This window comes from Coffea arabica, chromosome 6e, assembly GCF_036785885.1.
Source record: "Coffea arabica cultivar ET-39 chromosome 6e, Coffea Arabica ET-39 HiFi, whole genome shotgun sequence".
Lineage (NCBI taxonomy): Eukaryota > Viridiplantae > Streptophyta > Magnoliopsida > Gentianales > Rubiaceae > Coffea > Coffea arabica.
The window spans coordinates 12,717,720-12,775,553 of NC_092321.1; the positions used below are offsets into that span (position 1 = coordinate 12,717,720).

General features: G+C 34.3%; 4 protein-coding genes across 25 annotated transcripts; 3 read left to right on the forward strand and 1 right to left on the reverse strand.

Annotated features, from left to right (window-relative positions):
* Nucleotides 1-19,498: 19,498 nt before the first annotated feature.
* LOC113695856 (shikimate O-hydroxycinnamoyltransferase-like) lies at nucleotides 19,499-23,864 on the forward strand. Its single transcript, XM_027215029.2, has 3 exons — nucleotides 19,499-19,602; nucleotides 19,862-20,308; nucleotides 22,702-23,864. The coding sequence occupies exons 2-3, from the start codon at nucleotides 19,901-19,903 to the stop codon at nucleotides 23,584-23,586; spliced, it is 1,293 nt and encodes a 430-aa protein (XP_027070830.1). The 5' UTR covers nucleotides 19,499-19,602; nucleotides 19,862-19,900; the 3' UTR covers nucleotides 23,587-23,864.
* A 5,947-nt stretch (nucleotides 23,865-29,811) lies between these two features.
* Nucleotides 29,812-35,633, reverse strand: LOC113695469 (uncharacterized). Of its 8 annotated transcripts, none has more exons than XM_027214585.2 (8): nucleotides 35,348-35,633; nucleotides 35,183-35,236; nucleotides 33,280-33,618; nucleotides 32,801-33,166; nucleotides 32,614-32,717; nucleotides 31,328-31,359; nucleotides 31,112-31,176; nucleotides 29,812-30,184 (listed from the first exon to the last, which is right to left on the reverse strand). In XM_027214585.2, the coding sequence occupies exons 2-8, from the start codon at nucleotides 35,195-35,197 to the stop codon at nucleotides 29,939-29,941; spliced, it is 1,167 nt and encodes a 388-aa protein (XP_027070386.1). In that variant the 5' UTR covers nucleotides 35,198-35,236; nucleotides 35,348-35,633; the 3' UTR covers nucleotides 29,812-29,938. The 8 variants fall into 8 exon arrangements, with proteins under 8 accessions (XP_027070386.1, XP_071911398.1, XP_027070387.1 ...); XM_072055297.1 differs by having other exon boundaries at nucleotides 35,333-35,633; XM_027214586.2 differs by having other exon boundaries at nucleotides 35,398-35,632.
* A 4,239-nt stretch (nucleotides 35,634-39,872) lies between these two features.
* LOC113696047 (uncharacterized) lies at nucleotides 39,873-44,911 on the forward strand. 11 transcript variants are annotated; one of them, XM_027215369.2, is made up of 9 exons: nucleotides 39,873-39,910; nucleotides 40,393-40,486; nucleotides 41,198-41,640; nucleotides 41,786-41,921; nucleotides 42,483-42,872; nucleotides 43,055-43,146; nucleotides 43,690-43,727; nucleotides 43,829-43,914; nucleotides 44,281-44,911. In XM_027215369.2, exons 2-9 carry the CDS (start codon nucleotides 40,478-40,480, stop codon nucleotides 44,587-44,589), a joined length of 1,503 nt encoding a protein of 500 aa, XP_027071170.1. In that variant the 5' UTR covers nucleotides 39,873-39,910; nucleotides 40,393-40,477; the 3' UTR covers nucleotides 44,590-44,911. The 11 variants fall into 11 exon arrangements, with proteins under 11 accessions (XP_027071170.1, XP_071911401.1, XP_071911400.1 ...); XM_072055300.1 differs by having other exon boundaries at nucleotides 39,878-39,910; nucleotides 40,740-41,640; XM_072055299.1 differs by lacking the exon at nucleotides 39,873-39,910 and adding an exon at nucleotides 39,919-40,251 and having other exon boundaries at nucleotides 40,740-41,640.
* A 5,001-nt stretch (nucleotides 44,912-49,912) lies between these two features.
* On the forward strand, nucleotides 49,913-56,603 carry LOC113696048 (uncharacterized). 5 transcript variants are annotated; one of them, XM_027215372.2, is made up of 9 exons: nucleotides 49,913-50,519; nucleotides 50,661-50,754; nucleotides 52,849-53,291; nucleotides 53,437-53,572; nucleotides 54,231-54,587; nucleotides 54,803-54,894; nucleotides 55,438-55,475; nucleotides 55,577-55,662; nucleotides 56,029-56,603. In XM_027215372.2, the coding sequence occupies exons 2-9, from the start codon at nucleotides 50,746-50,748 to the stop codon at nucleotides 56,335-56,337; spliced, it is 1,470 nt and encodes a 489-aa protein (XP_027071173.1). In that variant the 5' UTR covers nucleotides 49,913-50,519; nucleotides 50,661-50,745; the 3' UTR covers nucleotides 56,338-56,603. The 5 variants fall into 5 exon arrangements, with proteins under 5 accessions (XP_027071173.1, XP_027071174.1, XP_071911409.1 ...); XM_027215373.2 differs by having other exon boundaries at nucleotides 49,913-50,177; XM_072055307.1 differs by lacking the exons at nucleotides 49,913-50,519; nucleotides 50,661-50,754 and adding an exon at nucleotides 52,202-52,438.
* The last annotated feature ends 1,231 nt before the right edge of the window (nucleotides 56,604-57,834 follow it).

Genomic DNA, 57,834 nt, shown 5'->3' on the forward strand with positions numbered 1-57,834 from the left:
GCGAAGATCAATCTTTGCGTATTTCATTTGTAGGCATGAATGTAGGAATGAATAGTAGGCGTTGCATGTTTGGTCAATTATGTCGGCTAAAAGGATCAGAAGTTGGCCGGTTTTGGACTTCAACGCACAAATGGCAGGAAAGTATTCAAGTGGTTAATACTCGTGGAGGATCTGGACAAGGTCCGTAGTTTTGCTTTCACAAGATTCTAATTCGCTCTCAATCTGGTCAGTAGTGTTAACGCTGTAAAGATCAAATGCACCAATTGCGCGATAGAATAGAGTTGTAATTTACTACTAGTTATTCCAGAAGCTCTCGTGTTTGAACTTGAATTAGGAAAAATCCCGTTTGTCTCTAAACAGACTTAGTGACAAACACGCGACTTTGACAGCAACTAGAAGATTTAAGGTGGAGTGCGGTTCTGAAGGGTACACCAGAGTCTTTTGTATTGTTCCTTCAATTTTACCTTCTACTCTACATGGGAAATAATTGGAGAAGAAAAAAAAGTACTTAGTACCGAAACATCTGTCCATAGTATTCACCTTTTCAGTTTTCACAGGCTGCTAACAGGTGGACTCTAAGTGATATGATTGACAACCAGTCCAAGTTTGTGTCCAATTCTTAGGCAGGCAGGTGATCAGGTCGACGGTGCATTGACTCATTGTTAACTTGTAGTGAGTCATGATTTCATCATTTCAACTTGTTTATTGTAGATATGACATGACTTTGCCCAATAGGGCTACTTGCAGATTCTGAATATCGATGTCTCCATTTGCCTTTCCCATTTCTTCTACTACTATTATACTTCTTTTATATTTTTATGTTAAACTCCACCCTTTTTTTTATTGAATCAATAAAAGAAATTATGAAGAAATCCATTAATAAAGAAACTCAAGAAAGAATATACTATAGACAGAGAATTTTAGGTTCTCAACTATATTTTACTTGTCTGACGTGCGCATGTTAAATTTTTAACTTATCCATGTCCCCAGCAACTGATCCCACAACTGCCATGGTCCCTAATGCATATTCTTTCGTCGTACATCTTTTTTTGCAAAGACCGGCTGAGCCGATCAGCCAGCACAAAAGAAGCTGCAACTTTGGCCAGGATAATTTATGTTAGAGGGTCTTCATCAATTGACAACTCTCACCTGTGTGTGTTAAACAGAGAATCCATCCAATAGCAAAATTTCCTGACTCAGCACGAATTGGTACGACCATCTTTGTAAATATTCAATGCCTTGTCTGTTTTCCAATCTCCGCCCTTAAAGAATCAATGCTCTTTCATTTGATAACCGACCATGTAGCTTTTTGGCGACCGAACCGAAAGTTAAAAGCAACTCTTAAGTAGTATCTTATTCGTGCCATTGGTCAAAATGTTGGTTAATTCCTTAAAATATTGTTGAGAAAAAAATAGCATAATTGTGACTTTGACAGGACTATTTTCTGATTATATGCCTACTAAGCTGACTTAGCACGACAGGCAAAACCCTTTTTTAAATATAAGTCTAAACTGTTGTTGTGCTGACTCAGCACAATAATTTTTTTTTTTTTTTTTAAAGAAGTAAACTTGTACTCTCAGAGCTACAACAATTGTGCAATTTTTTTCAACAATATTTTAAGGAATTAGCCCAAATAATTGAGAAGCGGTCATCTTTTATCAAATTGCGTCCTGGCTTTGGTCCATCTGATCGATTTCTTGATTGTTGTTCTTGCCCTAGTACTCTTGCCCCGTTTGCACAATTATACAGGCTCTGCATTTGCTAAAAAGCTTGAAAATTTTCTCCAATTTTGTACTAAGAACAGCAGCCAAAAAAAAAAAAGCCATCTTGTCACTGAATTACTCAAAATTTCTCCAATTTTGTATTAAGAACCGCAGCAAAAGATAAAAGCCATTTGTCACTGGATTACTCAAATTTTACATTTTTATATGTTGGGTATCATTAGATTCTCTCACATTTATCTAACACTCTTTGTCTCTTCCACAATATCCAACAGCTGAAATGGGATAACCTAAACAATGTCCCTCACTCATAGATAAATCCAACAATGCCCCTCAATACATTGGTCCCTAGGTTTGATTAGATCAACATTGGATCCAAAAGTTCTTGATGGGATACAAACGGTCTACATATGATTGGACTCTCTCACCCAAAAATTAGTTGAAGGGGTAAACTTTTCCTTATATTTACAACCTAACACCTTGTCCTTTTCACAATTGATATGAGAAACAGGTACAAAACCAACAGAAGAATCAAGGACACTAAAAGGGTTGCTTTTGCCATCAAATTTATAATTGATCAAATTCATATTAAGGAAGCACATGACTCCTTCCAAATTGTTTCGTGGAATAGACGAAATTACCATTTCATTTTGCAATTTCAATCGTTTACATTTCTATACAGAAAGCTAATTGACCGGACACCAACAAGGCAAAAGGGGAGCCGCTGTCTCACGCCATCCCTATCTATATTAAGCCGACAGTAACATTAGTCCACCCCACCTCTTCGTGTATTTCATTGAAAAGAATATCTGCAGCAAAAGTTCTTCTGGGCTCACCAAAAATGACTCAAATCATGAAATGCCTTGCATCTTTTTCACTCTTCCTGTCAGCACTCATATTATCCCTTTGCTCTCCAATCTCATCCGTTAGCCTTGATGGAGCTGTGTCAAGTACATCTTCTCTGGAAGTCCAACAAGGGAATCATCTTGCAGCATATGAAACTAGCAAAGTCTCATTCTTTGCAAACCGGAAGTTAATACAAGTTCAAAGCAAAAGAAGAGGGCGTTCTGTAAGACCACCGGTCGGTGCTGGTTCCAGAACAAGATCATCATCTGCGAATAGGAAACGAGCATCTTCGTCCCAGTTGAATGCTCTGCTGGTTTTCTCCATTTCATGCATCTTCTTCTTCTTGGTTTAGTTAGTACTAGCTACTACCATTGCAATTGTTATTTATAGAACTAAGGATATTCGTGCAGCTATACTTAAAAGGTGAAACGTTTCCTCTTTACAATCCATGGAAGGTTCATCATCCTAGAAAACTCTCTGCCTGTGTGCTCGTGGGAACTTGTTTGTAAATTACAGAATTCCTTTGCACATATCATTTCAGTGGATTGAATTGCTAGGGAGTGATTTGTGCTTTATTTGCCATTTCCATATATGTCAATTAATTCATTGAAGTGGAATTGTTGCACAAGTTTTTTTCCCCTTTTTTTTAATTAAAGAAAATGACATACTGAGCTGTTTTTCAGAAAGTATATAGCTTAGATAGGGGGGCAAAAAAAAGAAAAGGTCTTTGCTGGGACCATATTAAATTTTTGTGGAATCTTACTGAAAACATTTATTTCAGGCGGAAGCAGATCATGCCTAATCTAAAAGTATTGCAAGGATTTTTTTTGCCCTTTTTGGCGCAAATGACTTCATACTTGCGGTATAATCATCAGTCAAGGAAGCTGAGAAAGGCATTAAATATATCTAAACGCTATGATTATATCCCAGACAATGACCGCCATAAAGTGTTCGGGTTTCTCTTGTAATTCGTTCGTTTTCAACAGAGAAATAGCCCGAGTCTTACTGGTATATTATGCCCAAGTTGGAGCTGAATGGACAAAATAATAATAATAATGAAGCCCCAGCTGGTTTACAACCAAATTTATTTCATAAATTAAATTTAAAAGTTGAATAGATGGAAATAGATTTTTCAAATGACGTGCATGAACATAACATCACCAAGTTCCACAAGATGTGGTACAACTTTCTAATTTTTCTAAAAAAATTTTTTGATGAATTCGGTAGGCGTAGAAAAGTTGTTAGGACATTTTTGTCGTGCAAAACTGTGACGGTTTGCTTGAGTTTGGGTTATCAAAAAAATTAGAGGCGAAATGGCAGCTACATAAAGAAGAGACATAGGAAACAAACACTAATTTGGAAACAGTAAATTTAAAGCAGATATTTGAGTATTCATGTACATATGACCAATGCCTTTAGAGGCCCAAAACAGGGCAACGGCCTTCTACGCTTAGTTTTGAAACCCACAAAAGGCAAAGCCGCCCGTTCTTTACTTACTGGACATGGCTATAAGCCCGTCCGTCATCTCTTCAGATCCAACCCGTTTCTTATGCCTGATTCCTTCAGTAGCTATTGCTTACTTTATGTTTGTTGTGATTATTATGAGATCATCCATATGCTTGATTAAATGTTTCACACAACTTCTAGTTTTCCATTATAAGATTGTGGGAAGAAGAAACAATTATTTTGCATCATAATATGTCTCTGTCACATATCAAGCTCGAGCTCGACTGAAAAACGCCTTTTTATTGTTAATTTTTCAACCCCCATCCAGGCATGGAATTCAAATGCTTCACAGAAAACACCAAGGATATGCATTTCATGTGTTTAAGACTTGAGGGATTAAAAGGAAAAAAAAAAACGCAAAGAGACAAACTATTTATGACTCCATATTCTATGTTAAAACTTATCAACAAAGCGTAGTTCAATATTTTTTACCTGCAATAGATTGTAAAGTGTAGAATTTCCCAGAAGTCGTGTTTTGCATACACGAGCTTTTCGAGAATTCTATCATATTGCCGTCCGTCAGGACGAATAAACACCTATAGCGTGATTACTTCAATATTAGAGACATATGATCTAATTAAGTTACTGATGTAAAGAATTTAGCTTGATTTTTGTCGGTCTATGCAGCTTCTTCCCTGTCAAGTTCACCTGGGCATTTAAGAAATATGAAAGCAGATTTTTTTTATACAAAAAAAAGGGCAAACCTTATGAGGATTAGAAGATTTGCATGGAAACATGCACCGAAAAAGAAGTTTTGCATAAGAAACGTGAACAGGCTGCAAACAAATTGAATCGCTCGAAAGCCGATTCGATCAAACCTTGATTTGAATTTGGTCAACATCGAATTCGAATCGAGTTTGAACCAACTAATTCGAGCTATCAAACTCGAGTTGAGTACAAAAAAATTCAACTCGTTAATTCGCAAGTCGATTCGAATATATATATATATATACGTGTATGTATGCGTGTGTATTATTTTTTATTTTAATAATAAAATTACTTATAGATTCTTAATATTTTTATTATTTATTAAGAAAAATGACTATTTTATTTATTTTTTAAAATAAAATAATTATTTTTTATTTTTTAAACTCGAGTGGGTTCAAGTTCGAGGTTGATTAGGCTCAAATTTGAGATCGAACTCGAACTCGAACTTGATTTTTACATTGAAAGTTCGTCGAGATCGAATTTGGTGAAATTTAATCGAGACCCAATTCAATTAGAACAAAATTTGACTCATTTGCAGCCCTAAACACGAGGAACCACGTTTATGGAAACAAGTTGTTTCAAACAACACCAAAAAGAAAGTGGGGGAAATTATGTCACCAAACAAGTCCAGTCATCAATCTAAGCAGAAAATGATCAAGAGCATGTGCAGCAGCATATCCTGTTCCCTATTTATGCTACACACGTGTACAGTTCTGCGATGCTACTTGTTGATGTTGAATGCAATAGCAATTGAACTTAGTGGTTCCAAGTCAAACACCTCAATGCCTATACATCAGAAGCCTACTGTTAAGCCGCGATTATTGCCAAAATTTCAGCATGCTCTAAATCAATAGTAACATTTTGCTAAACCCCTTTGATAAGACAGCCAATACTCCCCTATATCTGTATATCATCCCGCCCTAGTGCTTCAACTTTCGCCTTCCCTCTTTTCCCCAAGACTCAGCAGCATTAAATTTCAACCTTTTCTCAAGTGGCTTTACACCTGTCCTAATCAATTTATTCGGTGTCTGAGCTCTAGCAGCCATCCCTCAGGTAGTCGTTTTGATTTTTTTTTCCGGTGAGTATTATTTGGAATAATTACTGTAGCATTTTCTGTGATGTGATGTATGTAAGATAAAATGTATAAAAAGATGAATTGAAAAATATGTTTATGGTGCAAGCAAAATATTATTTGAAATAATTGGGTAATCCAAACAAACTCTTCTATTCTGCAAAAGTACTTAATTCAAGGACTACGTGATAATTTTAAAATTTTAATAGTAGATTCTTGATATGCTTATCGTGTGCCACTAAATGTAAACAACCTTTGCACAATGATGCTATTTACCCTCCTAAATGTACCTTTATTTTTAAAAAAAAAAAATCTCTGAATCTATGATAATATGTTTACAGCTCTTCTTGAAGATGTCATGCTAATTATCAAGTCTAAAACCAAACTGATTAACATAGTCGAGAAACCAAACCAACCAGTGATTTCAATTTTCTAGTTGACCTAGGCAGGAAGATCCCCTGATTTGTGGGTCGCTGTCCTCTTATAATTATTTCTGGTTTACTAGTGACTGTCTCAACATGCAACCATCATTTGCGAGTATGGGGCGGGGCCAAATCTTATAGGACATCTGGCTAAGATTGGGATCAAAAGTTTTTAGTCCAATGAAACCGCCGCAAAAGTCGAAGCACGTTTATGCTACCCATTCCAAAAATTTGTTCTGGGAAGTAAGAATTGGATGTCCTTTCAATTGCTGATCAGCCATTTGTGCCGAGCATCTCAGTCAATGATAAAATACGTAAAATATCCTTTAGTAACTGGATGGTGTCTTACTCTCAAACTACAAGGTTGAAAAAGTTGACAAAGAATTATACCGATTCATCTTAAACAATTTAGACCCTTGTTAAATGTATTCTTGATGGGTTGAATTCATCATTTCTGAACTTGATGGATACGTGTATACAGTTGGAGTAAAAGTTTGCACCAATATCGGCCTTGTTTGGTAGATAAGTTTTTTGTCAAGTTTGTCTGCTACAAGTTTTTAAAAAATTATACCTACAGTAATTTTAAAATTTTTAAATTATACACTTCAAACGGGCATATTATCAAACGGGCATATCATTATATGCTTTTCCTGGAATGCAATCATAAGGTGCCTATTCGGTCATGAACGGGAAGTCGGAAACAAGCACGTGATCGTGGGGAATTGAATCAATGAAGATATTAAAAAATAGGGGACCATGGCATGATTGTTCATAGAGTATATATTCTGTGATCCATGCAAGGTATACGTATGTACATATTTAGTCACGGGTACAGCCATACCCTACTTGCAAAGCGATCGCTCTAGAGGCATGGCTACGGTTGTCTGGACCATCACAAATTGAGCAGCTTTTCTGGTAATAGAAATTTGTTTTCTGTTTGGATTTGGATTTTCTTAATTTCGATGTACTTTGATGCCTAGTTGAGTAGGTTTCCTTTCTATTTTGGTAAGAAAATTTTTGGATGGATACACAACTCAGATCACCGCCACGAAGCAGGATATGCATTCAGAATCATAGGTCGCTTGTAGAGATTCTTACATATCGTTTACCAACATAGTTCTCATACCGACAGCGAAATTTACACAGGTCAATTATGGCTGCATAGCAGGTCAATTAGTCCTCAATTGTACTAGTTTCTTAACGTTTTCTCCCTCTTTTAAAACAAGGACAGGCAAGAACACATGCCATGCTGAGCAAATGTTCAAAGCTTAATAGCCAACTCAAATTTATCAATATGCACATCAAAACAATTATATTGGCAGCTCTTTTTAAGTTTGCAGAGAATATTACCACTCTATTATTTATGTACCTCCCCAAATAACAAGGCAAAACTCTCAATTCTTTCAACCAAATATTCTACTACGTGCCAATCTATTTATTAATATGTAATGGAGTTTGTCCTTTTTTGCCTTTCTCAGAAAACGTCACCAAAAAGATAAAAGCACCAGCCAAATTGAAAGCAAAAAATCTAGAAAAAAATATATATATTTTTTGTTTGAAGCATAGTGAGTCTAGAAGTACAACAATTATTGTCTTCCCGTCTGTGGTTCGTACACATTGCCATCGGCTTGAAATATGAACATCTGTGCTTTTTTGGACTTTTCTTTGACATTGACATTAATGTCACATCCTTCAACTATTCTATAAGAAGTGTAGAGGGGACAAAGACAAAAGCCAGCCAATTCTGAGAGATTGAAATTTTGTGGTGAAAAGGGTAGAAAGGCATGTGAATTGTGCGGCTGGAAATTTTATATGATTGTACTAGTATCATTTTTTATATGAAAATCTTATATGATGTTTTTGGTGTTGAATGCTTCATGATTGTACTAGCATCAAATTTTTTTTTTTTTTTATCTATTACCTAATATGCAAATCAACTTGATTGCGAGATGTACATGTTAACCTAACCAACATTCGCTTGTGCAATTGTATATATACATGTATATTTACTGTTTTTAGTTGCTTTCAAATTATCTATATCATTGATCGTTTATATCATCAGAGCAAATTCCAATGGGTTTTAAGAGGTACGTTCTTTAATCAATTTCAATTCCTTTTCAATAGTTTATATTCTACAATCCAATCCACAGTTCATAAATATGGACTACAAGACTTGGGCCATGCTTGGATTGCTTGTTTCCGTCGAAAAATATTGTCGTTTTTCGTGATCACATTTCCCTATCACCTTTTTCCCTCACATATATCAAATCGCTACAGTAATTTTTCCATGAAAAATGACGGAAAATGCAATCCAAACACAACCTTGGTCTTCTTTTAGGAAACAACTTTTTACAGATCTTGACAAGTTAATTTGGTGTCATTATTGAGTTTCAAGTGAATTATCTTTCTCTGGCGGTTAAAATTGAGAATTCAGTTCTGAGTTTGTTTGGACAAAGAGAATTTGGAAAAAAAAAAATTTTGCCTCACAAATCCTAATCACCTTTTTATCTCACATACATCACATCACAAAAAAGTGCTACAGTAAATATCTCAAATAAATCATCCAAATAAACTCTTATCCAAACAAACTCTTAAAGGTTCTGAATTCAAATATCATTTCTTCCCTCCCCTTTCCGTTTTTTGAATCTCAACCTTTGCTTGTTAGAAAATACAAAGTTCGCCAACTTATACACAACATTGAACTTTAGCAACAAAAGAAGGATACATTTCATTCCTTGTATGACTGTCCAAATTGAAACCACAGATCAAGCAGGAAAACAAAGCAGAAAATCACATTAACATGGTCTACAAGGCTACAACCTCAGAATTTGTCTAGAATTAGACTTGGAAGGTACTGCTCAAATTTAGCCCCATTAAAGACCCCAAAAAAAAAAAAATTTGTCTGGCGAAATGTATAGCCAGCCTTGTTTGGACAATAATTTTTCAATCACTTTTTTATCTCACATATATCAAATCGCTACAGTAGTTTTTCTACAAAAAAATCTAGAAAAATATAATCCAAACACAACCTAACCCCGAACTGGAAAATAATTTCTAGCCTTTCGTCCAATCATCTTCTCACTAGATGTGCTCGGTGGCGCAAGGTCTTTCGCAAGTTCAGTAGTATCATTTTCTATATATTATATAAAAGTCGCTAGGGTGACACATGCAAAGTTGAATCTAGCTTTTAAAATTAAAACACCTAGTGGCTGCTAACTATTCCACGATCCTCGTTTTGATTGTTTTTTTTTTTTTTTTTTCCAAACTCGTTTTGATTGTTTCCCCCACTAAAATATTGTGCACGCACGAAATGCTTCAGGAGCAGCCATCGTTAGAGTCAGCTGCCCGTGAACATCCAAGATGCACAATGACAAGGGTTAGGTGCCGATTCCGTTCTCACGGAATGGGTATTAGGTGCCAAATGATGGGATTTGCATTTATTGCTCTGTCACATCCGGGAACCGAAAACTTCTTCCGCGTGAAAATTTTTACATTTTTTATAAATATATTTTTATCTTATATATATTAAATCGGTGTAATATATATATATTTTATAAAAACTTCTAAAAATAATAATTCAGATGAATTTTAAGGGTACCAAATGATGGAACTTTTGTTCCCCCGTCAAAAATTTAGATTTATAAAGAAACATTTTTAAAATTTTTTTAAACGGAGCAAATCATAACCTAGGCTCCTAAGGTTGTGTTTGGATTGCATTTTCCGTGATTTTTCATGGAAAAATTACTGTAGCAATTTGATGTATGTGAGGAAAAAAGGTAATAGGGAAATGTGATCACGGAAAACGACGTAATTTTTCGATGGAAACCGGCAATCCAAACAAAGACTTTGGATTGTTAAGGTAAAAGTGACATCACTTTGCTTGATAATAGTCAAGTTAAAATGTAAAATTTATTATTGAGAATATGCTCAAACTATTGCTTTTTTGCATATAATTCTCACTGCCCACAAACCTTGAAAGACAAGAAGTTGGAAAAACAGTCGCGTGACCTTTGCTCAAACTGACATTTCAAAGTGGTGTTGTAATTACACATACCTATTTTATTACGTAGGAATTTTGAGCACAAAAACTTCTTTTCAACTCTCAATTTTTTTTTTTGTTCCTTTCCTTAAGGGCACTGGCACAAGTTGAGTTGAATTGATGTAGTTTAGTAGCTTGCCGGATGATATTTGTGTTCAGCAGTAGACAATTAATATGAGAACCTTGTTCGTCGTTAATATATAAATATTTTATAAGCAAAATATGGCACCAAGAATATGTTCTGATTCATGACGATTTGAGTGAAAATCAAACTTACTTTTAAATATCGAAAAAAAAAAAAGTAGACAATTGATTGGGATCGTACCCTTTCTATACCCAAAAAAAAGAACAAAAAAATCTCAATTCTTGATCTATAATTTGGAGCAAACTCTCCTCAATTAAGATAGATGTGCCGTTTCCATACCCAAAAGTCTCGAATTTTTCTTTGCAGCTGAACCTCGTTTGAGTGTGGACAAGGGGCACAAACGGTTGCAGGTGCAACCGTTTCTGTCGGTTGTGTATATTTTTCATTGTGCGTAACTTTGATTGCACAAGATATAATTTTCTTTATACACGAAATAATTTTAAAACAAATTTTTGTGGATTCTACATACGACGTGAAAATCGAGTTAAAAGATGTGATCAGAGTCGCACAAAAATTTTTGACCAAATCAAGGCAGTCAACTGCTAGGAACCCTTCCTGCCCCATGTCCTTTCAATGTTGGGTGATATCTAGTTAATGATTAGACTGATTCCTTCTAGAACAAATATCTCACAAGTTCAAACCACAACAGCAAAAGACCATACGGTATATTTGCTGAAATAAGCAAAAACATTATTCAATAGGTTCCAGTTAATGCTTGTTTTAGTCTCGACCAGTTAACAATAGGTTCCAGAACCCTTTGGCTGTTTTGTTCTTACACGTTTCCTCGCAATTTGCAGATATTTGTCTGTTCAAACTTTTTGGCAGAGGAATTTCCGCTCACGTTTTGACCTATAGACTGCAATGTTGACAGTCGAACTAGCAATAATTATCGTGGAAAATATAAACATCGCATCTCTATAGTGTGGAACAATTTCATATTGTGTGCCACAATTACAACCTTCACAAATCAATCATGAAATAAAATCCAAAAAAAAGGGGATAATTTCATAAACCTCCCCTGAGGTTTTATGAAATATCACCTAGCTCCCTTTAGGTTTTCAAAATCTCACTTAGCACCCCTCGAATTGACATTTTGGTAACATTGAAAGCCCTTCTAACCAAAAGTAATATTAAAAAATTCATGTTTGAGGAGAGAGATTATTTTAGTGCCTTTAATACCCTTAGGCTATAAAAAATGAACATTTTACAAACCAAGGAAAAAAATACTAGATTGGAACCATCTTAAAAGTGAGGAAATGAAAATTGGTAAGATTTTATGTTACAACCAATAGTCACTTCTACAGTAGGAAGAGATAGTAAAAGCAAATACTATTTTTTAAACCATTTCTACAAATAGAACCCTTCATAATGTTGAAGGTAATTAGCATGTAAAATCATACATTTGAGCAAAAAAAACTTAGTAATAGATGAAATTCAACTTCAATATCATACAAAAAATTTATTCAAAATAGACCGACTTTTTTTATGAGTGTGAAATATGAAAATTTTATTATAGAAAAAGTAAGAATTTGAAAAACTATTTGGAGTTTCAATTACTTTATTTCTCTTGTGCTCTATATGAATAGGAATAAATAAATAAAGTTGTGAAACACCAAAACAGGAAAAAAAATAAAAAAGAACCTGCAGCTATTCTTCTCCAAATGCATTGAATGTTTCATTGATTAAATCCTATATTTCATTGACATTTGCAATTCAATTATGTATATATGTATGTATCTATGTTTGTATAGACATTGTTAAAGAAAAATAGAAAATTTAGAGAAAGAAAAACAAGTTTAGAAATTTAAATATGAGGGTATTATTGACAATTCATCACCTTTAATATTAGTATATGGCCCTACTTTCACTTCAAGGGTGCTAAGTGAGATTTTGAAAAGTTTAGGAAAGCTAGGTGATATTTCATGAAACCTCAAGGGAGGTTTCTGAAATTATCCCAAAAAAAAACCCAAGGAATTATACAAGCATATCCCTTCACCCACCTAATTAGTAATTGCAGGCTTATTATTCTGTCCTTGGAATATTCATCACCTTTAACATGACTGATGATGCAATATCGTGTCCAAAGAAGTCTTTTACTATTTGGGGGCCTGAACCTTCAATCAAAGAAATGGTTTTTTTCCAAAGTTGACTGTCAATCAAATAACGTTTTTTCTTTTTTCCAAAAGTTGTGCCTTCTGGCGTGACTAGCAAGCATATTGAACGTCAAAAATCAGGAAAAGCAGACTTGACCCAACAGTTGGAAAAATATACAAACCCTCCCCCAGTGGAGAAACGTAATGGAGAAAAAGACACCTTCTTATGGAGTAATTTATTGACGTAAAACAAAGGTTCAAGGTTGGCCGTGCACGTTTCCCCTCTCTTTTTCTCTGCAAATGTCTAACTTCTAATTAATTATCAACAATACAATTTTTCCTCTATTTTTCTCGACGTTTTACCAAAACAATTATTGTTGCTCTGGTTTTGCATGTTTTAGTCCCTCATGTTTCATTTTAACATGTATTTGTCTCCTTAAGTTGCAATATTTACCGAAAAGCTTAATTTCGTAAAATTTACACTTCTGGTCGGTTATCTTGAATTCTCAAATAGCAATAAATGTGTCAAATCTTTTGGGTTAATTTCTGAATAGGTGGCCAAAGACGTATAAGAAATGCAACTGTCCAAAACACACGGAGTAACGATGAAGGCGACATAGTTTTAGCTTACTGATCGTCGGCAACGCTCCGTTTGGATTAGTTATTTTTTGGGGTGTTTTTGAAAAACTTTGCTGTAACAGAGTTTTTAGAGTATATTTTGAAATATTTTTAAAAAATATTTTGAAATATTTTTTATTGGCACTTTATTATGAGATATTTGGTAAAATTTTAAAAAAATTTAAATTAATTTTTAGATTATCTTTTAGAGTACTTTGTTGTAACTTTTATTGTATTTGAAAAATTAATTTTTAAAAAACACTCCAAAAACAGGAGATCCAAACAAAGCCTAGTTTTTAGTTGAAATGGTCAGGTCAACTAGCAGATTTCTAATTATTTCTTCAGCAGAATAAAACTTCCCTTTCACTAACATCAACTATACTTAATTTAAATGTGCCTTCGTCGTCGCCTAAACTTTTTTTAGTCCAGGAGTGATAAACTGCAATTGGAGTGTCGGCACAACTCCCTATCAGTCATTTTCAAACATTTATTTTTTGTTTCTTTGTAACTGTCAAATCACTAAAATGTAATTGTGGCCGCATCCTTGCTATTAATTAAAACTTCCCGTTTGCTGTCTTAGTATGTTAGTAATTAGCAAGAAAGAATGCAATCAATGTAAACAGTAGGAACAGGTGATAGATTAAAAATAAGGGCAAATTACTCTTTAGCCCTCTGTGATTTAGTAATTTTTTACATAATTCCCTGTGGTTTCAAAAACTATACATAAGCTCTCGTGATTTGGATTAAATTGCTAAAGTGACGGAATTTACAATCTATAACGGAATCAACTAAAATGTCAAAAATACCCCTGTATAAAGTTGAAAATTATTTATTAATTACGGGGAGTTATGTATATATTTTAAAAATCATAAGGTGGCCATATGGTAAATCACTAAACCACAAGGGGGTTATATGATAAAAAATATAAAATCATATTGGGTTATATGCATGTTATGCTTATATATTTTAGTTACTTCAACTATTTTAGTTTTTAAACAATAGTAATTTTTATATTTTTATATGTTCTATTACGAATGATCATTTTCGTCATTTTGACACTTAAATCCAAACTATGATGGATTATATATAGTTTTTAAAACTATAAGGGAGTTATGTAAAAAATAGCTATATCATAGAGTGGTAAAGTTTATTTTGCCCAATAAGCTAGCCATTCACAGATTCACCATCTAACACCTATTTTTGCACTAATCTTCTGTACTTAAGCTTATTTTAGTCAAGAAAGAAGTTATCTTTTGGGTATGGAGTGCTACATAGATAACTCCTAGTCCTTGTCATCCATTTTCATCATTTTTTTGGTAACAGTTTGGCGATTAAAACATAATTACTTGTTATGAATTATTAATTAAGTTCAAGTGCTGTTTTATACAGCAGTGTTATTTGTATATTACATAGGCCACATATTCCTCCATCATTCGATGAAACATTTTGATGACTGCACTAAATTAATTTCACAATCAAGCATTATTTACAACTTCAAACTAATCCACCCTTAATCCTTGAATAGTTAATGCTAGTTGTAGGACAATACAATTATTCATCCTTAGTGCATGGTTTCTACACAACCATCAATCGGACCAAACTATGAAGGAAGAAAAATAATTTGATTTAGTATGATGTGTACGCTGGAGTGTAATGATTGGGTACGACCTCGCGTAACTGTCAATTACCATAATGCTATTGCTAAATAACAACGCGAGAGTATATTGTGAGATATCTTTATGGAAAAAAAATGATGACAAATTATGACTTCAAAAGAGTGAAGAAAAAGGGGGAAAAAATGAGTGGGATCCTTTTCATAAAGTGACCTAGGGTGCATTTAATAAATTTAAAATTTAAATCCATTAATTTATTGAATTGTAAGTACTAAATTTGATATATTTGAGTGTATATCACGTTAAAATTTGATACATTTGAATGCATGTCGCATTAAGTGATTAGTGGATAGTTCATCATTTATTTATTAAAGCAAGTTTTGTATAAAAAATTCTGCCTCACTTAATTAATATATTTTAGTTTTAATTATCAAACGCATCTGAATAGATCTGAATCTAACAATAATTTTAGAAACCTCCCCTGAGGTTTCTGACTATTTCACTTAGTTCTTTTGAAATTTTTAAAATTACACTTACCTCCCTTGATTTGACACTTTGATAATCAAACCTTCAAATAAGGTCAAAAATTTAATGAATACCGTAAAATACCCTTATCTTATAAAGTTCAATTCATTCTTCTAAACAATTGTAAATAATTTGACGCAATTATAAAAATAAAAAAGGAGATTCAAGTTTTTCATACCAATATTTATTATTTAATAACCAACTATAACAATAAATCTTTTGTTATGATAAGCTATTTTTTATAGTGCTTTATTGGGAATATAGATTCTTTTGAGATAGAGAAAAAAGTGTTACCTTGTGTTTTTTAAGTTCATGGACTATTTTTTTAATAAAAGTTTATGGACTAGTTTAGTGATGGAACTACCATAGTTTGGTAGTGATTTTGGGCCATTTGTTTTTAATCATTGCTGATTTTGATACAAAAAAGGAGCTACAAAAAAATTGGATGATATGAAAAGTCATAAAAAAAATTACTAGTTTAACGTTTGATCTAGATAGATATTAGCGACAATATTGATAATTCTTCTATACTTCTAATGAAATATTAGAGAAATGAATAAGAAGGCAAAACGAAAAAAATTATAAAATTCATCCTCAGTATAAACATGGCAACAAGAGAGTTTCATTAAAATATTAAAGTTAATATTGTTATTTTAAATGGGTAAGGAAGGTATGTATAATTTTTGAAACTTTAAGAGAGCCAAGTGAAATTATAAAAATTTCAGAGGAGGTTTCTGAAATTATCCCTTAAATTTAAGTGCCGAATGAGTTTATCAAGTAATGCTACTTTGTTGCGTTTATCAATTTTCATAAGGATAAAGAAATTTCGTGGAAAAGAAAAAACCTTCTAGTGCTTCTCATGCCTCCTTGTTTGATCCATTTTAGTGACCTAATTCATGTTACAGCAGTATGCTACTTTGTGGTTCCTTTTCCTTTTTTGTTAGGCAACACTTCATGGTGTCTGAATCATTGGCTGGTATGATTGGTATCTACAGTTGTAGCGCAATGACACAGAATGCTTGATCACACAGTGCTCGATATTTGAATTTACAACGAATGGCTTTATCCCAACAGCGAAAATTCATGCCTGCTTTTTCTTCTCCTTTTGGCCAAATGAATTATGAGAAGATATATGATATGTTCCGATCATAAAAGTTTCAAAAAGCAACAATAATAATATCTATTCCATCTGAATTTACGAGTATATCCTGTGGCCCCGTGGTTGGCAATGCAACACCATAACAAAAGCTATGTGGTTGGCTGCTTTGAAGCTTGAACAGGTTTAAGGTTTAAACCTCCTGATTTCGCATTCTTGTGAATATGAATTTCTACAAATGCAGCTTCCAACGTTTAAACAGCTAGTAAAGGACCCAGCAGCCCACGGGTTAGCAAGATAAATCCCCTTTCCATATTTATTTATGCTAGTAACCATCTTAAAATTCTTTATTGATATCAAATGAACGTATTGCTAGAGAATATGATACGAAGTCATTATCCAAATTAAAACTCCGTGGGTGTGTTTGAATTCTTCATTATTTGGAAAAAAAATATTATTGTAGCATTCCCCCAACACATTATCCAAACTAAAACATGTGGGCGTGTTTAACTTCTTCATTATTTGGAAAAAGAATTTTTAATATTTTCTAAACACAATTTCTAATTATTTTTTATTTTTTCTGTAAATTTTTTTATTTCATACATATCACGTTACAGAAAAGATTATAGTAAATAACAAAATGAATTTTTGGAATAATTTTCAAATCGAGACGCACTTGGAACCCATAAATGTTCCAAAGTCAATTCAATTCAACATTTTAAATAACCAATACATATCCTTTTTTTTCACCTTTATTTGAGGATGTGGCATTTTCCATCTTTTAAATGTCTCCACGAATGATTTTGTTAATGAATTGGGCCAGAATAGAAGAGAAGATTGATTGTGCATAATCACAAGGCACCATGCACGGGTAAATCTAGTTAACATAATGAAACCCTATGGGCAAAGTAGCATCAATTGAAACCTCATGGGTTGGACTGCAAATAGCAGTTTCCTTAAACTAATTTATTGAATGTGAAAGGTGACCCATTAAATTGAAATAAATACTTTGTGTTTCAAGCCAATAAAGAAAGAATGAAATAACTACTTTGTGTTTCAAGTCAACAAAGAATATATATAAAAATTTAGGGTATGAAATCATAAAAATGGCTTTTTGCTTTTGCCGGGACAGGTACCATGTGACATCCACGGATATTCTTTCCTGTAATTGTTTGTTTGGATCGTTAATTATTAGAGATATTTTTACTGTAGCACTTTTTGTGGTGTGATGTATATGAGATAAAAAGGTAGTTGGAAAGATAAAAAGGTGTATTGGAAATTGTAATAATGATGTATGCAAATACATTTTGGGAAATAAACCGCAATCCAAACAAAACTTAGCCATTGGAAAACTTTATTCAGTTAGAATGAAGAGAAGTAACTTAATTAAGGATAAATTGTTTCTTTTGTCAGAAGGAAAAAATGCAACGAAAGGGGAAAATATCGACCTTGTTTGGTACTTAAGTTTTTGGCTAAGTTTATTTGCTACAAGTTTTTTAACAACTTTATTTATAGTAATATCAAAAAATTTCTCAAAATTTTTAAACTATATACTTTAAAATATTCAAAAATTTACACGCTTCAAAAAACTTTTTCACAATTTCTATAATAAATTACAGTAAAATTTTAAACAAACATTCAAAAAAACTCGCTTGTCAAGCGGGCCATCTTCTTGTCAATGTGTTTTCCTTGTCATTTCGCTAGCAAAAAGCCAGGAAAAAGTGGACCTGGCTACTACATTGTTTAGGTGTGAAATGTTAGATAAGCCCTGTGCGGCAGTCGGATATTTTAAGAGAGGTTCAAATTCGAATTGGTAGGAAGTATTTATCATTTCGGCCAGCCAACAATAAATGTGTTTCCTTGTCATTTCGCTGGCAAGAAGAAATGGAAAACAGTTCACATAGCTGGATGAGAAATTATCACTGTGAAAGTGCCCATGTTTTTCACACCACAACAATGTAGTACAGTGGTAGCCAGGTTCATTTCTGCAACACATGTTCAATTGTACATGTTTTTTAAATCTTTCTCTACGTTAATGCAATCCTCTGCATTACTCAAGCGTGCCAAGACACGACAAGTAAGTGCCAACACATTTTCGTGCCAAGACTAGAAGTGGCCAAGTGAAAGTGAACTAGAACTCTTGAATAGCAAAGACAGGATTGAAGAACACTTGTGAAATTTGAAGAGCAAAGACACGACAAAGCAAGTGCCAAGACTGAAGCCCCCACGTGAATGGTCCAGCGGTAGCGCCTCTCACCGGTGACCCTTGAGGTCTCAAGTTCGAGTCTCCGCTCTGCTGGATTCCTCTGCGCACTTATCGTGTTCGGGTCGGATTGGGGTGCCGGGCTCGGGCCGCAGGGGATTAGTCGGACTCCGTAAGGATTGACCCGAACACCCCTGTGTCGACAAAAAAAAAAAAAAAAGTGCCAAGACTGAAAGAAAATGTAGGACATTTGGTATTCTATCATGTTTGAATTGTTATTTTTAGAAGTTTTTGTAGAAAATATACTATAGCGATTCGATGTATATAAGGTAAAAGAGTGATTCATAAATGTGTTCATAAAAAATATAAAAATTTTTATGCAAAAAACCGCAATCCAAACAAGTGATAGAGAAAAAAGGAAGAGTACCTGACATTTTCAATCAAACAAGGAGCATCATATAATTATTGAATGTGTGTTTAGAAGAAAAATACTTGTACTAGTTGATAGTATCATGTGAATATAACCTCTACATTAATAATATGTATGTTTTTCATGTCAACTAAAGTACTTGCGTGTTACAATTCAACTTTTCCTTAATTAATTATGCACACATTCAAGCCCAATAAAAGTAAGTGTAAACAAGATATCATATAATTATTGACGAGTTCAATTGCATTTGAATGAGACCCACTCTTAAATATTAATGGCTCAAATTAGACAATGCAATTTCATTCGAAATCTGATTATTAGGCTAACCATTTTATTTAATGGCTCGAATTTGACCCTTTTATTCATCTAATAAACAAAAAAAAAATAAAAAGGAAGAGAGAGAAAATTCAACGTAGCTGTACTATAAATATGTACAACCAGCGGCAATTACACTCGTTGCCTGGAGGAAAGCAGAGAAGCATCCCTCCACCCAATTTTCACAAGACACTTTTGTGGTCATCTTTCAATAGCCACTCTTCCTCATCATATTCCACAAAGGACAAAGGTACGGAAACTTACAGCTAAGCAAAATTGCACATAGCCATTTTCCAATTTGCTTCTGAAACGTCAGGACGAAAAAATCCGTAACTCCTAACACATAAATCTTCAGTTGACCTCTAATTCATCTATCTCATCTGCCCTTGTACTTCTATTTATTTAGACCATTTGTTTGTCTGCACACCTTTCTTCTCCATCCCAGCTCGTTTCTGACAAATCCCTTTCGTCAATCAACAAAACTGTTAATATTTTCTGCTGAATCTCAGGTTATTTCATCTTGTTTGACCAGCGTGGGAAGCGAGAAAATGAAGATAACCGTGAAGGAAACAGCAATGGTTCGTCCAGCCCAACCAACGCCTACAAAGAGGCTATGGAACTCGAATTTGGATCTTTTGGTAGCAAGAATTCATATCTTGACCGTCTACTTTTACAAGCCTAATGGTTCTGCTAATTTCTTTGATACCCGTGTGCTCAAAGAAGCATTGAGCAATGTTCTTGTCTCTTTCTACCCCATGGCTGGGAGATTAGCAAGAGATGAAGAAGGAAGGATTGAGATCGACTGTAACGGCGAAGGTGTACTGTTTGTCGAGGCTGAATCAGACTCAAGTGTCGATGATTTTGGTGATTTTGCACCAAGTTTGGAGCTCAGGAGGCTCATTCCGACCGTCGATTGTTCTGGTGACATTTCTTCTTACCCCCTCGTTATTTTCCAGGTAACCTTTTAGTCCTCTTTTGAACAACAAATTTTACTACTACTACTACTATTTTTGCTACTTTAGTCCTTTCCATCTGAGGCGGTGCTTGTTGAAGGTTTTTCTAATTATTATTATGTTTGACTGTCAAAGGCTTGAATATATTTTTCCACAATGAAATGAATAATGAACAATAACCGAATCGATACGTTGTCTGAAAATACTTGTCTCTAATCCAATCAGTCTGGACCTCATAAAACTTACTGGAAAGTCTAGAGAAACTAAGGGGCTGCTTTTGGTTGTGGAGAGGCGTAGCGAAATTTGATTGGGGCATGTTTTCTCCCTTGACTTTTCTCCCCTTATCTAGCCATTGATTTCATTTTTTACTTCATCAAATTCTTAAACTTACAAATTTTGCATTTGATTGTACTCTTTAGTTAGATTTTGTATTCTTCATGTGATACTTTGTTCAATGTGTTAAATTAACAATATATGAAACCTGTAAGGTGCGTTTCGTTCACGGACCGGAAAAGAGTGGATTTTTTTTTTTATTCTTAGGACTGTTCATTTTGGATTGAGTCATCCACAGATGAGTAATAATGTTTATGTTAGATGGGATGTCTTAGAAAATAATAATAATATCTCATCCTGTGTTTAGTTGGAAATTCGTGACGAAACAAAGGTCAATTGTGATCCGTATTATATGGGGCAAAGATTATATTCAAATGTGCAGTACTTTACTTTTTCCTGGTGGTTTGAATTGCAAAGTGTACTGTAGCGATTTGATTTGATATACACGGGATAAAAAGGCGATTGAAAAATATATTCACGGAAAATATAAAAATTTTTTAATGAAAACTGGCTTTCCAAACGCCCTCAAGTCCTCCTTTATACTTTGTTATCCCAAAAAAATACGTACTTATCTTTTCTCGTTTGTCTCTAACAATGTTCATTTTTTCCTGAAAAGAATTTGGATTTTGCAGAATAATCTCTTCTTAGAAAACCTTTTGTTACACAGAAGATCTTGTAATAGCACATGTTCTCTACCATTGGGAAAACGTAAAATTAATTAACTATGCTACATCCTATATTTTATTTTAATTTTCTGCAAGTTTTAGTGTTTGTGTGTTCAATTTGTGATACAAAGAGCAGTTAGGGCACCCCCACAAAAAGAAAAAAAAATCATAATTGATGTAAATAAGTGTATATAGCCCACATTAAGTACTTCCGGTTTGAAATTTAAATCCAAGTCTGAAAAATTCAGTACGGTAGACGGGTAGTTACTAGTTTACAGTTAGACAGACCAACATTTACTACCCTTTTACCGGTGGCTATGAATGAATTGTTTAAAGTCACGCGAGGCACTGACATGAATGAGGTACAATATAACAGTCTAGACGATTTGCTCACGTTTCGTCCACAAAAAAAAGAATTCTGGAGGGGTCCTAGTACGGAGTTCGGTACGGGTAGAGAATAATCGTGGAATAAATAGTTCCAAAGGCCATAAATCTAGAAAAAAGGGCCACACAAGTTCACTCGATTCACAAGGACGTGTCACTTTCTCGTAAAATGTCACGTGTTCGAAATTTGTTAGCAATGTGTGAATTACGATAATGGGTAATTCGTAAAAAAGTTTGTAAGCGACCTATGATCCCGAGAGCATACTTGGTCCGTGATAGTAATCGAAATCAAATTCATCTAAATTTCATTATAGTTAAAAAAAAAAACACGGTCAGAATTCAATAACTTAGAAGGAAATTATTTTATATAACAAGGTAGTGAGAAGTAACATGTTTCACAAGACAGGAAAATTAATTGATATGTCGGACACTTTTAGTTTGGTACAAATGGTTTGTTTTCCTAGTACTTTTGTGGATGGTGTTTTAGTTTGGCTACCATGTAAAGGATGAATAGGGATTGAGAAATGTAAGCCTATGCATCATCTACTTGAACATCAGGAGCAAGTAAAGGATCCAATACTTTATGACAGGCAAAAGATCAGAATAGCGACAGATTGGTATTCTAGTGTTGTTAGCTTTTGGCGGCATAACTTTGTGCTGAACCAGTTTCAACCATATGGTTCAAGAGGGAAATATGGTTGGTGTTCACCACTATCGTTTAATCGTTTTTGCAACTGGAGAACTGAAATAGTCCCCACTCAGAAAAAGTTGATAGGAGAGTTAGGAGCTAAATTTTATACCTGTTCAAATTAGACTCGAAGTTAGTAGTGTTTAGACATTTATTAGATTTTTCAGTTTCATCGCTAAAACGATGCAATGCAATGAGTTTCTCTTTCTCTAGTCCCTTAGAATCCATGTGCTTCAACGGGAATCATAGATTTGAAATGTTTTTTTTTTTTTTTTGTTTTGGTAACATAGCGTTTGTTCGTAACATATTAGGCTTTGATTTGATAGGTAACTCGTTTCAAGTGTGGAGGAGCAGCTCTTGGAGCTGGGGTGCAGCACAATTTATCAGATGGCGTTTCATCTCTGCACTTCATCAATACATGGTCAGACATAGCTCGTGGCCTCACCATTGCTGTCCCTCCGTTCATTGACCGGACACTTATCCGTGCTAGGGACCCTCCCGTGCCTGTATTCGAACATGTCGAATATTATCCGCCCCCTCAACTAAAGTCAGATTCAAGAATTCAAGAACTCAAAACAGGCCCCAGGGCAAGTACCACAGCTGTACTAAAAATCACACCTGAACAACTTAGCCAGCTTAAAGCTAAGGCCAACAATGAGGGCAGCACTTATGAGATCTTAGCAGCACATATATGGCGTACCGCATGCAAAGCACGTGGCCTCACCAATGATCAATCCACCAAGCTGTACGTTGCCACCGATGGCCGGTCTAGGCTGATTCCTCCCCTGCCTCCTGGCTATCTAGGTAATGTGGTCTTCACTGCAACTCCAATTGCTGAATCCAGTGATCTTCAATCAGAGCCCTTGACCAATTCTGCAAAAAGAATCCACAATGCCTTGGCAAGAATGGATAATGATTACTTAAGATCAGCCCTGGATTATCTTGAAATTCAACCTGATTTGTCTGCTTTGGTTAGAGGGCCTCGGCATTTTGCTAGTCCTAACTTGAATATCAATAGTTGGACAAGGCTTCCGTTTCATGATGCAGACTTTGGCTGGGGCAGACCTATTCATATAGGGCCGGCAATCATTCTTTATGAGGGTACGGTATATGTATTGCCAAGTCCAGGCAAAGACAGGACTTTATCGTTAGCTGTGTGCTTAGATGCCGATCACATGCCACTCTTCCAAAAGTTCCTGTACGATTTCTGAGAAATTTTGAAATATCAACAACAATCAATAATCAAGCTTCTGGAAGAGAATGGATAGAATTACCATTTTTAGATGGTACAAATCAAGGCAGCCTCGTGACACTTGTGATTGGATTGGGACTCTCGTTTTTGTATTGGTGTTTTGCTTAGTGATTTTCCCATTTTCTTTATCATGGCCAGAGCATTAATTAGCTGGATAGAAATGCTTGATTGCTTGTTCCGCTTGCAAAATAGGGCATGCCGCAGATGATGCGTATTATCGAGGACTTGTTGCTATAAGCCTTTGACTGGTTGCCTTTTGCCTCCTATTTGATTGTTGATGTGTCGTGTCTCGTGTGTGTCATTATCCCTTCGCGAATCTTTGCATCATGAACGGTTGAGAGTTCAGAATTAGTTAAATCTAAGGGTGCATTCGAGTCGAGTGGACCGTGTGTAGTGTGACTTGAGGTAAAATAATTGAATTTGAACTCAATATCGAACTCGTCGAGCTTTTTTAAAAGTTGAGTTCAAACTCGAGTATGATTTCAGTTTATCTTATTCGAGTTTGAATTTGAGTTCGAATTTAATTAAATTTAATTGAGTCTAATCAAGATCAATCGAATCTATTCAAGTTTAATCAAGTTCATCTAACAAAATTAGGGAAAATTGTCAATTTAGTTCTCAAACTATTTTACTAAAGCCGATTTGGTTTCTCAATATTTTATCGCATGAATTAAGTCTCTTAACTAAAATTCTTGTGCCAATTGAGGACCTATAGGTGTTATCACTCAAAACACATGTTTCGGTACAGAAACCAACGGCGACCCAAGGGCTTTTTTGGAAGTACATAGTAGGATTTCTGCGGAAAGCAAGACAGAAACCGTTTTGCATCCAAATTGGGGGAAACCTTTAAGTAGCGAGAAAATAGAGGGTTCAGGTGAAGAGAAATTTGACTAAATTTAATTGAGTCTAATCAAGATCAGTCCAATCTATTCGAGTTCAAAATAATAAATATAAAAAGTAAAAAAACTCGATTAAATTCGTCGAGCTTTCGAGTATAAGAATTTAGGGATTAATCTCGACTCGTGAGGTCGAACGAGTAACTTGAACTCGATCAAAGTGAACTCAAGTGGAACTATTGATTGAATAGCTTTCAAACTCAAGTCAAATTATTTGGTTCAGTATCGCCCTTAGTTACATGTACAAGTTGATAACGTTCAATTCCTGAATTGGGCCCCCCCCACCCCACCAACACTGGCTTTGATAGGACACGTGCACGGCAAAGAGTTCAACTCATAAATCCCTTTAAAAAAGATAAGGGAAAAATCACTGAGGGACAGATTTCTTACTGGACGCCTTTCACTATCATCTCCAATTAGTATTTTTCTTGTTTGACAGTAAGAAAATTTAAAACATATTATTTGGAATATTATTTAAAAGAATGATTGCAACACTTTTTATGATATAATATATGTGAGATAAAAATTATGTGATTGGAAAAATAAAAAAAAATTATTAAAAAATGTGTTTGTGAAATAGACAAATAAATTTGTAAAATAATACCATTCCAAATACACTCATTGAATAAATCCAGCGGGCTCCAACAAAAGGAGGCGTGTAATGGTATCCTACTAGATATAAAGAAAGGAAGGACAGTTACGCGAGACACAGAATTTCGAGAAGTGACTGCAAGGTTGAATTTCTATGTTGATGGGATTAACATCCAAGTGATAATAATAATGTTTAGCAGAAAATAATAATGGTTTGTCTAGCTAGAGCTTTAACTCATGGTTTAAGCGTTAGTTTTATGAAAAAAAATTGAAGTTTACCAGGTTCTTATTTACCTAAACGTTAGTTTATAAACCAAAATAGATCGAATGTGTTGTCTAAATGTGCAATAGATGTAATTATGACTGTGTTTAGTGTTGATGAAATCATAAAATAATAATCAACAGATTGATAAGAACTTAGTCTTTATGTTGGGATACTGAAATTACAGTCTAACTACCGACTAAAGTGTTTTAATTAGTAGGCTATTTCTCAGAACCATTGTAAAACCATCTAACGTATTAGTGGTATGTTCTGACCTTAAAATGAGGTGAGCTTTACCCCTAAACTTTTTTTACTGACTGAAAAAAGGGGGAAATAATGAAATGATAAGTGTATCAACCAGTGTAACACTCATTGGAAAAGGGTTTTTTTTTTTTAAATATCAGATGCATATAGTTAGTCCCCCTATTAAACACTTCTCCATTAAACAAAAGCTTAATTATTCATATTGATTCTCTCAAATTGATTTTAAATACTTGATTTAACTGTAATTTACCAAAAATATTAACACACTTTACACCTTTATCAAGTACTAATTGAACACCAGTTAGACTGTTAGACAAACTCGTAAAATCTACATAAAAAATTTCACACATAAATCTTGGGAGACTGACAAGGGAAAATGACATGTTTCATCCCTTACATTTCACAACAATATTCTTTTCATCCCTTACTTTTAAAACGAAGCAATTTGGTCCCTAACATTTAAAAATTAAACCTATTACATCCCTGAACCTAATTGTCAATCTGAATCAAATCATCCAATAACCCAGTAATAAATTTCGGAGATAGAATTGATAGATCATTCTGTCAACTCCATCATATTCACATGACATTTATTGAACCAAAAAAATAAAAAGTATAACATAAAAGGTCATTCTTTGTCCGGGAATAATAGGGTTTCTTTTTTGGGTAAATCTTTTCATTCACCGTTAGTATATACGCTTGCGAGTCTAGATGTATATCATAAATACAAAATTTGGTGTTTAAATTTAAATTGAAATGATGTGGCAGCTACATAAACCCATCAGTGTATACAATGACAATGTAGGAAAGATTCATTCTTCTTTTTTATGTTATAATTTTTTATTTTTTATTTTTGTGTTCATTAAATTTCACGTGAATATCAAGTTGAGTTAGTCAAGTGATCTACCAATTATACCCCCAAAATTTGTAATTAGGTTGATAGATGGTTTGATTCATATTGAAAATTGGGTTCAGGGACGTAATAATTTCAGTTTTTAAATGTCAAGGATGAAATTGTTTCGTTTTAAAAGTGAGGGATGAAAAGAATAATTTTGTGAAATGTGAGGGATGAAACCGATCATTTTCTCGACTGATAATTATATGCTTTTATGGCTGCAAGTTTTATTTTTTTCCGGAATACTAATATATATCATGTGCCTTCATTAATGTTGTTTGGCTGTAGTGATTATCATCATACCCTCTCGATATTATGCCAAAAAAGGTAGCGTGATCTAAGAGCTATGCGTGCATCACAAATCACAATCTCCAATTAGGATTAAAGTTCCGTTTTCCACAGAAAACTCTTTGTCATTCAAAATTTTTTGGGTAAAGGAGAAAGAAAAAAAAGAAAATTTCATTTATAGGATGAGAAATGTAATTAATATCAGCTAATTAAATTTGTTTGTCAAGAAGAAAAATACAAATAGTCTTAGCGTGGATAGATCATTACATATGAGTGGAAAATTAGGGGTTCAATTATTGTGATGTTAACACCATTAATATTATGCAGTTTATAGCTGCAGAAATCGACTTCATTCCAGTCCACAGATAGTTTTTGTCGAAACGATAAGTTTCAGCCCACTAATAGTGCTATAGAACTTTAGGAATACTGCCAATATGCATTTACTATTGCATTATTTTAGAGTCGCTGTGGAACTGTGGAAGAGATTTGGATTAAAGACATATGTGTCGATTGTCAATTAATCAATAATCACACTAAGTAATAATCACCTTTTGTTTTGTTTCTTTGCACGTAAATGCAAAAGGTTTGGCGACCACCAAAGTGTTGGCAGGAAAGATGATTGTGAAAGATAAAGGTTAGGATTAGATGATTAGTGAAAGATACATTATTTTGAAAATGAGTCGTGGTGGCTTTTCCGCTAACAGCCATCTCCCAACCCTATGTACGAAACCACCACTAAATTTGCGGAATTTACCTAGCACGAAACAAAGTTTTATTTTATTTTATTTTCTCTTCTCTTCTCTTCTTTAGGGTGAGATTTAAAGAGCGAAACGGGGAGAAGGAATCACAAAACAATAAGATGCTATTTCTTTTTTGTACCTTTCTTTTATTTTAATTAGAACTGTCAATGGGTTTTTATGGATTGAATTTTAACAAGTCCAAACTCGATTTACAAAATAAATAGAACTTTAGAACTCGGGCACAGATTAAATGGTACACTTTATGCAAACATATTAGCCTGGCCGTACAAAAACCTTGTCGTATAAGAGCCTAAAATTAGTTCAACTCACAATGTTACGAGTAGGGCTGCAAACGAGTCGAGCTGAGTCGAACTTTGAGCTAATCGAGCCGAGCCTCGACTAAATTTTATCAAGCTCGAGCTCGAGCTCGACGAGCCGGCAAATTTCGAGCTCGAGCTTGACTCGAATCAAGTCGAGCCGAGCTCGAGCTCGAGCTCGAAAAAAAATAAAAAATAATTATTTTATTTTTTAAAAAATAAATAAAATAATATTTTTTTCTTAATAAATAATAAAATATTAAGGATATATACGTAATTTTACTATGAAAATAAAAAATAAAAAAAATATATATAATATACGTAATTTTATTATTAAATAAAAATAAAAAATATATATATATATACCCAAGCTCGCGAGCCGGCTCGTGAGCTAACGAGCTTAATATTCTAAGCTCGAACTCGAGCTCGAGTTTGACTCGAGCCAGCTCGAGCTCGATTAATATCGAGCTCGACTCGAGCTTGACTCGAGCCGCTCGCGAGCGACTCGATTCGTTTGCAGCCCTAGTTACGAGTATAAGCAAGAAAAAGAATTCTCCGCAGCCTACATTTCAAGAGACAAGTAGGGAAGCTTGTTTAACTACTGACATCAACTATGGCCTTCTTTCTTCAAGCCACGAGTGAATAGCAATAATGAAATAACAATAATGCAAAGACAAGTTTTCAGTATTTAATTCTTAGACCCTTGCTTTTCTCGAGGATAGGTCTTGCCATAGCAAAATACTTGTGGTTAGAACAAGACATCAATGTATGTAACCAAGGTATTGTCTACAGACCATAACTGTCTAATCTTAGACTTCACATTGCTCCGGAGGAAAATCATTTAAACTCACATAATGTGGTGTCCGCATCATAGTCGTTAGTACATTTTCACGATTCCACGGTTTCACCACTCAAAATTAGGCCTAAGCCTAGGTTCATATTATAGATCTTCTCTGCCCTTCTTCCATGCAATCTTTTCTTCTTTTTTTTTTTTTTTTTTTCGAGAAGGTTTTAAGCATGCATGTATATTAGACTATCATGCGTTGTTGTCTAGTTGATAACCTTATTATGATGCATGGGATCTGAATTCTTTAATAAAGAAGGGCGAGAGAAGGTTTCATGATTATAAAAATTGATTTGTTTACACGCGTTTGGAGAATGGAATCACATTATAGTACTCCCTCAGTTCCAAAATTTTTGTCATACTTTTTATTTTTGAGATATTCTAAAATACGGCGAATTTCTCGAAATAATGTTAAAATAAGCCTTGAATCAAATACAGAAAAGCTACCAATCAGAACACGGTAAAACCTAATCAGAATAATATCGTGTCTATTTCATTTTTTTCTGTCATACAAATATCTTTTGCTCAAACCCAAAATTGTAGCAGTATATCCTTCATCACCACCTTCAAGCATTATTCTACAAAGAACAAAATCCGTTTGAGTCAGTTTAAGGAAAACATAATTAGATTTTATGATATATATGGCAAAAGTTCAGCAAGATGAGTGGTTCAAATAGAAAATACTAGTAACAATTAAAGCACTGAAAAGACAACACCCCTACGCTAAATCGTCCCAGTTCGATCTGTGCAAAAGTAGTACTAGCAGTAGTTGTCTGTTGGAAATTCAATTCCAGTCCAACTCAAAGATGGTTTATTAATTCAAAAAGTCTGAGTTTCTCAGCTTATAAAAAAAGATGGTTCACAACCCAAGAAACATTTTTAATGATCGGCAAATTATGATTGTAAATTATTTAAAATATTTTTACTGTAACACTTTTTATGATGTGATGTATGTAAGATAAAAAGGTAATTTTTTTTTTTTTTGTCAATTACGACAGTTTGACTTTTGTAAATCCTAAACTTAAACCCACAGATAAAAAGGTAATTGAAAAAATCAAAAGGTGTATTGAAAATTATAATGGTGATGTAAGCAAATAAATTTGGATAAATAATCTCCTGTCCAAACACACTAGATGTTAATCGACACTTCAACAGTGGGTAATACTCAATGAGGCGTTAGTGTTCCACGGTCAAACTAGGTAGATAGCTAGGTATCATGAAATCCTTCTCTTGATAGTAAGGGCACGAAAGGCCCAATGAGTAGCCCAACAAAGCCTGGACCCAGGTTGCATTCCTCTGATTATTTTCTGAGTTCCCCTTGGTGGCGCTGGCACAGGCGCAGGCCTGGGCATGAATCCTAGACACGTATGGAATGATTTCAACGAAGAAACCGAAATTCCAGCAGGGAACGGGGAATTCATTTGAATCTGCCGCTGTCCCCCATCACCATTTACGGAGTTCTACATGAAAACCAAGATGCTTTGTCAGTGCACTTCAAGGTTGGATCACACAGATAATAGGAAATTGTGACAGGAAAGCACCAAGGCATGAGCAGCAACTAATAGCCCGACATCAAAAGCCATAGACACAAATGGTACACAGAAAGAAAACCAAGCCTACAGGAGGTAGGTAAATTGATCCCCCGTTGTTCTTGTACTAACCAAACATAATGAACTTCCAAAGATAGCCTGATGGGGACTCAAACAAGTACCTAGTTGCTTCAGTAAAACAACAGCAATGTTGAATACTGCCGGCGTCAGAATATTAGTCCACAGACAATTGCATTGTATTTTACCCAAATGACTTATACGGTGTGTCATAGCATAAAGATCAACCTGGGGCTGTATCAGAGTGCATTGAGATACTTAACTAAAGTACACATCTGGGCAATCCGGGTTGTGGCAACTACGCAATAAAGTCTAATAACATAAAAGCAATTTCAAAACTAGATCACCATCGCTTTTGACGATCATGTGATTTAAGAGTACCTTAATTAATCTAACAATGTTCTGAGCATAAAAGCGTTCAATAAGAAACGTAGTAAAGAAATCTTTGTTGTAGCACAATGTAATGTATAAATAGCCCCATACCTTAGTCTGGGGTTATAGCATGTTAAAGCTCCTGTCATGCTAAGATTAAAAATGCTTTCACAACCTTGTTTGATGTCTCTTCTGATATATATAGGCCAGAATTTTTGGGATAGTTTCATTCTTGAAAACATGGAACATGCAAAAGGTTGAGAAAAAGAATGTATCTTTTAAGTCAATTTACTAGAATTTCAGTTTTTAATCCAAATAGTCACTATTAACAGAAGAAAAGGAGGTATTAGTTATTTATGCGATTCCAACCTATCATCCAGTTGACACCAGTCAATTGGAGAATGTTACCTGATTGAACTCAGACCAGCTTGACTTGGGCTGCAGTATATTGTCAAGAGCCATGCTGAGTCTTGCTGTTACAGGGGGAAAAGGAAACAATTTAGCAATGATCCTTTTGCCCAATTGAACTCTTTCTTCACATCCTTTTGTTTAATTTAATTTCCAGTTTATCTTTCACAATCACTAATAAGATGACCAAAAAACATGTAGATGTTGACCATTTACCTGATTCCTGGAGGTTCAATCTGGTCACCATGCTTGTTCCGCCACATTGCCAGTATCAATTCAAGAACAAATAGGGTGAAGGTCAGTGATAGCTAGTATTGCATCAACACTTTATTACATTTCACAATTCACACCCTTGCGTTTAGGCAATATTTCTGCTAGATCCCTCAAATTCTAAAATAAATTACATTAAGAGCCTCTGACAGACAATGAAGGACAACCTAGGCTCACCTCACAAAAGGTTCTAGCCTAAATACCAACTGCATGGAGTAGGGAGGATGTTGTATTGCAAGATCGTGGTGGAAGCTTTGGTTTTTCACACCCTTGATGTGGTAGCAGAAACAATTTAATAGGAATAGTTTCACGAACTAATCCAAAAAACAAATCAGGAGTTGATACATGATAGTACCCCAAAAGGAAAACCAAGATTCAACAAGAATCCCGTCTAGATTCAACAAGAATCCAACCTTGTAAACACTCAAGCAAAGGAAAAAAATCCAACGCAGAAGTATTAAAATTTAATAATAATGTCAAAAGCTGTCCAAATAAATCCTAGGAACACTTATTTATGGGCCTTAAGTATTATAAACCGAAAAGGAAAGAAAATACACTTGAAATCAGCAAAAACGAATAAAATCAGAATAGCAGCCACCTTAGAATTTCTTTAGTGTGTTGCAGATCTGCATAGCAGATCCAAAAGGGGAGTCTCAGCCCCCAATCCGCAGCTGGACCTGATCTGCATGCAGATCACTTTGAGAAACAGATCCTGCACTATTTTTCCTTCCTTCTTCCTTCATGTACTCCTTTGTCGACAATTATAGCTAATAATAGGAAAACTAAATAAAAATAACTAAAAATACTAATCAAAACTATGAAAACTACCCTAACTAAGAATCCTAAAACGGCACCTTGGGCGGCTTTATTGATACGGACTACGGACGACGGATTAATGAATCTAGGATCCTTGTTCGGGATCAGCCACAAGTGGCCCCCTCGAGGGTGATGGCTTTTGGGCCCATGGCAACATTTTAATTTTTCCCCAAATTTCAGATCTTACTACTTTTGTCCTTTAAAACTTTCCAGAAAAAGTCCCAAAACTTACATAGGTGCAATTATTTTCTCAATGGAGGCCAATTGGGTAAAACTTCAGGGGTAAATACTGTGAAAAAAAATAAAAATGGTAATCTTACCAAACACAAGCTAGGTGATGGCACTAAAAAGAACAAGAATTTTTCATAGAATCATGAAAACGAATAAGCATATAAAACTACCTATATAATGCTTACCAACTTATATCAGACACATCAATGTCCTCCGTCTTCAAAGCAAACCCCAAATCTTTGAGCAAACAAATCACATTTCGTACAACGATGTGTGGTGGTATATCATTCTGAAAGAGAAAGAAAGCTTACTTAAGTTCAAGATGAATAAGAAACAGTAGCGGCACCAAGATAAAGTGCTGGAAATGCATACCCCAAGTGCAATGAAGTAGCGAAATCTATCAATGGGACCGCCAGCCTTATCAAAAACATTAAGCATCAATCCCATAGAACGTATTGCATCTTTCATTTGCCTGCACCTGTTCAACTCCTCATTATGGGCAGTACCCATTAACTTAACCTCTTGATCAAGTAATAAAGCTAATTCTTTTAGGATGCACTGCCCAATAAAGGATCCATCAACACTGTTATCAATAGCCGGAGCAAGTAATTTTTCCCTAGCAACCAACAATAGAGCAACAAGCTGAACAAGTCTCCCCTCATGAACATTTGAGGAACTTATCACCTGCAACTCTTCAGTATGCAAGGCCAGCAGTTTTAAGGTCTCCAATGGCTCTGCCTGTCAAAAGGGATAACCGATCAAAAAGGTGAACAACATTCCTATACTAGTTTAACGACATACAATTGTGACAGGTGAAAAGGTTTAAAGAAAGAAGGGAAAGACGGAAGCACCATTTCCGGCAGGCAAAAAATATAAATTAGCTTGAAGATCGATTTATTGGGACTCCAATCACGCAGGAATGGATGACAGCCTATTGCCTCAAGTGCCACACTTAGAGGGAGCTTTCCACTATATCTTGACCCATGAACGCTGCAAGGAAGGGAAGTTAAAGCTCCATGCTTCAGAAAAACATCTGTAAGGCCGCAACATAAATTTTCAGCTGCATAGTGCAATGGGTAAAACCCACATTTGAGCGTCACATTAAGATCCACAGATAGTCCCGTCTTTCCTTCCAGCAATGCCGTGGCACAAGCTAATGCTTGGTGGGAACATATCCACATCAGCACATCCTTTGAGTCAAGTACATTTTCGTTAGTCACAGAATTCTTCTTTTCCAACACCCTTCTAACCAACGAAACAAATCGAGACTTATTATCAATCCGAATAAGATCTTCAACTTGCTTATGCAACCTAAGTGCTTTCTCACAGTTGCATTTCTGCCATATCAACAGAAGCTGGTAAAGATACAAAAGGGGGAGAGAAACAAAGGAAAAAAAAATGACCAAGGAGTACTTTATTTGCACATAGTATTCACATGTACCACCATCCAAGATGAATAAGAACACCCACCTACTTCAAAAGAATTTTGTAGATGTCATTGCATATTCAATACCATGCAAGAAGTCTTTACACTTTTGTAACGGCCTTCTACCTAAACATCTTGCACATACTGGGGAAAAGAAAAACTAGGATGCAACAGAAAAGCTACACTACATTCCTAACAATGCAAATAGGTTCAACAAGAAAGCAGAACTACTGAGGACAACAACCCACTCATTCGCTAACCTTGCCAACTCATTGGAACCAACAAAAGTATGACTAGGAAAGCAATCAGCAGATGACACAAATAACCTCACGAAGGATCAGAAATGATATCATCTCAAACATATATGTTCCTAACTTACAAAGTGAACTTCGGTCTTTTATTTCTTTCAAGGACACCTGTTACACACTCAAACCTATGCTTATTTCCATGTTTAGGTTACTCTGAATTCCAAATCATGGATAGCTTATGAAGACCACAGCATATAAGTGCAAACAATGCTCGTACCAGTAGTACAGAGTTGTGGACAGATCCATTATATAGATTATACAAGAGTACGTAAATTAATGCGCCTGAGCAGGAATTCAGTTACCAAAAGCAAATTGAAGGCGAAACATGATAGTGAGACAAAATCAAGATTTAAAACACGTGCAATTAACACGAAGTTTGATGCCAAAATCAACGCATGATCTGCAGTAGTTGGCAAAAAAATTAACCAGAGTTCTGTCTTTAATAGTATACTCTTCTTGGGAGAACAATTTAGAATGACTTTTTTCATAACGTGCTGCTCTGGAAATTGAACCCGGAGAAATTCTGTTCTAAATAGATTTTCTTTTCTGTTGTCCCAAAAAAATAATAGAAAAGAAAAACATTAAAAGTAACTTTTTTTTCACCCAATTCAATGTACTGCTCTGAAAATTGAATTCGAACAAATTTTGCCTAAACAAATTCTCTTTTCTTTCTTTTTTTCATACACAAAAACAGAAAACAAAAGCGTGAAAAATTACATCTTTTTCAGCTAAAACTACAGAAGCCAATTGCAGTATTTTTTTTTAAGCACACAAAAGGTGGGGCTGGACAAACAAAAGCGTGAAAAATTACATCTTTTCCAGCTAAAACTACAGAAGCCAATTGCAGTATTTTTTTTTTTCAAGCACACAAAAGGTGGGGCTGGACAAACAATTTCCTTTTTGTTTCTCAAGTGTCTTGAAGGCATATTATTTCTCCATTTTTATTTTTTCTGTTCCTCAAAAGAAATTTAGCAATAGACAGAAAAACAGAAAATAAGGAAAGCAAGAGAGTGAAAATACCACATAATCAAGCATGTTGACCTCTCAGACTTAGACTCAGCTCCTGTGAAGCTCCTAAGGAAAAAGTAAAAAATCAGGGTGTTTTATGTTATCAGAAAGCAAACCTCAAAGAAACAAGGGCAGAAGACTGAAAATAATAAGAGATTAAACCAGGATTTTCTCCACCTTTTTCCCTTCTGAGTTTTAGGCGAAAAGAGACTGAGCAAAGGTCTCACCTTTAATGTCTGGCGTCCTGGTGTGGTAGATCATAGATGGGAAGGCACTCCGCCGCGACCGCGATTCAGAAAGTTTTTTTTTTTTTTTTCCGGGTAGGGGGCATGGAGTTTTTAATTAAGGCAGCGTTTGAAATTGAAGGGAAGGAATGGAAAGGAGATGATCTAATGGAAAGGAAAAGTAACGCGCATTTTTTTTTTTATTGAAAAACACATATGGGAGGAAAGCAAAGAAAACTATCACACTTGTTTTTATCCAAAAACACATTATAGGAATTTTAGAAAATTTAAAATTTTCAATTTTGATATTCCTTTTCTCCATTCCCACCCACTTTCGAAACCTAACCAAAAATAGTGAAACCTTACCCCTCATTTTTTTTCTTCCAATTCTTTTTTTTTCCCTCCTCAAAAACCAATATAAACGTCATTACTCCATTTCCTTTCCCTTCCCTCCCATTCCCTTAGGGTCCGTTTGATTCAGGGATGACATATAATTACATTAATTATCCTGTGTGATCCCATATTTAATTGCATTTTACGCTTAAGATGACACATTCTAATTAACAGAATTAATCCCCCATTCATGGGATAAAATAATACCATGAGGGAGATAGTCATCTTAGTGTTTGGATTAGGAAAATTTGAAATAAAAAAATTTACTTCACAAATTCCAATCATCTTTTTATCTTTCCAATCACCTTTTTATCTCACGTACATCACATCATAAAAAGTGCTACAGTAATTATCTCAAATAACTCATCCAGATAAACTCATATCCAAACAAACTATTTAGTCATCTTGGGAAAACTAAGGGATAGGATAATAAAATTTTAAATTAATTTACCCTCACAAATAATATAAATTTATACTCTCATAATTATATAACCTTACCCTCACGCAGTAATATAATATGAATGGACTAATTTGTCCCTACTAATTAATTTAAGGTTTTTTCACTATTTTGCCCCTACTACCAACATAATAATATTTGGACTAATTTGTCATTGCGAATAATACAAATGCATACTGAATATTATATAACTATTCTCTCACATAATAATATAATAATAAACGGACTAATTTACGCCTACTAATTATATCGAATTTTTTTACTATTTTGTCCCTTTTCATTATTTTAAATTTTTGACAAATTACTCCTATTAATTAATTTAAATTTTTAAGCTAATTTACCCCTACTTATATCATAATAAAAGGACTATATTGCCCTTGGACTAAATTGCCCTTACTAATTTATTTTCCCAACCAAATTCTATATAAATACACACCCTTATCAATTGGGTTTTGCAAATGATGCTTTCAATAAGCCCAACCTTAATCCAAAGAAAAATTTTCGATATAGAAGAAAATATTCTCTATTAGGCGGGTTGGATTTTATTAAATTTAATCCTAACTTAGCCAAAACTCAACCTATTATTTAATTGAATTTCAAATTTAGATTGAAAAAATCATGTTAAAATCTATTTTTAAGGGTTCGAATAGACTGAGTTTAAGTGAATGCAAATTTTTATATGTCAAAACCCCTTATCATATATATATATATATAATAAAGTCGTACTCTCATACTTATCCCTTCATATTTTCTCTTTCCTACATGGCTTAACGAGATGACAAGTAGTTTCCTACGTGGCTTGCTCCTTTTTTGTTTGGATATATATCAATTATTATTTCCTATAAAAATTCTTAATATTATATGATTCTTATTTCCTACCCAAAAAAAGGAACTGGAAAGTAATGCGATATAAATAAAAAAGACATAAATCTCCTCTATTAGATATATAGGAATAAATGATAATATATTTTTTTATAGTGTCCTATTCTTTTTTTTTTAACATTTTCATTATAGATCCTTTTTATTTTAAGATAATCTACTCATATATAGAACAACATACAAACAATCTAGATATGAAAATTAACGAAAGTTAGCCCGAGAAAGTTTTTACAAGATTCACAATCCCCATGCATAATTAATGTACAAAGAAAAATGGCATTTCATCTTATTGAAAAATTCTGAAAAAGTCCATAAAGAAAATGGAGTGTCATCAACCAAAGAAATAAAATCCCATTATCATAGCTAAAGAAATATGAGATAAAACATTAGATATTTGTTGAAGTTTTGCACCCCGAAGGCCCCTACCCGACCCTCCGTCCGTAATGTCCTCCAATCCAAGAGAATGGCCTCCGTCCGTAGTGTCCTCCGCCCGTCTTTTTTTTAAATATATTTCTGCTAATAATTCCTTAATCACAATACATCTCTGCCCAAATGGAGGGGAGTATTTCGTGTGTAGACCCATATCATAGGAGTCCATGCACTTAAATGACTCGATATAGTGGAGATGGTCTTTTAAGGTCGGTAAAATCTATCTTGATAACGCATTTGTAAATTTATTACGTACAGGTTTATATACGTGCATAGTACGGGTCACATAAAGTCTTATTTCCTACCCATAGTTATTTGGACGATTATGATTTTATTTCCTATAAAAATTCTTAATATTATAGCATTCTTATTTCCTAGCCAAAGTTATGTACTTTAAACAATTTAAATTAAGATAAACATACTTTTAATGTTCTTATCAATATTTCTTTGTATTCTTATCAATTCTTATTTCTTATGTGTACACTACATATAGCCTCTAATATATTGATTTCAAGTATCAAATTCATGGTTAGATATTTTCAGTGCAAAACGGTTGGCATATTAAAGTATCGATTTTGGATTTCCACTCCTCTTGATTATCAAGTACATATTCTTTCAATATTTATATATATATATATATATATATATATATATATATATATATTAAAAAGGCATGTTGATCTTCAATTGTAAGAGTTTAGTAACATATCTTGAATTTTATTTATTTTTTATTTTTTGTTTTATTTGTTTTGTATGAAGACATAGGATTTAAACAAGTACTTTCATCGTTATTTTTGTAGGATTTTTTCTAACATGTTTGTTAATTGATTTTTGTGATCATATACTACGATGTTTATTAATTTGCCTTCAGGAAAAACAACAAAAAACAAAAGGCACTGAAAAGTAATGCGATATAAATACAAGAGACATAAATATCTCTATTAGATATATCTGCAAATTCATTAGTTAATTAAAAGACTCTGGTCGTTTACTTAATTATAATCTTTACGTATTGTTATACACAAACTTGAATGCGATAAATCATTTTTTTTATACTTAGTTATCCTATTTTACTATCATGCAGTGATAATAGAAAATCAATAAACGCTGATTTGCACGAACAAATCGAAGAGAATGTTTAAACAAAACAAAAACAAAAACAAGTTTCTGAATAGTAGAATATTATTTGATACTATTTACTGCACTTTTTATTTATTTTCAAGTTTTTGAATGTTATGATATTGTTGAATGTTATTTTTTCTATTTTTGAATTATTATTCACTGAATTAGATGTTCAAATTTATATTATAAGAATACTTTACATTACAATGTGCACATAGTAATATACTTAAGACAAGTTATAATAGATTATACATTAAATATGTATTTTATATCGACATTTTTATAAATTGACTAAAGTTTATTATTTTTCGACGATTCCCGTTCAATGAACGGGTACAAAACTAGTTTCAAATAATTCTAAAGTTTCAAATAATTATTTGCTTTATAATTCTAAAGTTTCAAATTATTATATTTTAATAAAAGAATTTGATTTAAGGGGTATTTTGGTCATTAAAATAATAATTATATCTCATCCAATCTCCAACCAAACACAATATATGATTATTCCTAATATATCCTATCCAATCTAAAACAACCAAACACTGGATAACTTGTATTATTAATCCCAAAATGATTCAACCCAAGATTAATAATCCGATAACGAGTCATTTCATTCTTTCCAGTTTGTGAACCAAATGAACCTTTAAAACAAATAGTGCATGAAAAAAATAGTCTGTTTGTTTGGATAAAAATTTATTTGGATGATTTATTTGATCCAGTTACTGTAGCACTTTTTGTGATGTGATGTATGTGAGATAAAAAGGTGATTGGGAATTGTGTGTACGATACAAGCAAAACAAAATCTGAAATTTTTATTCCAAATTCTTGTTGTCCAAATAAACTCAGTATATCCATCACCAATAAAATGGTAAGGGTTGAAGGTAAGAGTGTTCAGGTAATTGGCGATCTAGTAAAAAAAATTTTGGGAATTGGTTTTTTAAAATCAATATCCAATTACCGTCCAATCTTTTGTTTGGTAAATTAGATCAAAGAATCGATAAATTCGGTAATATCTGAAATCCAAAATATCAATAATGAGTTAAAATAATTTTATTTTTCTATAAAATATTATTCTAACAGAATAATATCTCATATTTTTTCAACAAAATTCAATCAACTTAGCACATGATTTGTTTGCAAGTTCATAATCTTAAATCCTAACTCATAGTTTCAATTTTTTAACAACATTGAAATAAATAAGAACTCTGTCTGCAATTTCTCATAAATTGTATGCGGGTAGGTTTTTTTTTTTTTGCATCAATATATTAAAATTTGTTCATACCCTAAAAGTCTCCGAGTCGTTCATGGATATCTGATGAGTCAGTACGGGTTGACTCGGATGCTCTTTTGGGTCCGGGAGTCTACTCAGCCCGAATCTTCCGAGTCTGAACGAATTCGCACCGGGTCTACTATCTCCGGTGACGACTCAGCCGGATCTACTGGGACTCGGCCGAGTCTTTGAACCATGGACTCACGTACATGCCTAATCTGTCATGCATTTTTCTTATTATGCAATTTTTGGGTGAACGGTGCATCAAAAAATAAGGATGCCCTGAGAAGAGAGCCAGTTTGAAAAGGTGACAAGTCGAGACCTTTGGCAATCTTTTTTAGCAGACAGAGACACAAAAACATAAACGAACGATCTTTTTTCTTTTCTCCTTGGTGCGATCAACTTTTGTCTCACTTAATTGATTTGATTTATGCAAATGCTCTCTCAGACGTCTGCAGCCGTGTGGTTTTTCCAGCAGGACAAAAAATCAGAGAATTTTTTCTGGCAGCTGAGCTGATTTTGGATAAGGCAGAATGGAAGGGGTATGTATGAGTATGATAACTCCCTTGCTGCATCGCATCATCTTAGAACTTTATTTTTGTCTTATATAAAGTTGCTTACCAAGCATGTAATGTCTGATATCTTGTATCTTAGTCACTTATCTCGTTGCATTTTCTTTCCTTTCTTCCTTCCTTTCTCATGTTACATCATGATTAGAGTCAAATTATATTCTTGACTCCCATCTTTGGTATTTTTAATGTCATAATACTAAATTTGATCAATTTCTTGCTACAGGGTGAAGTGATTAGACTGCGTATAGAGTCTAGGACGCTTGAAGTCTCTATACACTTAGGCAAGATTAGTTTAGACAGTTTTTGTTTATGTATTGTCAAGTGGCTATCTAACTTCAAATTTCTGTAAATTAAGTGACTTAAGATCATCCGTGTGTACATTTTGATGATCTGAATGAAATAGCATGACAGCATGATCTTCTGCGGCCACATGAATATTTCAACGTCATTCACCCAGATATGTTGCTTCTCCCAAGTTTTAGGTTTTATTTATAAATTGGGAAAAGTAGATTGCTCGCTTGAAATTTCTTGTGTTGTTTTGTTTATTTGTACAACTATTTTAATCATCATGAATGTTGAAATATGGTCCTTGCCTCTGAGTTTGTGCTTTCTCTAGACTCCAAGAGTAACTGTGTTGGTTCTCTCTCTCTCTATGATTCTTATTATTTTCTATTAAAGCAGAGGGTACACACTTTTCGGCCTCCAGAAGGATATGTGGATGAAGAAATGGAAGACTATATCAAGAATGGTTATCCTTCCCTAGAAGATGAAATTACTTTTGCTGTCTCACATGATAAGAAAGAAACATTTGTTACTTGGATAAATGGGATAACCTACAAAAATGATATACCTCGATGGTGTGTGGATCGTATGTTTCTTTTTGACTCCATAAATTGTATGGATGCTGTTCTGAATGGAGAAATGACAGGAAAAATTGATTTTACTGTTGATGCTGTTCCACACAACAACCATGGGGAACTTCCTGCATTGCATAAAGCAGCTACTAGTCAGGCCTGTAGACTGACTGAGTTATTTCTTGGTATTACGGATCAAGCAAATGTCAGATTGGATTTTAAGGATGTAAAAGGGTGGTTGCCGCTGAATTTTGCTCTTGAGAATTTAAGGTATGATTTACTTCTAAATGGATGATGCCAACATTAGTTGCCGTGTTTCTGATCCTGTTTATGATAGTAAAGTATAAATCGGATGGAAGATCTTCAAAATTAGTTTGACTGGATGGTTTTGTTGTATCCCTTTCACACATCACAGGTCTCCAAGCTCGATGCCTGTGTGGATAAATTCTAAAGGAGACAAGCATAAATCCTACTGGATGGCTAATCCAATACCACAGGGACCAACTGAGATGGTCTTCAAGTTACTTTATTATCTGCTTTGGCCGTTTTCGGTTTGTACTCATATTAGGCTTTGTTATTTTCATTTTTTTTTTGTTAAGCATATGTTTTGGTTTCTTTAAAGGTTTAATTTATATAGGTAACTTAATATTGATGCATTTTGCTGCTATATCTGTAGTCCTGGAAATCGCATGAAGACTCAAAGCCACTTATGATCCCCCTGGAGTAGTTCTGAATACTCCCCTTCTATTTGCCTTTCCCGTGACTCTCTTCCTTTCTCCCCTCCCCCAGCTCTGTTTATTTGAGAAATTTTGCATATGGCTCTTGTGCAACTATCTGAATTTGCAACGTTAACCTGAATTTGCAACGTTTTCTCTTCTTTTCCTGTTTGTGCATTTGCACAAGACTGTCATTCCAAGTGTATGGATTTCCCTTCTGTTTTGTGGGAGGCGTATATGCAGTAAATGAAACTTTTTGTATGGGATTTGTTAAGGCATGGTTATAATAAGAACAGTAATTGAGAATTCAAGTCAGATTATGGTTGTAGTTTCAATAGGTGTCACGATTGATGTCTGCAGCAATTATCTCATCTTTTTTTTTTGTTGCTGGGACAGAGATCTGCTCTGGAAGTTGTGAGATTGCTGGCGCAGAAGACCAAAGAAGTTGAATTTGAATTTTTTAAATATGTGAAAGAGCAGAAACTGGTTGAATTAGCAGGCTTGTTGTTGGTGGCTCATGAAAAGGTTATGCCTGGTTTAGAAGAACGTATGAAGATCCGCAATTTTGTCTTGAAAGAAGCTGCATTTCTGAATTTACAAGAAATCAGGTCCTTGTATGGCTCTGGTGATGAGAAGTCCCTACAAGAGGTGAAAAAGAAGAAGGTGGAGATGGAGGCAATACTATTATTACTTGAAGTATTTGACAGAATTGGTGATAAACTTTCGGCTTATGTTCAGATAGTGCGAAAACTGGTATTGACTAGTTTTACCTCTTCAAGGATTGAGGTGGTCACTAGTTTAAACTAAATCCTAATAGTTAAACTAGAGAAGCATACAATGTGTACTCCAAGCTTCTCTTCTTTGGTTGTGTTGATGTCATTATATTGTTCAACAAATTCGGTGTTATGTTCCACTTTTTGAATTTTGGATGTGAGATTTGATGCATGTGAATTGTATTTCTGTGATAGGTGGGAGAGGAATATCACGCCAAAGAAATTGGCTGGATCTTGGAGAAAGCTGGATTTTCCGTGAAGCTTGAACTTTTTGATGAAACAAGCAGGTTTTGGTGTCAAGGACTTTTTCCCTCCTCCACTCCCTTTTCTCTGACTATCTAGTGATACTGTACCACAGTACATGGACTTATTCCAAACAGAGTTTTCCTTGCAGCTTAACATGACAGAATTTAGCATGAGAAGTAAAAGGATCTGACAACTGCATTTCGGTGATAACATCATCCCCTGAAACACTTAACTTTGTACTGGAATTGCGCAGAGTAGAAAACTATAGTTATCGTTATGGTGCTCAGACAACGGCAACTTGTTATGTTTTAGATTGAGATGCATTGTGCTTACTAAAATATCTGAATGTAGCCCAGGTTGCTTGCTTAGAACTCAGACATTTTTATGTCAAACTCTAGCTTATTGCTTGGCTTTAATTCCTATTACTATGCCAAGGATCCAGTCTAAGTGCAATTCCAATTCCCAAGTCCAGCACTTGCATTTATGATGTTTGCTGTTTGCATTTGATTTGCTCATATTGACTTAGTCTTACTATTTAGCTCTATAACTTGTTCTTGCCCTTCTCACACTGCAAAAATTTGCAGGGGAATAATTCGGCATGAGTGGTATTTACCCTTTCTAGGTGATTCTTTTGTACCTACTCATGCAAACATGTTTCTTAAACTTATAAAGGTGAATTGGCTCAAGAATTGCCATTAACTTGTGTAATGATGCAAAATACAGGGGACACAGGTGCAGAAGACACCTTTTACATTCTTAATCGCATCAAACGTTTGGAGTCACATAAGATGGCTTTGGGTTATCGAAAAGTATGTCAGTTATGTACATCACGTCCTATATTCTTTAGTTCCGGTTGTTTTTGGCTCTACCTTAGTCTCTTGGACCATAACCTTTGTTGCATATAGCTTGTTCATTTGCATTACACTGAAACTCGAGACCATAGCACAATTCAGGCCATTACAATATTCATTTAAATCAACATCATAGAAATTTGAAGAAAATGGTAACTTGTTATGTCCTGTAGTAAACTAATACTGTCATTCAATTTCCTGCCTATATATCTGATGCTATTCTGATCTAAATCTTGTAGTATGATACATGAATAGGATTTTGTACATTGATACTGGATACATGGTCCAACTAAAGTACTTCTGCTGCTTGTCTCATTTTATAAGCTGCCTTCAATCTGTGGGACGCCTATTCAGCAAGTTGTAGCATCTTCAAGTAGCTCCTCCCAATGGTCTTCAGCTTCTGCTCTAAAATCATTTCATACATTCCATCCTGTGAGGGCCAGTGGTCGGTGTTCTGGTTCTGCTACATGGGAGAATAAAGCATGCAACTGGTTGTGGGATTTGCCATGCAAACGTGGTCTTCTTAGAGATAGCCAGGATCTCCCTTCAGCCAATAGGGTGCTAAACATGCAATACAGGAAGGTATGGGCTTGTGTTGTGGCAACTTTAAAAAGGGGAACAAGGCTCATCTGAACGATTATTGAGGTGGCCCTTATTTTTCCTCCGTATTGGTAGTATTGGTGTTATACCTGGGGCCCGTATTTCTTACGCTTGTTTAATGGAATGTTTTGAAGTATTGGAGATCTTAGCATTTGTTCAAGTAGTTCAGTGTAAACAATGACACCGTACTATTGTATGACTATTCTGCATGCACCTCTCTTGAAGGTTATTAGTAGGAAGATGGCTGCCAATGACTCTGTGTTCTTGGCCCTTTCTGCTATGAAATTTATACCCTTGAAATCACACATATTCAAGTTTCATGATATGTTCAACTGCAGGTTTGGTTTTTTGTTCAGTCAGTATCTCTTAACGTGCCTGAAATTGGTTTGGCACTTCTGTATTTGCTTCCTTAGCGATAATTGCACGGCATATGTTGTTAGCTGGCCGTTGTTGCTATTGAAAGGAAACGTCTTGCTGAAAATGCTGCAAGGACCATATTTCTTCTGTTTCTCGCTAAAATTAAAGACATCGCATTTGATTGCTTGGATGGTGTACGTATGCATAAGTTTGCTCGTTGTCTAAATGACTAAGAGGCTCTAAATCCCTATGGCTTGTGGTTTTGTCTCGCATCTCTTCTATAGTTTCATGCAAATATGGTGAAACTTTAATTCATTGGGCTTGTACTTTGTACTGCAATCGATAAGACGATAAGTATGCCTTTTCAATCTTCTTAAAGATTTGTCTGTTTTTCTGCATCAACAGAATTAGGAGTTAGTACCATGTCAAATTTGATCTCTATATCCTAAACTGTGGCCCGTTTTTACTTAATTACCAAAAAGTTTTCCCATCTTTTTCTGTGTTCGTATAAAATCCAACATATAAAGATCAAACAGATACTTGGCCATTTATATTCTGTCGCAGGCCAATTTTCTTGCTTCTCCCACCTAGGTATGGTTTGTATCTTTATTCTCCTTCTCTTCTTCTTGTTTTTTCTGTAACGAGAAAAAAAAAAAGACAAAAAGAATCGTCCTTTCTAATTGGAAAATTTGGTGAATGTTGACTTTAAAGTTAATCAAGCTTAACTCCCAATCGTGAAACAATTGTAAACCCTTTAACCATATATTATATAGGGTTGAACATTGAAGTCTTACACTTATTACGCTTATTTATGTCACTATTTACAAATAACGTTTTTTCAAACTTTAGTGGGGCAAGGGTAAAATGTAAAAACTAGTAAGTTTTGGGGGGCAAGTAATTAATTGGGAAAATATTCGACAGCTTTCTCGAGATTTGTCATAATATTTCTTCACATTCTTGAGGTTTGTAAAATTTTCTCTTACCTCCCTTATATGTTTGATAAGAGAAGGGATGCACATTAAAGATGATAATTAATGATGTTACCCCGTTCAATCTAAACAATTGTTATTGTTTAGCAAAATCTATCCAACAAAAAATAACTTTTGAAGTAAAAAAATGTAGACAACAATTAACTAAATGGCCATACCAAATGGGCAACATTTTGGGCGTTATTTTAATTAGCTACTAAATAAAAGTAGAAGTTCTGTTGGAGGTTTCAAAATGCCTTAAGGTTATAATTTGACATATTTTGCTAGAAGATTCTCTTTAATTTTTGTATTTTTGCCTATTTTGCTACTAAATTTGTTTGCTCATCTTGATCTAATTTATGCAGTTGAAGCAACTGTAGCACTAGCTACAATGATGATTAAAATATAGGAAAAATGATCAGTTTCATTCCTCAAATTATACAAAAATATTCTTTTTGTCTCTCACTTTTAAAATAAAACAAATTTGTTCTTGACATTTAAAAATTGAAACTATTATATCCTTGAAATCAATTTTCAATCTGAATTTAACCACTCAACAACTCGATTATAAATTTCAGGAATATAATTGGTAGATCACTTGGTTAAGTCAACTTAATATTCACATGAAATTTAATAAACCCAAAAAGAAAAATAGAAAATTATAACATAAAACAGAAAAATTAATCTTTCCTGCATGATCATTGTATACATTGACGGGATTAAATACTTGTCACCTCATTTCAATTTAAATTTAAATACCAAACTTTATATATATGATATACATCTTGGGACAGCAATACTCGGTATGGCTCTTGACAATATACTGCAGCCCAAGTCAAGCTGGTCTGAGTTCAATCAGGTAACATTCTCCAATTGACTGGTGTCAACCGGATGATAGGTTGGAATCGCATAAATAGTAGTAATATCTCCTTTTCTTCTGTTAATAGTGACTATTTGGATTAAAAACTGAAATTCTAGTAAATTGACTTAAAAGATACATTCTTTTTCTCAACCTCTTGCATGTTCCATGTTTTCAAGAATGAAACTATCCCAAAAATTCTGGCCTATATATATCAAAAGAGACATCAAACAAGGTTGTGAAAGCATTTTTAAATTGCAATATATACATCTTACTTATCCAAGTTTCTCGTATCACCCTTTTCTAGCGATGTCCAGTATATTTCACTTCTTGTAATTTTGAATTTTGCTATTATTAAAACATTTCTCCACAAATTATGCCATCAATAAATGAAGGTAAGATACAAATGTGGCAATATGTCTATCTTGCATATATCGTGAAAATTTGAATGTTTTGACACAAAATTTTGTTGTTAAAATTAAGGATAAAAAATCAGGTTGACTCACAAACGAATAAATTAGTCAACTTTTAATCCTTCAACTATTAAGTATATACTGTTGTTTTGTAAAGGGTATATTTTGCACCCGGTTTGCTAGAGATAATTTTAGAAACCTCCACTAAAGTGCATGTTAATATCGCTTGGAATCCTTAAAGTTTCAAAATATCATTAACCTCCCATAAACGGTATAGTTTTTATGGGAGGTTTTTTTCCATAAAAACTATATCGTTTATAATAATCTCACCCTTGTATTATTAAAACATTCTTAAAATGATTTCAAATTCTACTCTTTTGTGTTATCTTATATCGAATTTTCTTCCAACTTGATCATAAATATAAGATTTACATATTTTGCCTAACAATTTCCTCTTCCATAATGTTTGCCTAAAAATTGTTGAAGCAATGAAGATAAATTTGTCAATTTGTGTACTATGCTAGTGATCAACGGTCCCATCTCATTGATATAGGAGTCAAGTGATTGTTCTGAAACTTTAAGTATACCAAGTGATATTATCATTAACCTCAAGGAAATTTTCTAAAATTATCTCTAGCGAAAAATGTGAGGAATTGAAGATTATACCATTTTATAAGGTTAATGGGCAAAAGTATGCACTTAATAGTTTAAAAGCTTATAAGTTTACTAACTATATTGTTTGAGGGTCGTTAAGATATTTTACCCTAAAATTAAATTGTATTTTTCTTGTAATTATTTTAGTATTTTTATTGGAGACATATAGTTTTATTTTAGTAAATTTAGAAACATCACCAGATGTTTCCAACAGTATTACTTGGCACTCTCAATTTTTGAAAAATCTTATTTACCTCCATTATTTTAAGTTTTTTTTGTAACATTGAAAATCTATTTCAAACTATAATATTAAAATACTCATTTAGGAAAAAGAGAACATAATCTCATTTTAGATTTGCCTTTTTGTTACCATATTCTTTAGTGCAAAAACTTTTTTTTGTCAATTATACGTCTTATTAATATATAAAAATAAAGAAGGAAAGGGCATTAGACTAAAACTTCAAATACATGGTGATTGAAAAAGGACAAATAAAAGAATAGTACTACTTCCTAACATATATAATAATTTAAACACTTGAGTATATTAATAATAATTTAAACACAAAATCCAAAAGCTTGAAGGTTTGATTCTAATGGGATCAAATATAGTGCACTTTTGAAATACAAAAAGTTAATATTTCAAAATTTATTTGAAGTTTTTGCAAGTGATAAAAGTATTATTTTGTTTATTGTAATGTGTACTAAGTTAATTTAAAGACTTTTATAAATTGCTTTCTTTTTCTGAATTTTTTAGTTCTTTGTCCCAATCAATGGTTTGAAAATAAAAAAATGTTGAAAATTATATATAAACTTGTTGTGATGCTTTCAAGTTGGTACAAAAAGTTAGTTTCATTATTATAAAATATTTCAAATTATTTTTACAAGTATTATAAATTATTTGTAATTTTTTAAGTATCTTAATGTTTCTTGTCCAAACTAATGATGTGAAAAACTATTAAAGGATCTTTTGACTTCTTTATCAACTTTTAAATTTCAATTAAAGAATCATATTGACCAACTTTACTAAAATCAAGAAATAAAATTAATCTATTATGATAATTAAGAGTCCATAAGTAAAGAGTAAATTTAGAACGAGATTATATTCTACATTTTAAAATGAATTTTTTTAATATTATATTTTGAAGTGGATTGCAAAAGTCGGAAAAAAAAATATAAAGTAGGGACGGATTTTTCAAAGTAGGGTACCAAGTGCTACATGTTAAACCTCAAAGGGAGGTTGATGAAATCATCGTTTGTCGTTTTTTGTACTTTGCACAGCTTTTACGTACTTTGCTCAGCTCTTATGTTTTGCACCGCTTCAAACCAGAATCGCGTTCAAACAGATTGGAAATTGGGATAATTTCAGAAAACTTCCTAAGGTTTTTTATAATTTCACCTAGTGTTCTTAAGATTTTAAAAATTATACGTACCTCTTTTAAATTTATCGTTTTGATAATAAATACTATTCAATGGTTAAAATTTTGAATGAATAACCCAAAATATCCTTATGAAATCGGGGAAGTTCATTTTACCTTTTTAAAAAATTTAGAAGAACATGCAAAAAATCACATGCTCGCCTTCAACATCCATCTCTATTATTTTAACCTTGTCATATTTTCGCATCTCAAATTAATACAATTATTATCATGACCACCACCACCATTAATCCCTAAATTCTAAAATTCCAATTTAAGTTAAAAAATGCATTAGTATTACACATTATTTCTGAAATATTAGGGTACCAACACTAGTTCCATTCTTTTTAAACTTCAATCTATATCTTATTCTATTCATCTCCAAATCCTTAAACAAATTTTAAATTAATTTGTAATATATTAAAATTGTGTTTAGGACAAAATTAGTTATTCCACGAGTGAATCTTATTTTTATTTGTATTAAATATCTAATTATATAAAATGCATTCATATGCATAAGATTATGAGTGTTTAATTGCATAAAAAATATTAGTAATATATTAAAATTATTATGGTCATTTTATAGGACTAAGGGAAGTAAGTATAATTCTAAAAATTTTAAGGGTATTAGGTAAAATTGTTAGTAATCTCGGGGAAGGTTCTGAAATTATCCCTTGGAAATAATCTTGTCAGGGCAAGCAAGGGACCGCACTAACCTTTGACCTACCGTAGCCACCTCCTCCCTTGAGTTTGCCTTTCATCCTTCCGTTGTCCTCTCCTCCCCAAAATTTTACATGCCAGCCTCCTCGTCTTCTACGCCCTTTCATTTTTCCTTCTCCTTTTCTTGAATCTCTGCCACCCACTTGCTGTTTAGTGAAGAGTTATGAAAGAGAGAATTTTGGGTTAAAGATTGATTTGTTATCTCTGTCTGCAATTTCTCATAAATTGTATGCGGGTAGGTTTTTTTTTTTTTTGCATCAATATATTAAAATTTGTTCATACCCTAAAAGTCTCCGAGTCGTTCATGGATATCTGATGAGTCAGTACGGGTTGACTCGGATGCTCTTTTGGGTCCGGGAGTCTACTCAGCCCGAATCTTCCGAGTCTGAACGAATTCGCACCGGGTCTACTATCTCCGGTGACGACTCAGCCGGATCTACTGGGACTCGGCCGAGTCTTTGAACCATGGACTCACGTACATGCCTAATCTGTCATGCATTTTTCTTATTATGCAATTTTTGGGTGAACGGTGCATCAAAAAATAAGGATGCCCTGAGAAGAGAGCCAGTTTGAAAAGGTGACAAGTCGAGACCTTTGGCAATCTTTTTTAGCAGACAGAGACACAAAAACATAAACGAACGATCTTTTTTCTTTTCTCCTTGGTGCGATCAACTTTTGTCTCACTTAATTGATTTGATTTATGCAAATGCTCTCTCAGACGTCTGCAGCCGTGTGGTTTTTCCAGCAGGACAAAAAATCAGAGAATTTTTTCTGGCAGCTGAGCTGATTTTGGATAAGGCAGAATGGAAGGGGTATGTATGAGTATGATAACTCCCTTGCTGCATCGCATCATCTTAGAACTTTATTTTTGTCTTATATAAAGTTGCTTACCTGTTGTTTCCGGAGGAACAGGAAGAAGACGCAACGACCTCTCCTTGTGATTCTTTTTAATGCCCCATTTTTTGTGTTCAACGACCTCACTGGCCACGTCAATATCTGAAATTTTTAAATTTCATCACAAAGTCACAGAACTGGAACATTTGCCGGATGATGGTAAAATGAAACAAAAAAAGTGCCATACGAAAATTTAAACGAATTAGTGATACAACTGACGGGAAAAGTCAAAGAGTGTTGTAATGAAGGTGACGTATACATGACCTGCGTCGGCGTCCGTAATATTCTTGGAATAGAGGTAAATTTAATTATTATTATTAATTAAAAAAGGGGAGCATAATTGGTGCATACTGACCGATTGAATTCGAAATTGAATTTGATAATTTGAATCCACTATGATGATAATTCAGTTTGTGCGCTGGATTCGAAAAGAACATTTAGTATGTAAATTAAGGAGAAAGAAGTAGTAATATGTGAAATTTTGTATTATTTTGGGCTACAAATTAGAAATAAAAATGATACTATTGAGAAAGATAAGTGATAAAAAGGATTCAGGGTCTAACAAAATTGAATTTGATGACATCGTTTTATTTTATTTTTTATTTTTTGTGAAAACGATTATACCATTTTCAGCTTTGAATTCCAAAAGAGATATAGGTACAAGATATTTGGAGCTCAAATAACAGATAGCATCGATTTTATTGTACTGAGGTACCAATTTTGTACCATGGCACACTTCTAAGTAATGATTGTATACTACATAGGCATGAGACTAACAAAATTGCTGTTGATTATAGTTATTTTTTTAAATTAATTTTTAGATGATATCTTATGCAGCATGTTGGTTTATCAGTACGACTTCTGTGATATCTATCTATCCTTTTGAGAACTTGAGATACAATGCAAATATTTAAACACCGGCGTGGTCCTAAAGAAAGAAAGAAGATGTGTACTGCTAAGCATGTAATATCTAATATCTTGTATTTTAGTCACTTGTAATATTTAATATCTTGTATTTTAGTCACTTGTATCGTTGCATTTTCTTTCTTTTCTTTCTTCCTTCCTTCCTTCCACAAGTGACTAAAATACAAGATATTAGATATTATGCTTAGCCGCACACAGCTTCTAACAATGATGTAACATGAGAAAAGTGACTAAATTACAAGATATTAGACATTACATGCTTAGCAGCATGCATCTTCTAATAATGATGTAACATGAAAAAGGAAGGAAGGAAGGAAGAAAGAAAGGAAAGAAAATGCAACGAGATAAGTGACTAAAATACAAGATATCAGACATTACATGCTTGGTAGCAGACATATTCTTTTTCATGTTACATCACATTTCATGCTTGGTAGCAGACATCTTCTTTCTCTTGTTACATCACTTATCTTGTATTTGAGTCATTTATCTCATTGCATTTTCTTTCCTTTCTTCCTTCCTTTCTCATGTTACATCATGATTAGAGTTGGGTTATATTCTTGACTCCCATCTTTGGTGTCATAATACTAAATTTGATCAATTTCTTGCTACAGGGTGAAGTGATTAGACTCCCTATAGAGTCTGGGACGCTTGAAGTCTCTATACACTTATAGCACTTAGGCAAGATTAGTTTAGACAGTTTTTGTTTATGTATTGCCAAGTGGCTAAGGCAAATTATCTAACTTCAAATTTCTGTAAATTAAGTGACTTAAGATCATCCGTGTGTACACTTAGATGATCTGAATGAAATAGCATGACAGCATGATCTTCTGCGGCCACATGAATATTTCAACGTGATTCACCCACATATGTTGCTTCTCCCAAGTTTTAGGTTTTATTTATAAATTGGGAAAATTAGATTGCTCGCTTGAAATTTCTTATGTTGTTTTGTTTATTTGTACAACTATTTCGATCATCATGAATGTTGAAATATGGTCCTTGCCTCTGAGTTTGTGCTTTTTCTAGACTCCAAGAGTAACTGTGTTGGTTCTCTCTCTCTCTATGATTCTTATTATTTTCTATTAAAGCAGAGGGTACACACTTTTCGGCGCCCAGAAGGATATGTGAATGAAGAAATGGAAGACTATATCAAGAATTTTTATCCTTCCCTAGAAGAAGAAATTACTTTTGCTGTCTCTCTTGATAAGAAAGAAACATTTGTTACTTTGATAAATGGGATAACCAACAAAAATGATATACCTCGATGGTGTGTGGATCATATGTTTCGCTTTGACTGCATAAATTGTGTGGATGCTGTTCTGAATGGAGAAATGACAGGAAAAATTGATTTTACTGTTGATGCTGTTCCACACAAGAACCGTGGGGAACTTCCTGCATTGCATAAAGCAGCTACTAGTCTGGCCTGTAAACTGACTGAGTTATTTCTTGGTATTACGGATCAAGCAAATGTCAGATTGGATTTTAAGGATGTAAAAGGTTGGTTGCCGCTGAATTTTGCTCTGAAGAAGTTAAGGTATGATTTACTTCTACATAGATGATGCCAACATTAGTTGCTGTGTTTCTGATCCTGTTTATGATAGTAAAGTATAAATCAGATGGAAGATCTACAAAATTAGTTTGACTGGATGGTTTTGTTGTATCCCTTTCACACATCACAGGTCTTCAAGCTTGATGCCTGTGTGGATAAATTCTAAAGGAGACGAGGATACATCCTACTGGATGGCTAATTCAATACCACAGGGACCAACTGAGATGGTCTTCAAGTTACTTTATCGTCTGCTTTGTCCGTTTTCGGTTTGTACTCATATTAGGCTTTGTTATTTTCATTTTTTTTGTTAAGCATATGTTTTGGTTTCTTTAAAGGTTTAATTTATATAGGTAACTTAATATTGATGCATGTTGTTGCTATATCTGTAGTACTGGAAATCGCATGAAGACTCAAAGCCACTTATGATCCCCTTGGAGTAGTTCTGAATACTCCCCTTCTATTTGCCTTTCCCGTGACTTGTTTCCTTTCTCCCCTCCCCCAGCTCTGTTTATCTGAGAAATTTTGCATATGGCTCTGGTGCAACTATCTGAATTTGCAACGTTAATCCGTGTTAAGGTGCTCAATATTTGTTATTAATTAATAACATTTTGTTTCAGCAAATGGTCTGTCTCTGTTCCAAAATTTGAAATTGGGGAAAAGGTTCTGCGTTTCATTCGTTTTCTCTTCTTTTCCTGTTTGTGCATTTGCACAAGACTGTCATTTCATGTGTATGGATTTCCCTTCTGTTTTGTGGGAGGCGTATATGCAGTAAATGAAACTTTTTGTATGGGATTTGTTAAGGCATGGTTATAATAAGAACAGTAATTGAGAATTCAAGTCAGATTATGGTTGTAGTTTCAATAGGTGTCACGATTGATGTCTGCAGCAATTATCTCATCTTTTTCTTTTTTGTTGCTGGGACAGAGAGCTGCTCTGGAAGTTGTGAGATTGCTGGCGCAGAAGACCAAAGAAGTTGAATTTGAGTTTTTTAAATATGTGAAAGAGCAGAAACTGGTTGAATTAGCAGGCTTGTTGTTGGTGGCTCATGAAAAGGTTATGCCAGGTTTAGAAGAATGTATGAAGATCCGCAATTTTGTCTTGAAAGAAGCTGCATTTCTGAATTTACAAGAAATCAGGTCCTTGTATGGCTCTGGTGATGAGAAGTCCCTACAAGAGGCAAAAAAGAAGAAGGTGGAGATGGAGGCAATACTATTATTACTTGAAGTATTTGACAGAATTGGTGATAAACTTTCAGCTTATCTTCAGATAGTGCGAAAACAGGTATTGACTAGTTTTACTTCTTCAAGGATTGAGGTGGTCACTAGTTTAAACTAAATCCTAATAGTTAAACTAGAGAAGCATACAACGTGTACTCCAAGCTTCTCTTCTTTGGTTGTGTTGACGTCATTATATTGTTCAACAAATTCGGTGTTATGTTCCACTTTTTGAATTTTGGATGTGAGATTCGATGCATGTGACTTGTATTTCTGTGATAGGTGAGAGTGGAATATCGCGCCAAAGAAATTGGCTGGATCTTGGAGAAAGCTGGATTTTCCATGAAGCTTGAACTTTTTGATGAAACATGCAGGTTTTGGTGTTAAGGACTTTTTCCCTCCCCCACTACCTTTTCTCTGAGTATGTAGTGATACTGTACCACAGTACATGGACTTATTCCAAACAGAGTTTTCCTTGCAGCTTAACATGACAGAATTTAGCATGAGAAGTAAAAGGATCTGACAACTGCATTTCGGTGATAACATCATCCCCTGAAACACTTAACTTTGTACTGGAATTGCGCAGAGTAGAAAACTATAGTTATCGTTATGGTGCTCAGACAACGGCAACTTGTTATGTTTTAGATTGAGATGCATTGTGCTTACTAAAATATCTGAATGTAGCCCAGGTTGCTTGCTTAGAACTCAGACATTTTTATGTCAAACTCTAGCTTATTGCTTAGCTTTAATTCCTATTCCTATGCCAAGGATCCAGTCTAAGTGCAATTCCAATTCCCAAGTGCAGCACTTGTATTTATGATGTTTGCTGTTTGCATTTGATTGGCTCATATTGACGTAGTCTTACTATTTAACTCTATAACTAGTTCTTGCCCTTCTCACACTGCAAAAATTTGCAGGGAAAGAATTGAGTATGGGTGGTATTTACCTTTTCTAGGTGATTCTTTCGTACTTTCTCATGCAAACATGTTTTTTAAACTTATAAAGGTGAATTGGCTCAAGAATTGCCATTAACTTGTGTAATGATGCAAAATACAGGGGACACAGGTGCAGAAGACACCTTTTACATTCTTAATCGCATCAAACGTTTGGAGTCACATAAGATGGCTTTCGGTTATCGAAAAGTATGTCAGTTATGTACATCACGTCCTATATTCTTTAGTTCCGGTTGTTTTTGGCTCTACCTTAGTCTCTTGGACCATAACCTTTGTTGCATATAGCTGGTTCATTTGCATTACACTGAAACTCGAGACCATAGCACAATTCAGGCCATTACAATATTCATTTAAATCAACATCATAGAAATTTGAAGAAAATGGTAACTTGTTATGTCCTGAAGTAAACTAATACTGTCATTCAATTTCCTGCCTATATCTCTGATGCTATTCTGATCTAAATCTTGTAGTATGATACCTGAATAGGATTTTGTACATTGATACTGGATACATGGTCCAACTAAAGTACTTCTGCTGCTTGTCTCATTTTATAAGCTGCCTTCAATCTGTGGGACACCTAATCAGCAAGTTGTAGCATCTTCAAGTAGCTGCTTCCATTGGTTACCAGCTTCTGCTCTAAAATCATTTCATACATTCCATCCTGTGAGAGCCAGTGGTCGGTGTTCTGGTTCTGCTACATGGGAGAATAAAGCATGCAACTGGTTGTGGGATTTGCCATGCAAACGTGGTCTTCTTAGAGATAGCCAGGATCTCCCTTCAGCCAATAGGGTGCTAAACATGCAATACAGGAAGGTATGGGCTTGTGTTGTGGCAACTTTAAAAAGGGGAACAAGGCTCATCTGAACGATTATTGAGGTGGCCCTTATTTTTCCTCCGTATTGGTAGTATTGGTGTTATGTCTGGGGCCCGTATTTCTTACTCTTGTTTAATGGAATGTTTTGAAGTATTGGAGATCTTAGCATTTGTTCAAGTAGTTGAGTGTAAACAATGATAACCTACTATTGTATGACTATTCTGCACCTCTCTTGAAGGTTCTTAGTAGGAAGATGGCTGCCAATGACTTTGTGTTCTTGGCCCTTTCTGCTATGAAATTTATACCTTTGAAATCACTATTTCCTTACGTTTCAGCATATTAAAGTTTCATGATATGTTGAACTGCAGGATTGATTTTTTGTTGAGTCAGTATCTCTTAACGTGCCTGAAATTGGTTTGGCACTTCTGTATTTGCTTCCTTAGCGATAATTGCACGGCATATATTGTTAGCTGCCGTTGTTGCTATTGAAAGGAATCGTCTTGCTGAAAATGTTGCAAGGACCATATTTCTTCTGTTTCTAGCTAAAATTAAAGACATCGCATTTGATTGCTTGGATGGTGTACGTATGCATAAGTTTGCTCGTTGTCTAAATGACTAAGAGGCTCTAAATCCCTATGGCTCGTGGTTTTGTCTCGCATCTCTTCTGTAGTTTCATGCAAACATGGTGAAGCTTTAATTCATTGGGCTTGTACTTTGTACTGAACTCGATAACTGACTAATTTTCAAAATGACTAATTTAAAGTTATCAATATACTATTCCTTTTCTCTTCTTCGAACCGATGTCAATTCAAAATGTCATCGGGTGCAAATTCTAGAGGTGATTTGCATGGGTTTTAGAGGTGACCTCGTCTGATGTGGCATTCTAAATATAAGTCATACGAATTTTAGAGGTAGTCTCCATCTTATGTGGCACTTGGTTATTAAGATTTTAGATGTGACTTCCCATCGAATGTGGTATTTAATCCCTCGTACTTCCCCACATAGTCCATCAAATGTGGCACTTAATCCCTTGTAAGCCCTTCATTGAATGTGATACTTATTTGCACTGCGTCGCATAGTCGAGTGGCCCCTATCGAACATGGTATTTTACCCCTTGTACCTTCTTGTATAGTCAGTCGATATCAATTCAAACTGTCATCATGTGTAAGCCTCCAATCGGATGTGATACTTAATCGCTTGCACTTCCTCGTATAGCCTAATGGCCCTCATCAAACATGACATTTAGCCTTTTGCACTTTCTTGTATAGTAGGAGCCAATGTCAATTCAAACTGTCATCGTGTGTGAATTCTAGAAGTAATTTGCACGGGTTTTAGATGTGATCTCTTCTAATGTGGCATTCTAGATATGGCTCAAACGGATTTTAGAGATAGCCCCTGTCTAATGTGGCACTTAGTCGTTTAGATTATAGAGGTGGCTCCTTATTGAACGTGATACTTAGCCCCTTGCACTTTCTCACATAGTCCATCGAACGTTGCACTTAATTCCATGTAAACCTCCCATCGAATGTGGTACTTAATCCCATGCA

What these genes read in the sequence shown, in the direction of transcription:
- LOC113695856 (XM_027215029.2), top strand. Translation starts at nt 19,901, where the DNA reads ATGAAGATAACCGTGAAGGAAACAGCAATGGTTCGTCCAGCCCAACCA. An exon ending in ACCCCCTCGTTATTTTCCAG is followed by an intron (nt 20,309 to 22,701) that starts GTAACCTTTTAG and finishes TTGATTTGATAG; the next exon opens with GTAACTCGTTTCAAGTGTGG.
- LOC113695469 (XM_027214582.2), bottom strand. An exon ending in GATGTGTCTGATATAAGTTG is followed by an intron (nt 31,360 to 32,613) that starts GTAAGCATTATA and finishes TGGCGGAACAAG; the next exon opens with CATGGTGACCAGATTGAACC. An exon ending in GCTGGTCTGAGTTCAATCAG is followed by an intron (nt 30,185 to 31,111) that starts GTAACATTCTCC and finishes GTTTTCATGTAG; the next exon opens with AACTCCGTAAATGGTGATGG.
- LOC113696047 (XM_072055300.1), top strand. Translation starts at nt 41,099, where the DNA reads ATGGTCCTTGCCTCTGAGTTTGTGCTTTCTCTAGACTCCAAGAGTAAC. An exon ending in ATCTGCTTTGGCCGTTTTCG is followed by an intron (nt 41,922 to 42,482) that starts GTTTGTACTCAT and finishes TTGCTGGGACAG; the next exon opens with AGATCTGCTCTGGAAGTTGT. An exon ending in TTACCTCTTCAAGGATTGAG is followed by an intron (nt 42,873 to 43,054) that starts GTGGTCACTAGT and finishes TTTCTGTGATAG; the next exon opens with GTGGGAGAGGAATATCACGC.
- LOC113696048 (XM_072055306.1), top strand. Translation starts at nt 52,750, where the DNA reads ATGGTCCTTGCCTCTGAGTTTGTGCTTTTTCTAGACTCCAAGAGTAAC. An exon ending in TTTGCTCTGAAGAAGTTAAG is followed by an intron (nt 53,292 to 53,436) that starts GTATGATTTACT and finishes CACACATCACAG; the next exon opens with GTCTTCAAGCTTGATGCCTG. An exon ending in GTGGTATTTACCTTTTCTAG is followed by an intron (nt 55,476 to 55,576) that starts GTGATTCTTTCG and finishes TGCAAAATACAG; the next exon opens with GGGACACAGGTGCAGAAGAC.